This window comes from Oncorhynchus gorbuscha, linkage group LG06, assembly GCF_021184085.1.
Source record: "Oncorhynchus gorbuscha isolate QuinsamMale2020 ecotype Even-year linkage group LG06, OgorEven_v1.0, whole genome shotgun sequence".
In the NCBI taxonomy this organism is placed as follows: Eukaryota; Metazoa; Chordata; class Actinopteri; order Salmoniformes; family Salmonidae; genus Oncorhynchus; species Oncorhynchus gorbuscha.
The window spans coordinates 34633573-34705661 of NC_060178.1; positions in this window are offsets into that span (position 1 = coordinate 34633573).

Sequence of the window (72089 nt, forward strand, 5' to 3'; positions counted from 1 at the left end):
ACTAAAATGAAGCTTTTTGGCCATCAAGGAAAATGCTATGTCTGGCGCAAACCCAACACCTCTCATCACCCCGACAACACTATCCCCACAGTGAAGCATGGTGGTGGCAGCATCGTGCTGTGGGGATGTCTTTCATCGGCAGGGACTGGGAAACGGGTCAGAATTGAAGGAATGATGGAAAATGTCTTGGAATGGCCTAGTCAAAGCCCAGACCTCAATCCAATTGAGAATCTATGGTATGACTTAAAGAGTGCTGTACACCAGTGGATCCCATCCAACTTGAAGGAGTTCCAGCAGTTTTGCTTTGAAGAATGGGAAACAAATCCCTGTGGCTCGATGTGCCAAGTTTACAGAGACATATCCTAAGAGACTTGCAGCTGTAATTTCTGCAAAAGGTGTCTCTACAAAGTATTGACTTTGGGGGGGGGTGAATAGATATACACGCTCAGGTTCTGTTTTTTTGTTTGTTTGTTTCACAGTAAAAACTATTTTGCATATTTAAAGTGGTAGGCATGTTGTATAAATCAAACGATACAACCCCCCCCAAAATCTATTTTAATTCCAGGTTGTAAGATAAGAAAATAGGAAAAATGCCAAGTGGGATGAATACTTTCACAAGCCACTATACTGAAGCTATAAGTATGATTTTCCTATGATGCTCAGAGGCTTAGCAACTCGGATCTTAAGTAAATTTGAAGTGAATTTGACCTTGACCTTTGGGCTAGAGACAAATGGTATTCTGTGCAGTGCAGATCTATCCATGATGATCACTCAAGTGATAATGCAAGAGAAGCCGGTGTTTGGTGGATATATTGGCATGGGTGTTGTTTAGTCGAGTGCCGGTAAACCGTCCTCCAAACACCAGCTTCGAGGGCATTATCACTTTTATACCAAGGGTTACCAACATATACAAATAATGTTTCACATATTTTCATAAAAATACATTATTTGGATTAATTTATTCATACTATTTCATCCTTTCTTGAGATATAGTCCCCACACAAATCGAGGTTACCTACCCAAACCGTCTGGTCATTCATTCTATTGTTTCGGTTGCCATGATGGCTGGCAACGTTCTTATCCCTTGCTAGCTCGCCTCTCTGGCCTCCATGTCACCAGGCTGCTCGTGATGGCGCACACCTGTCACCATCGTTACGCGCATCTGCACTTCATCACTCACCTGGACTCCATTACTCCCCTGATTACATTCCCTATATATGTCACTCCCTTTGGTTCCTTCCCCAGGCGTTGTTTTTGTTTCTGTGTCATGTCTGTGCATTGTCCTTGTTTCTTATTTTGGTATTATGTTGTTTCTTTATTTAAACACTCACTCCCTGAACTTTCTTCCCGACTCTCAGCGCACATCGTTACAAAATCTCTGCTTTTGAAAACCAAAGGCTTTTCTAAAATAAGGGATAATGTCTAGATGCTTTTTACAGTGTAGTATATACATTTCCTGGTTGAGCTGATGAGACAGAAGATTGCACAGTCAGATGGAACAGAGTAAATACATGTAGGCATTTCAGCGTCAAAGATTTAGCCAGTGGTAATTTGTGGAATAGACACCGGCTTGAATGCTGTTTAAACCAATCAGAATCCAGGATTAGAACCACACGTTGTATAAAAATATATACCGCGCATTTGGTAAATATTCTGACTCCTGGACTTTTTCCACATTTTGTTACAGCCTTATTCTAAAAATGATTAAATTGTTGTTTTCCCTCAACAGAATATCCCATAATGACAAAGAAAAAACAGGTTTACATTTTATTTGCAAATGTATAAAAACAAAACGGAAATATCACATTTACATAAGTATTCTGACCTTTTACTCAGTACTTTGTTGAAGCACCCTTGGCAGCGATTACAGCCTTGAGTCTTCTTGAGTATGACGCTACACGCTTGGAACACCTGTATTTGGGAAGTTTCTCCCAATCTTCTCTGCAGATCTTCTCATGCTCTGTCAGGTTGGATAGAGAGAATCGCTGCACAGCTATTTTCACGTCTCCAGAGATGTTTGATCGGGTTCAAGGCCGGGCTCTGGCTGGGCCACTCAAGGACATTCAGAGACTTGTCCCAAAGCCTAACCCTGCATTGTCTTGGCTGTGTGCTTAGGGTTGTTTTCCTGTTGGAAGGTGAACCTTCGCCCCAGTCTGAGGTCCTGAGCACTCTGGAGCAGGTTTTCATCAAGGATCTCGCTGTACTTCTGTAAACGGTATAGGCTGAATCACATGTAAGGTTCATACCTTTCCTCAGCTTTCTTATTTCCACCTGAGGAGAGAAGCCCTTGGTGCAGTGTAACATTAGGTTTTCAACAACAACTAATTTGTCAGGAGAAATTCTGCTCAGATCCATTTTCAATGAAGACACGCAGAGAAATGTGCAGAGGATTGTGGGAAGGTGAGTGGCGAGAACCTTGCTTGCGTGGTGGTATAAAAAGTTGATCTTAGCGGTCTGTGTGTAAATTCACTGTGAAAGCAAAACCAGGGGGAAAAAAGCCATATTACAACCTGTGTGGTGATAATTGCTCTATAACCTGTTAGGCCTATATATCAAGGTGTCAAGGCATATGAACTGAGGCCGAGACAATAAGAAGACACAGTGACAGAAAAAATTCAACCACAACTTTGTTTCATCACATGAGCAACACCTGTCTGGTGATGTCCACAAAATATATTGCATGTAACAAAAAGTGAAATGACCTATAGCATGGTCGAGCAAGTTAATGTTTGCGCTTAGTCTAATACAGTGACAACTAAAGGTAACAATTATGTATAAAAATATAAACACAACATGTAAAGTGTATGTCCCATGTTTAATACACTGAAATAAAATATCCCAGAAATGTTCCATTTGCACAAAAAGCTTATTCCTCTCAAATGTTGTGCACACATTTGTTTACATCCCTGTTAGAGAACATTTCTCCTTTGCCAAGATAGTCCTTCCAACTGACAGGTGTGGCATTTAAAGAAGCTGATTAAATCCTTTTAAGGGTCATACCTTTTTTTCAATTTTCACCTAAAATTACTTACCCAAATTGAACTGCCTGTAGCTCAGGACCAAAAGCAAGGGTATGCATATTCTTGATACCATTTGAAAGGAAACACTGAGTTTGTGGAAATGTCCTGGGAAATGTTGTTGTCACTTACAACCTCTTGCTAATCACATTAGTGCACGTTAGCTCAACCTTCCTGCGGGGAGGGGGGTGGCAAAGATCCTGAGGTTAAATCTATTAATTTACCCAGCTGAAATTTTTGCCTGACTCGCCTGGACATATGTCAATATCTGGGCATCTTTGCCTTCTGAAATTGCAGATGCTGTAAAGAAAACAGTACCTTTCAGGTCCCATTTCCATATCCCTTCAGGTGGGGCATAACAGTTGTCAGGGAGCATCACTATGGAAGTATGGATAACTACGGCAGTCTTATAGACCCGTATCCTACCTGTTCCAGCAGTATCCATCACTGTATGAAAATGTCACACTTACTACTGAGCCTTATCAATCAATTAAATGTATTTTATAAAGTCCTTTGTACATCAGCGGTTGTCATAAAGTGTTATACAGATACCCAGCCTAAAAACCCCAAATAGAAATCAATGCAGATACGGAAGCACGGTGGGTAGGAAAACCCCTATAGAAAGGCAGGGACCTAGAAGAAACCTAGAGAGGAACCAGGCTCCAGGGAGTGGCCAGTCCTGTTCTGGCTGGGCCAGGTTGAGATCATAAGAGTACATGGTCATTAATAGACTTTGATAACATATTAATTGCTTCGTATTATTACAGGTCTCATGTGATGTATACTGTATATACACAGTATAATATACTTATATGATCAATATTACCCAACTACACACATGGCAGCAGTTTATATTATTGTGTAGTGTACTGAAGTCAAGACATTGTACTGACAGTAATGGAGTTGTTCTCCTGACCATATTCTTCTCTCAGACTCCTGTGTGGAAACTCTGAGGTGTCGTTGGCCTCAATTACTGTACGTAAACTCTGTCTTTGAAATAACCAGGGAGAGGAGGACTGTGACTGAGCATTTCCATTACCCAGTTGAGTAGCCATGACACAGTACTTCTGTCTTTGAGTCAGAATATGTTCTTGAGTCGTTGGATGTCTTTACCTTCTGAAAAAGACAACTGTTGGAAATCTGTTGAGGAATCATAACAACAACAGATGCTGCGTATTTGTTGACATGCTCACTGGAATCCAAGTCATCTTCCCAGTGTTTTCTCTCAGCGTACCATGCAGCAAAAAACAACAAGGCAAACAAACCAGATAATGAACATAGATTATTGTTTACTACATTCATCTATCCTAGTTTCTACTCATTCTACCATATAGAAATGCCTTGAGCTGCCGGAAATAGATTTTTACTCTGACAGACTAAATAGATGGACTTATTAGCCGGTGTTGAGTTGAATTTGGCTTGCCAAATCACACTTCACCTGATGCAATTTTTGACTGTTGAAAAGAATCTTTGTTACAAATGATTTCAAATAAACGCTTTACCTTGCAAACTATTCGCATCAGGAAATAGCCTTGTTCCAGAGAAAACCATACCATGCTATTGCAGAGAAGATGCTGAGCATGCATGCTTTGGTCCATAGAAAAGCTGTTACTCTCTTAGAGAGTCTACCAAGGTACTCTGAACGAACATCTGAAAGTCTTCAAACATCACAGTAAGTATGTCCCACTCTCTCCTGAGATTAGTTGTGCCTTGAGGACAAACTGCAGTGATGAATCTTTATTATTGCTCCTCTCACTCATATTCGTTCTGCCCAAACCTTGTTCTCTAGAGACAGGCACAGCCATCCCCACCTGGGTAGATAGATAGATAGATAGATAGTACACACACACACACACATACATACACACACACATACAGTTTCACGATGAAGTCCGTCTTTATTCTAGGCCTGCTCTGTCAGCAGCAATCAGGGCACTGTGATAAGGTCCAGATGAGAAGTAATTATATGCACTGAGGCTCTATTGTCCCAATGGTTTGGGCATCCTCAGACCTTATGGTGTCCTTCACACTTTATCTCCAAAGGTACATTCGTTGATGATATAATTCAAGAAAACAACAGTTTCTTGGCTCTTATAATAATGCTGCAATGGAATAATACGTAGGCTATGGTGTGAATTTGCAGCGTTGGCAGAGATACAGAAAGAGAGAGGTAGATGGGGTGCAGAGAACAAATGAATAAGAGAAACAATATCATTGTTCTTCATTCGGATAGTGTGCCCATACGACTCAGAAGCCGCTGTCAGTTGGGGCGATTTCCTCTGGTTAAAAATGCATTGTAGGAGTGATGATCTCACTGTACCGTACACTTCTCTAACTCTGCTGAAACAGATCCCCTTCCCACTCATCCTACTTCCTCTCCCTACCTACCCCCTCTCTCCCAAACACTGCAGCGCTCCAACTCCTCATCTGGGGAACGTTATTACAGGTGATACATACTATGACGTAACACCCCCTTCCATAGCAGGTGCTGTGGGCGCGCTGCCCACTCCTAGACTGGCCCCGGAGGAATATCTGTCAAGCCCGGTTACTGCGCCTGCTGCTTCCGAACCCACACCCGGTACCTGGGCCTCTATCAGTCTGTATGGGGAGGAGGGTGGATTTAGCGGATGGAGTGGGGAGTTTGTGAGGGTGTTGTGTTTTTTTGTTGTGAGGAGTGGGGGCTGAGTAGAGCTGGAGCAGGAAAACAGTGTATTCTTTAAGGTTATTGTGGGGATGTGTGTAGCGAGTTATTGACTTAGACACGTTTGTTCTGAGGAGAATGTGTATAGCACCTACCGTCCCCTGACTCCTCACCTACCAATAACTTTATGAAGATGCAATAGTTAGGATTTTTTCAACTGAATCTAATTAAAGCTGAATTTTGAATTAAAAAAGCTTCGCGAGTAAGAACAGTTTCTTTACAGTATTGTATTCAGAAAGATATTCTGCAGCAGTACAAATGATTTGATTTTGCATTCAACCATTTACAGGGGTCACACCCTTACTACGAATATGACGATTGAAAGTAGTATGTGAGGAAAACTTACTCGCTACACATTCAATTTGTGATTGGAATTTTAACACCCACAGTGTTAAATTGAAAACTTACTTAGTAATTATATTTCTTAGCCGGTCGATGGCGCGAAAGGGGTTTTGATGAATAAACAAGTTGGAGGTGTGTCAAGGCTTGACCCCTCAGTTGCCAATCATAATGTGTTCCATAGCTAAATATGTGGTTATTTCAAGTTGTGTACTTAGTCTTTTTATCACGACTTTTTATCACGACTCACGACTCAGAATATGGCCCAGATGCAGACACAGGAGGTGGATAGTACAGTTCTCATAATATTTATTATACAAGGGGACAGGTCGAGGGCAGGCAGGGCCGAGGCAGGCAGAATGGTCAGAACCGGGAAGACTAGAAAACAGCAACGTACCCCCCTTTCTAGGGACACAACGTGGTGTCCTTCCCGGGCACATAGAGTGGGGCAAACAATTATTTAGTCAGCCTCCAATTGTGCAAGGTCTACCAAAGATGAGAGAGTCCTGTAATGTTCATCATAGGTACACTTCAACTATGACAGACAAAATGAGGAAAAAAATCCAGAAAATCACATTGTAGGATTTTTAATGAATTTATTTGCAAATTATGGTGGAAAATAAACTTTTGTTTTTGACCAAATACTTATCTGAATAATTTGTTATATACCCTTTGTTGGCAATATCAGAGGTCAAATGTTTTCTGTAAGTCTTCACAAGGTTTTCACACACTGTTGCCGGTATTTTGGCCCATTCCTCCATGCAGATCTCTTCTAGAGCAGTGAAGTTTTGGGGCTGTTGCTGGGCAACACGGACTTTCAACTCCCTCCAAAGATTTTCTATGGGGTTGAGATCTGGAGACTGGCTAAATGCTTCTTACGAAGCCACACCTTGAGGATTGATTCTAAACATCGTTTGCCATGTTTCTGTCGATATTATGGAGTTAATTTGGAAAAAAGTTTGCGTTTTAATTACTTTTTTTTTCCTTACCCAAACGCGATGAACAAAACGGAGCGATTAGTCGACACAAATAATATTTTTTGTAAAAACGGAACATTTGTTATCTAACAGAGTCTCCTCATTGAAAACATCTGAAGTTCTTCCAAGGTAAATTATTTTATTTGAATGCTTTTATGGTTTTGGTGGAAAATGTTGCATGCTGAATGCTAATGCTAAATGGTACGTTAGCCATCAATACTGTTACACAAATGCTTGTTTTGCAATGGTTGAGAAGCATATTTTGAAAATCTGAGATCACAGTGTTGTTAACAAAAGGTTCAGCTTGAGAGCAAATAGATTCATTTAATTTAATTAGCGATTTTCATGAATAGTTAACGTTGCGTTATGGTAATGAGCTTGAAGCTGTAGTCACGATACCGGATCTGGGATGGCTCGACGCAAGAAGTTAAGCAGGGAGACACGTCTGGCACTGCAGGATTTGAGTCCCTGGCGGCGTAGTGTCTTACTGATGGTAGGCTTTATTACTTTGGTCCCAGATCTCTGCAGGTCATTCACTAGGTGCCCCCATGTGGTTCTGGGATTTTTGCTCAGCGTTCTTGTGATCATTGCGTGGAGCCCCAGACCGAGGGAGATTATCAGTTGTCTTGTATGTCTTCCATTTCCTAATAATTAGAAGGCCAGCATCCTGGAGTTGCCTCTTCACTGCTGATGTTGAGACGGGTGTTTTGCGGATACTATTTAATGAAGCTGCCAGTTAAGGACTTGTGACGCGTCGGTTTCTCAAACTAGACACTAATGTACTTGTCATCTTACTCAGTTGTGCACCGGTGCCTCGCACTCCTCTTTCTATTCTGGTTAATGCCAGTTTGCGGTGTTCAGTGAAGGGAGATGTACACAGCGTAGTACCAGAACTTCAGTTTCTTGGCAATTTCTCGCATGGAATAGCCTTCATGTCTCAGAACAAGAATAGACTGACGAGTTTCAGAAGAAAGTTATTTGTTTCTAGACATTTTGAGCCGGTAATCGGACCCAAAAAAGCTGATACTCCAGATACTCAACTAGTCCAAAGGTCAGTTTTATTGCTTCTTTAATCAGACAATAGTTTTCAGTTGTGCTAACATAATTGCAAAAGGGTTTTCTAATGATCAATTAGCCTTTTAAAGTGATAAATTATACATTTGGATTAGCTAACACATGTGCCATTGGAACACAGGACAGATGTTTGCTGATTATGGGCCTCTGTATGCCTTACAGACATTAAGGTTGGAGTCATTAAAATGTATTTTTCAAACACTCCACAAATGTCTTTTTAACATTAACAAACTATAGTTTTGCCAAGTCGGTTAGGATACCTACTTTTACCAACAATTGTTTACAGACAGATTATTTTACTTATAAATCACTGAATAACAATTCCAGTGGGTCAGACGTTTACATACACTAAGTTGACTGTGCCTTTATACAGTTTGGAAAATTTCAGAAAATGATGTAATGTCTTTAGAAGCTCCTGATAGGCTAATTGACATAATTTGAGTCAATTGGAGGTGTATCTGTGGATATATTTCATGGCCTACCTTCAAACTAAGTTCCTCTTTGATTGACATCATGGGAAAATCAAAATAAATCAGCCAAGACCTCAGAAAAAAAATTGTAGACCTCCACAAGTCTGGTTCATTCCTGGGAGCAATTTCCAAGTGCCTGAAGGTACCATGTTCATCTGTACAAACAATAGTATGCAAGTATAAGCACCATGGGACCACGCAGCCATCATACTACTCAGGAAGGAGACACATCTCCTAGAGATGAACCTACTTTGGTGTGAAAAGTGCAAATCAATCCCAGAACAACAGCAAAAGACCTTGTGAAGATGCTGGAGGAAACAGGTACACATGTATCTCTATCCACATTAAAACAGGTCCTATATCGAGATAACCTGAAAGGCCACTCAGCAAACTCCAAAACGACCATAAAAAAAGCCAGACTACGGTTTGCAACTACACATGGGGACAAAGATCGTACTTTTTGGAAAAATGTCCTCTGGTCTGATGAAACAAAAATAGAACTGTTTGGCCATAATGACCATCGTTATGTTTGGAGGAAAAAGGGGGAGGCTTGCAAGCCGGAGAACACCAATCCCAACCGTGAAGCACAGGGGGTGGCAGCAACATGTTGTGGGGGTGCTTTGCTGCAGGAGGGACTGGTGCTCTTCACAAAATAGATGGAATCATGAGGGAAGAAAATTATGTGGATATTTTGAATCAACATCTCAAGACATCAGTTAAAGTTAAAGCGTGGTTGCAAATGGAACTTCTAAATGGACAATGACCCCAAGCATACTTCCAAAGTTGTGGCAAAATGGCTTAAGGACAACAAAGTCAAGGTATTGGAGTGGCCATCACAAAACCCTGACCTCAACCCTTGTGAAAATTTGTGGGCAGAACTGAAAAAGCATGTGCGAGCAAGGAGGCCTACAAACCTGACTCAGTTACACCTGTTATGCTGGTGAATGAGGACCCAAAAGTGACTTAACGAAAACAGAGTCTTTATTCCAGTCTTTGACAAAAGTAATAATCCTGGATATATCAAGGAGAAAACAAAACAGGAAAACTGAAATCCACTCGTCAGTAGCGAGGACTGACTGGAGACTCGACCATAGACTGCAGGTTGCTTCGGGAAGGCACCGACCGTAGCAGACTAAGACACCTGCTCACACGCAGCATCTGAAGAAGGTAAAACACGACAGGGCGAGACAAGGACACAGAACAGCGAACATCATACAAGGATCCGACAAGGACAGAAGCGGAAAACAGAGGGAGAAAAAGTGGATCTAATCAGAGGGCAAAATAGGGGACAGGTGTGAAAAGAGTAAATGAGGTAGTTAGAAGAATGAGGAACAGCTGGGAGCAGGAACGGAACGATAGGGAGAGAGAGCGAGAGAGGGAGGGGAAGAGAGGGATAGAAAGAGGGAAAGAACCTAATAAGACCAGCAGAGGGAAACGAATAGAAGGGAAGCACAGAGACAAGACATGACAACACCAGCTCTGTCAGGAGGAATTGGCCAAAATTCACCTAACTTATTGTGGGAAGCTTGTGGAAGGCTACCCGAAACGTTTGACCCAAGTTAAACAATTTAAAGGCAATGCTACCAAATACTAATTGAGTGTATGTAAACTTCTGACCCACTGGGAATGTGATGAAAGAAATAAAAGCTGAAATAAATCACTTTGTACTATTATTCTGACATTTCACATTCTTAAAATAAATTGGTGATCCTTTCTAATTTAAGACTGGGAATATTTAATAGGATTAAATGTCAGGAATTGTAAAAAACTGAGTTTAAATGTAGTTAGCTAAACTGTATGAAAACTTCCGACTTCAACTGTTTGTAGATGTTCCATTAAAAAACAGTCGTTTCCAGCTACAATAGTAATTTACAACATTAACAATGTCTACACTCTGTATTTCTGAGTAATTTTGTTATTTTAATGGGTAAAAAAGTGTTTTTCTTTCAAAAACACAAACATATGTAAGTGACACCAAACTTTTGAATTGTAGTAATTTGTGTGTATATATATATATATATATATATTTCACACACACACACACACACACACACACACACACACACACACACACACACACACACACACACACACACACACACACACACACACACACACACACACACACACACACACACACACACACACACACACATGTATACACACACTTGTGATGTATGGACATTAAGGACAATATGTGGATAGAATATGTATTATATCTGTAGAATACATAGGAAAATAATAGTATATATACAGAAATAGTTGCAAAATATGGTATTGCCTAGAGTACAGTATATACATTTGAAGTTAGTAAAACAGTATGTAAACATTATTCAAGTGACCAGTGTTGCATTATTAAAGTGACTATGTACATCAGGCAGCAGCCACTAAGGTGCAGGGTTGAGTAACCGGGTGGTAGCAGGCTAGTGACAGTGACTAAGTTCAGGGCAGGGTACTGGGTGGAGGCCTACTAGTGAAGGCTATTTAACAGTCTGATGGCCTTGAGATAGAAGCTGTTTTTCAGTTTCTCGGCCCCAGCTTTGATGCACCTGTACTGACTTCACCTTCTGGATGATAGCTGGGTGAACAAGCCGTGGCATAGGTGGTTGATGTCCTTGATGATCTTTTTGGCCTTCCTGTGACATTGGGTGCTGTAGGTGTCCTGGAGGGCAGGCTGTATGACCCTGGTTATGCATTGGGCAGACTGCACCACCCTCTGGAGGGCCCTGTAGTTGCAGATGGTACAGTTGCCGTACCAGGCTGTGATACAGCCCGAAAATATGCTCTCAATGGTGCATATGTAAAAGTTTGTGAGGGTCTTAGAGGCCAAAATGAAATTATTCAGCGCCTTCTTCACACTGTCTGTGTGGGTGGACCATTTCAGATTGTCAGTGATGTGTATGCCGAGGAAGTTGAAGCTTTTCACTTTCTCCACTTCGGCCCCTTCGAGGTGGATGGGGGCATGCTCCCTCTGCTGTTTCCTGAAGTCCACTATCAGCTCCTTTGTTTTGTTGACAGTGAAGGAAAAGTTATTTTCCTGCCACCACTCCGCCAGGGTCCTCACCTCCTACCTGTAGGCTGTCTCATCATTGTTGGTAATCAGGCCTACTACTGTTGTGTCGTGTGCAAACTTGATGATTGAGTCATTGGTGAACAGGGAGTACAGAAATGGGCCTAGCACGAACACTTGTGGGGCCTGTGCTGAAGATAAACATAGTGGAGGTGTTGTTTCCTACCTTCACTACCTGGGGATGGCCCAACAAGAAGCCCAGGACCTAGATGGGAACACTCCCGGGTGATCTGCTGGCTGATTCAGCTCCTGGGGGCCCTGTGTTGTTGCTGTAGTGTTTCATCTTATTTGTGATGCGTTTTCTATAGTTGTTCCAGTTTGCTTTATTGTAGTAAGAAGGTGGTCATTTCTCAAGTCATGGCTGATAAAGAAGCTGAGGAGTTTAGCAGCCAGGAGCAGAGGACAAGGTCTAAGCCTGCAGCAGAGGAGTGGATGTGTTTGTGATGGTTGCTAAATGAGACTCCCTAAGCAATCTAAATCGGCACAACCATCTCAATAATGGATGAAATAAGTCCAACCACTTACAGATTGGATTAGTATAGAAAAATGTATGTTATCGTTGTGTATTGTAAGATCAATTTATCAATAAATGTGCATGCAGAAACATAGATATTAAAACAAACTCTTTCAAAAAGCAACCTGCAAATAAGCATGCTGGGAGATATGACAATGAGGCCACTCCCATGTCTTTTTTCATTCAGAGACATTAAATAAATTAACTCAACACTGTCTAGGGCCACTAGCTAGTGCCATATACTTTAAGTGGTGCCTGTCTTCCCAGTGGCCTACTTGGTGTTTGAACTGCTGACTGCTCATAAATTGCAGATTATTGTTGACACGTCAACCAGGATCAAGGGGCAGGGCAATTTGTGACTTGTTTTGGTAATCAGTGGCTCTATTGGGGGGGAGTGGTTTCACCTCTCCAATGCAATCAGCAATTAGCACAGGGAGACTCGCTCTCCACCTCTGCCAGTGAATTAGCACTTAGTGTCATTTCTTCAGTCTTCCCTGGTTTCTTAGCGGTAGCTCTAAGTGACGGACATGTCAGTTTTGTTGCAAAACTAAGACTGTCCTGTTGAGTTGTTCTTCGAGGGAGGAAATATCCACACCACTCTCTCACTTGAGTATCTTAGTTATTCACAGATTATCTCATTTTGTTTCTTTCTCAACTGTGTGATTTCTATACCTGTTCGCACCTCTCCCTGTAGGCTTTATAGAAGCTCCCCATCCCTTGGCTGCAACCCTTCTAAATTAATGTACTCTGCATGGAATTCCTGGTCTCTGACAGTTTGGAGCTGCCGATCTGTGGTCAACAACGCAGAGTTCATCTCCGTCTATGCTACCCTTCAGTCCCTTGACTTTTTGGCCCTAACCGAGACCTGGATCACCCCAGAGAACACTACTACTCCAGCTGCTCTTTCTTCGTCTATTTTCTCTGATAAGAGCATCTGGTCGTTGCTGTGGTGGCACATGTTTACTCATTTCTCCGAAGTGGAGTCTTTCTCTTTTCTCCCTCTCTCACCTCATTTGAATTCCATGCTGTCTACTTGTCCACCCAATATTAACATTATTGTTAATCTAGTGGCCACCAGGTGCCCTTGGAGAGTTCCTCAATGAGCTTGACACCTTGAGAAGCTCATTTTCTGATGGCTCACTGCTTGTCATATTTGGTGACTTCAACCTTCTGACATCTGCCTTCAAATTAATTTCTTTCCAACAATTTATTTCCTCTTCTGACCTCACCCTTTCCCAATCCCCTCCATCGCACAAGGTCAGCAATTTGCTTGGCCTCATCTTTACTAGAGGCTGATCGCCTCCTAATCTCACTGCAACCCCCTCCAGGTCTCTGCTCACTACTTTGTTTCATTTTCTGTCTCCCTCTCCTCCAATCCTAATCACTCAGCCCCTACCCATGGTCATGCACAGTTGCAATTTTTGCTCACTCTCCCACTATCTCTCTGCTAAATCCTTCTCCCTCCTATCTCCTGATTATACCTCTTTGAAAAAAACATTGGAGCGCAACCCTTATGCAGTTCTACTAAGCAATATATATATTTTAAATGTCGTGTAAAACAGGATTACATGTATACTAACTGGGGGTGGACTAGATCCAACTGGGATTCCAAGTTGGAAACTCTGGCATCTTTCTAGAGCTCAATGTTCTGACCTGAAGATCACTGACGTCAAGTTCCCAGCTGTCTTGAAAGCAGCATGACCATCAGATGCATGGACCATCAGTCCAAGTAAAATAAAACCACAAATTATTTCAATTCATGATCTGCAGTGCCTCAAGCGCTACACCAACTAATCTATTTCGTTATCAAATATATTATGGTCCGAAAATAACAATATTGGCAGGCCGGGTATATAGTCAATATGACGTTATAATGTTTTAAGTTTGCTGCCTAAACACCATTCCGACAAATGTTTTTATTAGGTTAATATTACAAGTCATGTTTTTTATCTGAGCGGTAGATCTTTGCTTGCTTTTTGACTGCAAAATTGATCTAGACTCAAAGGTCGATGTCCACTACCCTAAACTATTTGAATGTAATGTTTCACTGTTGTACATGGGTTGCGTTCAGTATATAAAAAATTACATGAAAATGCTGCATTTTTGAACGATCAGTTTGCCCTTTCAATACACCACTCATTGCTTCAAGCCACCACCAGCCAAATGGAGCAAGTGTGCCTCAATCTGTTCAAGAACGTATAACAACGTTTTTGGGAAATGTAATTCGGTACAAGCCGATATGCAACATAGCAAACGTTCACCCAAACTGAAAGCACCCCATGCACCAATTTTCAACCCTCTATTCATATCCAAACCATATCCCAAAGGAAGAGCACTTTGGTGTGTAGTCATTAAGTCTCACAAGAGAAATGCATGGAGCCCGTTCTGTTCTACAATAGGCAATGGTTGGTCCATGTTGTATATGACTGGAAGAAGCAAAAGCCCTTGAATTGAGGGTGAAAATTAGGCTGTATCAGATCAAGAAAAAGCTGACCTGTTGGGAGAAACATTTGCTAATATACACAGTGGTGTTACTTGGAACAAAGTGCACAAGCAATGCAGAAGTGAGATTTTAAATGCTCATACCATTGTGTATAAGGACATTGTTGACTCATCTTTGGATGCTGATTTTACATTACATGAGATGTTTAGCTCTAATAGGCTGTGGATGTACAGCCGCAGGTCATGATCAGTTATGTAATGCTAAAGCATCTTCCTGATGTCATAAATATTCTCCATGGATTATTTAAGATCTGGAGTGAAGGGGTTATATCTTCTGGATGGAAATGTGCAGTTACATTACCCTTTGTAAAGCGTGGTAAGGATGTGCTGATAGTTACAGACAAATAGCACTGACCTTTTAACCTATGTAAACTGATGGAAAGGTGAGCAACAAAGTGGACAAAACTCTGGTCATGAAAGAAGTAATGGCTACTGTCTTTTTTGACATTGAAAAGGTGTCCGACACTGAGGAGAGAAGGCTTACTGATTAAGATGGAAAGGCTGGTTATTGGTGCTGTGAGGTGTTCCAAGTCACTTCGATATGAGGGGAGATTGTTGTTATGGACCTTTCACATCTTGTCTTGAATTGCTCAAATGGACCCAACAACACACACAGCCAAGGGGATTTGGTGTCCTGTACCGAGCTTCTCCCCAAAAAGAGCAAATTCCCAAAACAATATGTAGGCCACGTGATAATGTCTGTAAGAGAATAACAAAAAGCTATTTGACTTTCATGGGCAATTTTGTACTGTCTGCAGTGGCGATTTTAGCATGTAAATCTTGGTGGGGATTTTTATGTGGGATGCATGCCAGCGAAGCCAAAACACTAAACAATACATGAATTGCACTATACCACTACTACACCTCGCTATCAGCGGGAGCCTTGTCTGGCAGCGGAAAAGTTCATTCTGCCTCATTTACTGACTAAAATCTTTTCTTTTGCTGATATGTCTGATTTGCTTAAACAAATGTGGTTTCTACTGACAATTGAGATGTACAAACTATGGAATAACGGGATGACAAGCGGACAAGAGAATCTGTCATTTCGATTAAGACATTAATGAGCGAGCTAGGATGGATGTAATAACTATTTGTTCAGCACTTTTGAAATTGACAGCACCAGAATTCAGAACATGGGCCGTTCTCCCTGTATACCATGTCAGAACCGTAGGATAAATAAATAGGGCAAATAAGAAGGCAATGAATGCTCATACAATATTCAATGTTTACATTTCTCAAAAACAGGCTATAGGCTACATGTGCACCACCAAGTCAGAACAGTAGGTGCAATTATGAGGTGAAAATAGACCAAATTATTATGGTGAGGCACATGGGCTACTAACAGCTTGCTACACAACATACACTTAGTATTACTTTGTTACAAGTATACAGTATACAGTATAGAGTATAAGTATATATCTACAGTATACATATGTCCCGGGCATATTACATAATTTATGCAGCAGCATACAATCTTCACCACTCATTGTTGGATTTGCATTTTCCAACTTGTTGTTCAATGTTTATGTCCAATGGCTGATGAGCACCGATACGTGTTATCTATAATTTCTCCATTATTTATCTTCATATGACAAGGATTAAAAAGGATTTGCCAGTAGATTGTTGACTTGATTGATGATGATGACTGCTAGCTAAGATTGTGAAAGTATGATGTCCAGTCAGTCCATTCAGAGCTACTGTAGATATAACATGATTTGACGTCATATTATCTGTGGCCATTGACCTTGAGCCTTCTTGGATGGGCACTTCTAATGTAACTATGGCAGCACCCAAGGTGCGTGAATTTTCGAAGTCTGACCTTAGACTTGGCGGTGACAGTGTCCCCATGAGTGACAGAATACTGAGCCAAACACGGCGCAATGTTTTCTATTTTCTGCTGGCTTGCACCACCACCACAGAAAGCACTGAGCTAGGCTAAAACACCTGCATTTTGGAGCTGCCTAACTCAAGTAAGCAAAAAAGAGACCATGTTTCTATGTGGTGTTATTAAAACTCCATGATAGAAATATTTTTTACATTGTTTGCAAATTATATGTGGCATGTATTGATTACAAAATCACATGCAAAACAGGCAAGCCCCACCCCAAAAAATGGGGGCTCTGCCCCACCTGCCCTGAATGACGGATCGCCACTGACTGTCTGTATTCCTACTGGTGCAGGAAAATGCAGAATATCACATCTCAGACTTACATTAGCTAGCTACAAAGCACAGGTATAGTTACTCAAAGACCAGTTATAAAGTAAAGTCATTCATTTACTTTTCATAATCATCAAAATATTTTCCAGTTTGATCCTAGACCTAATAAGATGCACTGAGGCTAGCGAGCTAGTTAGCTATAACATTCAGCAACAGTACATTCTGGGTATAGCGACAAAGCTAGCTAGCTCAACTTGTAGTGGCACTACCAAGCCCCGTTATGTCTGACTCAATCACACAATTATACTGTATTGAACAACACTGCCTCGTGTGAAAAGGGAGCTTGGCTATATTCCTAGCTTGCTACTGACAGCAAATAAACTTACTCGTTTGTCAAATCTGTAAAAGAACATCACAACCTGCTTCGTCGTCCATCTTTTCTTGGAAAGAGGAATCATCAGAAAAAGCCATTGAAATTATTTTGCTAGCTATCTCAAATAGTACACGGTAACATAGCTCCCCGGGAACCTGTAGAAAGTAGTACCACCCGTTTTGAAAAGCCTGCCTTCGAGGGTCGGAACAAGTACAGCATGTAAGGCTCCCGTCAGGCTGTAGTCTTTACAAATCTAGGGAAAATGAGTCAACCTACATATGCTGCAATGTCATCATGGCAGACAGGAACTTCGTTGAGAAGTCCAATGGCTCTATTGAAAAAGAACAACCATATCTACTCACTGCTAGTGTGATCATGCAATGGGCGAAACACAGAGGCCCACAATAATTGATACAAAACATGACTCCATTCATTTTTAGATCAGACAGCAGGCTCAATCAACCAATGGCGTCATTGGTTGAATTATCCTGGCGATTAACAAAACCTTTTATGGTGCATATTTACAGTAGGGCAAAAAAAGTATTTAGTCAGCCACCAATTGTGCAAGTTCTCCCACTTAAAAAGATGAGAGGCCTGTAATATTCATCATATGACAGACAAAACAATATTTTTTTTCCCAGAAAATCACATTGTAGGATTTTTTATGAATTTATTTGCAAATTATGGTGGAAAATAAGTATTTGGTCAGCTAAAAAACAAGCAAGATTTCTGCCTCTCACAGACCTTTAACTTCTTCTTTAATAAGAGGATACTCTGTCCTCCACTCATTACCTGTATTAATGGCACTTGTTTGAACTTGTTATCAGTATAAAAGACACCTGTCCACAACCTCAAACAGTCACACTCCAAACTCCACTATGGCCAAGAACAAATAGCTGTCAAAGGACACCAGAAACAAAATTGTAAAACATATTTAACTTTCACACGTTAACAAGTCCAATACAGCAAATTAAAGATAAACATCTTGTTAACCTGTTAAGACTCTAGGGGCAGTATTTCATTTTTGGATAAAAAGACGTGCCCGTTTTAGGGCGGCCTAAGAGGTTAATCTACCCATGTCCGATTTTTTATTTTTTTTTACAGCGAAAACACTGTTTATTTATGTTAGATCACCACCAAATCCAAAAAAACACAGCCATTTTTCCCAGCCAAAAATTGTCACAAAAGCAGAATTAGAGAGAAAATTAATCACTAACCTTTGATAATCTTCATCAGATGACACTCATATGACATCATGTTACACAATATATTTATGCTTTGTTCGATAATATGCATATTTATATACACAAATCTCGGTTTACGTTGGTGCCATGTTCAGAAATGCTTCCAAAATATCCGGAGTAATTACAGAGAGCTACGTCAGATAACAGAAATACTCATCATAAACTTTGACGAAAGATACATGTTTTACATATAATTAAAGATACACTGGTTCTTAATGCAACCGCTGTGTCAGATTTTTTTAAAAACGTTATGAAGAAAGCATACCATGCAATAATCTGAGACGGCGCTCATTCGTAAATATATTTCTCAGCCATGTTGGAGTCAACAGAAATACGAAATTGCATCATAAATATTCCCTTACCTTTGATGATCTTTCATCAGAATGCAGTGCAAGGAATCCTAGTTCTGCAATAAATCATTGTTTTGTTCCATAATGTCCATTACTAGTGTCCAACTAGCTACTTTTGCTAGCACGTTAAGCTCACATGTCCAAAAGCTGGCGCCGGTCCAGGCGAACTCGGACGAAAACTTTTAAAAAGTTATATTCCAGGTCGAATAAACTGGTCAAACTAAGTAGAGAATTAATCTTCAGGATGTTATCATGTATATATATCCAATAACGTTCTAACCAGAGCATTCGTTTTTGTCCACAGAGTAATGGAACACAAGGCGATATAATAAGTACTGTGCATAACCAGGAACTGGCATTCTGCCAGACCAGTGACTCAAATAGCTGCCATCCAGTCCCACATCACACTAGAGGCTTTATTCCACCTTCTAATGACTGTTGACATCTAGTGGAAGGTGTAGGAAGTGTGAACAGGCGATGAGTTGAAAATCAACCAGCCCAAGAATTTCCACTTCCTGTTTGGAAGTTTGCCTGCCCTATGAGTTCTGTTATACTCACAGACATAATTCAAACAGTTCTAGAAACTTCAGTGTTTTCTATCCAATAGTAATAATAATATGCATATATTAGCATCTGGGACAGAGTAGGAGGCAGTTCACTATGGGCACACAATTCATCCAAAGTGAAAATACTGCCCCCTAAGGATATATAATGTTGGTGTGTTTATGTCTAAGGTAACATTAGCTACCTAACCTAGCAACATTTAATCTGTAATACAATATATTTTAAAACGTTTTAATTGTCAAATATGGAGCAGTGCCACCAAGTGTCACATGAAGCATTGTATGAAGAATTTATCCAAATATAAACGTAGTTGTTCTCTGCAGAATGATAGCTGAGAGTGTTCGTACTGAAGTGTGTCTAGTTAACTTGACAACAGCCTCACACAACCCTTTCTATAGAGAAGCTGTGAAATCTGATTGCATCAATTAAAAGGGTGAAGTTGTGAAGAAAGCAATTTTACGTTTTAATTAAAAATCAAATTATTGGCATGCTAATGGATGTAGGAAATTAATATCAAATTGTCTTGTGATTAACACAACTCTGTCGTCTGATGTGTGACATAATTGAGGTCTATTTGACTAGATTCTTATCGTTTTGTTAAACACATTGAAAAGAGGGACATATAGCCTGTAAGTTGCATTGACAGCAACACAAAGTCTTTGGTTAGGTGGTAAAGCTGTTTATGCATTCAAAGCCTTTATAAGTTTCTCCAATCACAGCATGCATTTCTTCGTCGACATTAGAACTGTGTAACGTTGAAGCGTCCAGAAAGATCCATTTAGCAGATGCCTTTCAAATTGTAATGCCTATAAAATGGGATTTCTTGAATCAGTCTTTTGCATTGTGAATATTAATGTCCCTTTGCTCTCCATTTTCTCTCTCTCTCTCTCTCTTGCTCTCCCAGCTCTCTCTTGCATCCCTCTCTTTCACCCTCTTCTCTCTCTCTCCCTCGCCTCTCTCTGGCTGTTTGGGGGTGTTTGGTTGTACTTACTTAATAAACTCAAGTCAAACAGAGAGTCCAAAGAATTAATGGAGGAAGGAGGAGGCTAGATGAAAGCTATTGGTGAATCAATATTACAAATACCGATGAAAATAAAGGGACATTTTCTTCCCAATTCCCTCTCTCACCAAACTCTGAATGCTTAAAGATCATATTAACATTTTGCTATGGATGTTCTCTGGTTTCTTTAGAGTTTAGGCTCCCCATCAAATCTATAAAACATTATGAAAGACTAATATGCCACATTACTCTTGTCAGGTAGGCCGATCTCACTGGAGAGGGGGATCTGGTGATATGTTTTCCAATATCAAAGTGATGAGCTATGTGTTGTCTGTAAATTGTTCCACATCAGATCTCCCTTATAGATTTCTGTCCGCTTGTGGCAGAAATAGTTGAGCCCACTGTGTGCTTCCAAAGGGAAATGATTACTTTTTGAATTTTCTCATATATATTTCATCATTATTTCTTCTCCACAAATATTACCATCTGCTACTGTGAAAGGTAGTATGATCATGGACATGTCCATCATTTCCCGTTATGAGAGAGATGAAGTCCCCTTGCCACAGCTCCCCCTCCCCGACACCCAGGATATTATTCCTGTGAATCAGAGTTTGATGCTTTTGCATTGCTTACTCTGAGCTAGTTGTGTGTGCTCGGTGAGGTGGAAATCGATGTGTGTGTTAGGGAACCTTTCTTTGTGCTACGCCAACAAGCTGTGCACTGCAGTGATGCTCCAATAGATGGCACTTCTTCTTTTCTGAGAGAATTCTCTCTGCACTTTCCCAGCTCCTTAACCTGTCATTCAAGATCTTCTTACTGATGCAGGATAATGATCATAATTGGATCATATTTCCTCCCCTTACAATAGATACACGGATACAAGCAAGGGTCAACATTTAGATGCATCTTAACGGTTTAGTTGGCATATTCTGTATATTGCCTCTAAATACACCTACTAGCATTTTGACATTGGCACAACTGATTACTGCTATTGGTGCCTCTACTACTGTTGAATGATAGTACAAAAACTGAAAATACTGCACGTATAATAGGGGAGTGGAAGAGGGCTATAACAACAAAGGTGAAAGAAAGGAGGTGGAAGTAGAAATGGCAGTGTGAGCTGATATTCCTGTGTCTGTGTGAAACTCAGGAGGAGACTGTCCCATACGGAGGTGAGGTGGGCTGGTTTGACGGGTCAGTGTGTGATGTCTGTGAGAGGAATGATGCCTGCGGACCTGCACCACACACTGCACATGACAGGACACACACACACACACACACACACACACACACACACACACACACACACACACACACACACACACACACACACACACACACACACACACACACACACACACACACACACACACACACACACACACACACACACACACACACACACACTAGGCTTGGTCGGAATCCAGTATGTCATACCAACTTTATGCCATCCCGATATATTCGGAAATACAGGCACCTAAAACAAGGGGTGCTATTTTCAAACCCCACTGAGTCTCTGTTAAAGATATCCCAACTCATAAAGTTATACAAGTAACTCAATAATTCTACTCACAATTTGCTGCACGCACAAAACAAATATTAGACAGCAAGGCTCTTGATCCAGGAGGGGATTCTCTGCTGTTACCAAGAAAAGCTTGGTTTTAAGAAGCTTAGATAACTAGCTGCAAATTTAGCAAACCAAACACTTACCAGCAGAGCATTTCACACACTTTAGACAGTTAAGTTAATAGTTATAAGAGATTTATCTGGAAAACATATTCCATAATTTAACTAGATCACCTGACTCATGCTGCATAACAGTGAGCTCCGGTCTTTCTTCATTGTGCGCTTGTAAACAAACAACACCATCTGACTGGGTACTACTGGTAAGCTTCACAATGAAAGGTTATGTGACAGTAAAATGAAGAACGTGATCTGCTTTATCTTCTAACATATTGCACAAGTTCACTGCAGGTATTTACTTAAATAATCTACAAATATTCAAATGTATTAAAACACTTCAAAAAAATAGTTTCAATGGTATTGAAAAACCATCCCGTGGCTATTTCCAAATAAAGTATAGTGTATATACGGTATACTGCCCCAGCCTAAAGCACATAGACTTATGCACACACACACACACACACACATCGTGCAGCACAGGATGCTATTAAGAAAAAAGTGGTCCAAACAACAGCAATTCCACATTGCTTTATCACAAGGACTACCAGAGGAGTGAGTGGGTTTGCTGGTGAGAAACCAGAATCAGGCTGCCAGGCTGTGTGTGTGTGTGTGTCCGTGCACATGTATTTGTGTCTTGGGCAAAGGAAGAAATAATTGATCCTTGAAGCAGATGACACTGACTCTCTCACACAGAACAGGTCCAAGCAAGGCCATGGCAGCCAAGTGCCTCTATGCCAAAAGTCGAATAATAGGGAGTAAGTAATAGACAGGAGTAGGGACATCAATCTGTCAGGTAGGACAGCCTGCCGCCATGCTTGTGTAATGTAACCAGGCCCAGATAGGAGCAGAGAGCAGGACAGCCCTGGTATCTGGTTTCTTGTCACAGACCTCCCGGCTTGTGCTGGTGACATCACACTTGCTGGAGTGAGATGGAAATACAATCACAGCTCAATAGCTACAAAGGATAGAAGACAAGGTTATTGTGTTGGTGTTAACTGGGAAGAAAATTAGCAATGCTCCTTCGGCAAACCGTATACCGTAGAGCAGTGTTTCTCAACCCAGTCCTCAAGGACCACCAGCCATTTCAGATTGGATCTTTTTCAATATTACCACACCTGATTCAATGAATGGAAAGACATGGTGGTTAATTACTAAGTAAACGCATGGTAAGTATCTGTTCAAGTGTCTCTCCAGTCCCACAGACAATCAGCTAAATGAGAGTCTGAGTCTCAATGAGTTTCTAGGTGAAATAAAAGTTTATGCATGTTGAGAAAGGGAGTGGAGAGAGAATATGGATAAAGGGAATGAACTGATACATTTTGAACTAGGCCTTTTTCAAGACAAGTCTTTGTAACGAAAAGTATTATTTCGACAACTAATGTAATGGGTGCGATGGAAATAATAGTCAAAAACAACAGCGGTAGAGTAAATTATATATATTTACAGAATTGAATCGGAAATTCTCACTTGAAGTATTTCCAAGGAAATGGTATAAAAAAATACATATCTGACAAAACCCAATGGTTACAAATGGGGCACATTAAAAAGCTTGATTATGCTGCTGTTGACAAGGACAGGATAAAACAAGTCTATAGGGGATTATAAAGTAATACTCTCTTGTTCAATGGCAGACTGTGAGAAGTGCGGTGAGACAGTTCACACAATAATGACAGTCCAGAGAGGGCAGATCCTTTCAGAAGTTGAAGCGTTTTTATGATTTAATGTCACCCATTAATGAACCTGCAGACGCCCCTCTTCTGTTCTCTCCTATCTCTTAAGTCCAGCGTTGGGGAGTAGTGAACTACATGTAGTTCTACTAGTAATATAACTACATTTTGCAGTAGCTTGGAGGGAGTTCAAACATGTAGTAAACAAACTAAAGCGAAATATATGATATACACTGCTCAAAAAAATAAAGGGAACACTTAAACAACACAATGTAACTCCAAGTCAATCACACTTGTGTGAAATCAATCTGTCCACTTAGGAAGCAACACTGATTGACAATACATTTCACATGCTGTTGTGCAAATGGAATAGACAACAGGTGGAAATTATAGCCAATTAGCAAGACACTCCCAATAAAGTAGTGGTTCTGCAGGTGGCAACCACAGACCACTTCTCAGTTCCTATGCTTCCTGGCTGATGTTTTGGTCACTTTTGAATGCTGGCGGTGCTTTCACTCTAGTGGTAGCATTCAGATCTAGGATTTGATCTAGCAACCTCTCGGTTACTGCCCCAATGCTCTAACCACTAGGCTACCTGCCACCCATGTCTCAAAAATTAGTCGTAAGATTATAGTACGTGGCTGAAAATACACAGGATGGCACATGGTCTACCTTTTGGTGCCTTTGTTTATCATATTGTGATTGTTGTGTATATTTTATGGATTTATTATTTGATATACACTGCTCAAAATAAAGGGAACACTAAAATAAAATCCTAGATCTGAGTGAATGAAATATTCTTATTAAATACTTTTTTCTTTACATAGTTGAATGTGCTGACAACAAAATCACACAAATTATCAATGGAAATCAAATTTATCAACCCATGGAGGTCTGGATTTGGATTAACACTCAAAATTAAAGTGGAAAACCACACTACAGGCTGATCAAACTTTGATGTAATGTCCTTAAAACAAGTCAAAATGAGGCTCAGTAGTGTGTGTGGCCTCCACGTGCCTGTATGACCTCCCTACAAGCCTGGGCATGCTCCTGATGAGGTGGCGGATGGTCTCCTGAGGGATCTCCTCCCAGACCTGGGCGAAAGCATCCGCCAACTCATGGACAGTCTGTGGTGTACGTGGAGTTGGTGGATGAAGCGAGACATGATGTCCCAGATGTGCTCAATTGGATTCAGGTCTGGGGAACGGGCGGGCCAGTCCATAGCATCAATGCCTTCCTCTTGCAGGAACTGGTGACACACTCCAGCCACATGAGGTCTAGCATTGTCTTGCAATAGGAGGAACCCAGGGCCAACCGCACCGGCATATGGTCTCACAAGGGGTCTGAGGTTCTCATCTCGGTACCTAATGGCAGTCAGGCTACCTCTGGCGATTACATGGAGGGCTGTGCGGCCCCCCAAAGAAATGCCACCCCACACCACGAATGACCCACCGCCAAACCGGTCATGCTGGAGGATGTTGCAGGCAGCAGAACGTTCTCCACGGTGTCTCCAGACTGTCACGTCTGTCACATGTGCTCAGTGTGAACCTGCTTTCATCTGTGAAGAGCACAGGGCCGCCAGTGGCACATTTACCAATCTTGGTGTTCCATGGCAAATGCCAAACGTCCTGCACGGTATTGGGCTGTAAGCACAACCCCCACCTGTGGACGTTGGGCCCTCATACCACCCTCATGGAGTCTGTTTCTGACCGTTTGAGCAGACACTTGCACATTTGTGGCCTGCTGGAGGTCATTTTGCTCCTCCTGCTCCTCCTTGCACAAAGGCGGAGGTAGCGGTCCTGCTGCTGGACCGTGCTCTGGACACTACGCTGACAGACACAGCAAACCTTCTAGCCACAGCTCACATTGATGCGCCATCCTGTATGAGCTGAACTACCTGAGTCACTTGTGTGTTGTAGACTCCATCTCATGCTACCACTAGAGTGAAAGCACCGCCAGCATTCAACAGTGACCAAAACATCAGCCAGGAAGCACAGGAACTGAGAAGTGGTCTGTGGTCACCCCCTGCAGAACCACTCCATTATTGGGGGTGTCTTGCTAATTGCCTATAATTTCCACCTGTTGTCTATTCCATTTGCACAACAGCATCTGAAATGTATTGTCAATCAGTGTTGCTTCCTAAGTGGACAGTTTGATTTCACAGAAGTGTGATTTGACTTGGAGTTACATCGTTATTTTAGTGTTCCCTTTATTTTTTTGAGCAGTGTATTTTAGACTCTTCAAAGTAGGCATCCGATGCCTTTGACAGCTTTGGACAATCTTGGCATTCTCTTAACCAGCTTCACCTGGAATGCTACAGATGCTGAGCACGTGTTGGTTGCTTTTCCTTCACCCTGCTTACAAACAACTCATTGTTTGTGGAGGCCAGGTCATCTGATGCAGCACTCTCCTTCTTGGTCAAATAGCCCTTAAATATCCTGAAGGTGTGTTGGGTCATTGTCCTATTGAAAAACAAATGAAAGTCAAACCAGATGGGATGGCGTATTGCTGCAGAATGCCTTGGAAGCAATGCTGGTTAAGTGTGCCTTGAATTGAAAATAAATCAGACGTGTCACCAGCAAATCACCCCCACACCATCACACCACCTCCATGCTTCACAGTGGGAGCCATACATGCAGAGATCATCCGTTCACCTACTCTGCGTCTTACAAAGACATGGCGGTTGGAACCAAAAATATGCAATTTGGACTCATCAGACCATAGGACAGATTTCCACAGGTCTAATGTCCATTGCTCATGTTTCTTGGCCCAAGCACGTCTCCTTCTTATTGGTGTTTTTTAGTATCAAATAAAATATTATTAGTCACATGCGCCGAATACTTAAGAGCCCCTAACCAACAATGCAGTAAAAATAAATATGGACTAAAATAAGAAACAAAAGTAACAAGAAATTAAAGAGCAGCAGTAAAATAACAATATCAAGACTATATACAGGGGGGTATCGGTACAGAATCAATATGCGGGAGTACAAGTTAGTTGAGGTACAAGATGAGTTAATATGTACTTGTAGGTAGAGTTATTAATGGCTTAAGTATCGGTGCCCGCTAGAGGGACAACTTCAGGTGAACCTGGAGGGCTCGCAATTCAAAGAAATTACAATAAATATTATGGAATTTAAACATTTATGTACATGTGTCTTATATCGTATGAAAGCTTAGATTCTTGTTAATCTAACAGCACTGTCCGACTTTGTGTTACAGTAGCTATTACAGAGAAAACATGCCATGTGATTGAGGACGGCACACCAAATCAAAATATTTTTCCAATGGCACAGGTTTCATACATTCACATATAACAATAAAATATTCACTTTTTGAAAATTGTCCTCTGATTTGTCATCCAAATGGTCCCAGCTATAACATGTAGTGTCGTTTTATTAGATTAAATAATTATTTATATAGCAAAAAGTCTATTTAGTTTGCGCCATTGATTTCAGTAATCCCACTCGTTCAACTTGTAGAGAAAGGAATCCGAAAATCTACGCCTAAACTTTTTTTTTCTTCAAACAAAATAGGTTTCTATTTACTCCTCAGATTCCCTAAAATGTAAGACTATAATATTTATTTCAGAAGGAAGTATGTTCAATAGAAAACCGATTTTAGAAGATGCGTAATGTCTTCATGGTGCGCGCAAACACTAATTTCCAAGAGTGTCATTCGACTTAAACTGTAATTTTTTATTTGTTTTTGAAGTTACAAGCCTTGAAACCTTGAACATGGACTGCTGACAGGCCGTGGAAGCCATAGGAATTGCATCCAGGGAGCTAATTTTCAGTATGACCTTTCTCTTGCATTTCTAACAGGATGGTCTCTCAAAAACAAACAATTCTGCTTGGTTTTTCTTTGGATTTTATCCTACAATATCTATTGTATTAAAGTCTCCTACATTATTTTAACATTTCTACAAACTCCAAATTGTTTTCTTTCCAATGGTACTAATTATGAATATCCTGGCTTCAGTGCCTGAGCTACAGGCAGTCTACTTTGGGCACGTCATTCAAGTAGGAAGTGGAGAAAAAAGGGGCCTAGTGGCCAGTGCACTTCTTTATAAACTCACTCACCAAGTCAGAGTACCGATCGATGTTGTTATGAGGCTGACTGGAACATATCCCAGTCCACGTGATCAAAACATTCTTGAAGCGTGGATTCCGATTGGTCAGACCAGCGTTGAATGGTTCTAGTCACTGGTAGATCCTGTTTGAGTTTGTTTGAGAAGGTAGGAGTAAGATGGTGTCGTTGTCAGATTTGCCGAAGGGAGAGCAGGGCTTTGTATTTATCGCAGAAGTTAGAGTAGCAGTGATCGAGTGTATTATCCCTGTTCACAGTATAATCAATATGCTGATAGAATTAAGGTAGCCTTAAGCCTTTGCTTTATTAAAATCCCCAGCTACAATAAATGCAGCCTCAGGATATATGGTCTGCTTGAAGGAGAATGTACACAGCTGTGACGATAACTGATGAGAATTCTCTTGGGAGGTAATTTGGCCGGCATTTGATTGTAAGGAATTGGGTGAGCAGAAAGACTTGAGTTCCTGTATGTTGTTATGATTACGCATAAGTCTGTCTAGTTTTGCATGGGAACGCAATTCCAGGGCAGAGCACAAGCTGAGGAGAGAGCAGTGATAGGGAAGCTGCCCTGAAAAGATAGTTTAACAAGCTACAAATTACTTCACACCTAAAGAAGTTCATCTACAAAAAAGGTACCCCTAAGTATAGTTTACTTAATTAACTAAACCAAAGTTACATTGAAAAAGTAGTTCACTATATCCAAAGATCTTCTTGAAGAATTATCATATGTACTGTACCAGTGAATAGTTTGGAAACACCTACTTATTCAAGGGTTTTCTGTATTTTTACTATTTTCAACATTGTACAATAATAGAAGATATCAAAACTATGAAATAACAATCATGTAGTAACAAAATGTGTTAAATAAAAATATATGGTATATTTGTGATTCTTCAAAGTAGCCACTCTTTGCCACTGTTGGCATTCTCCATGAGGTAGTCACCTAGAATGCATTTCAATAAACAGGTGTGCCTCGTTAAAGGTTAATTTGTGGAATTTCTTTCTTTCTTAATGTTTTTGAGCCAATACAGTTGTGTTGTTTAATTAATCTTCTCCTTTCCCCCTTCTGATGACCAGGTGGCGAATCGCATCTCTGCATGTCTGGCAGACATATCAGTGTGGATGACGGATCACCACCTCAAGCTGAACTTCGGCAAGACGGAGCTGCTCTTCCTCCCGGGGAAGGACTGCCCGTTCCATGATCTCGCCATCACGGTTGACAACTCCATTGTGTCCTCCTCCCAGAGCGCTAAGAACCTTGGCGTGATCCTGGACAACACCCTGTCGTTCTCAACTAACATCAAGGCGGTGGCCCGTTCCTGTAGGTTCATGCTCTACAACATCCGCAGAGTACGACCCTGCCTCACACAGGAAGCGGCGCAGGTCCTAATCCAGGCACTTGTCATCTCCCGTCTGGATTACTGCAACTCGCTGTTGGCTGGGCTCCCTGCCTGTGCCATTAAACCCCTACAACTCATCCAGAACGCCGCAGCCCGTCTAGTGTTCAACCTTCCCAAGTTCTCTCACGTCACCCCGCTCCTCCGCTCTCTCCACTGGCTTCCAGTTGAAGCTCGCATCCGCTACAAGACCATGGTGCTTGCCTACGGAGCTGTGAGGGGAACGGCACCTCAGTACCTCCAGGCTCTGATCAGGCCCTACACCCAAATAAGGGCACTGCGTTCATCCACCTCTGGCCTGCTCGCCTCCCTACCACTGAGGAAGTACAGTTCCCGCTCAGCCCAGTCAAAACTGTTCGCTGCTCTGGCTCCCCAATGGTGGAACAAACTCCCTCACGACGCCAGGACAGCGGAGTCAATCACCACCTTCCGGAGACACCTGAAACCCCACCTCTTTAAGGAATACCTAGGATAGGATAAAGTAATCCTTCTCACCCCCCCCTTAAAATATTTAGATGCACTATTGTAAAGTGGTTGTTCCACTGGATGTCATAAGGTGAATGCACCAATTTGTAAGTCGCTCTGGATAAGAGCGTCTGCTAAATGACTTAAATGTAATGTAAATGTTGTGACAAGGTAAGGGTCGTATACAGAAGATAGCCCTATTTGGTTAAAGACCAAGTCGATATTATGGCAAGAACAGCTCAAATAAGCAAAGAGAAACGACAGTCCATCATTACCTTAAGACATGAAGGTCAGTCAATTCAGGCAATTTTTTAAAACTTTGAAAGTTTCTTCATGTGCAGTCGCAAAAACCATCAAGCGCTATCATGAAACTGGCTCTCATGAGGACCAGAACCAGAACTAGACTTACCTCTGCTCCAGAGGAGTTCATTAGCGTTACCAGCCTCAGTAACTGTAGCCAAATAAATGCTTCAGAGATTTCAAATGACAGGCATATCAAAATCAACTGTTCAGAGGAGACAGCGTAAATCACGCCTTCATGGTCGATTTGATACAAATAAACCACTATCAAATGGCTACCCAGACTATTTGCATTGCCCCCCTCCCCCTCTTTTACATTACTGCTACTCTGTTATCATCTATGCATAGTCACTTTAATAAATGGATCACTATTCACTTTAAACAATGCCACTTTAAATGATGCCACTTTAATAATCTTTACATATCCTACATTACTCGGATATACTGTATTTTATATCATTTTATATTGCACCTTGCCTATGCCGGCACATCTGGCCACTGGGATTTTAGCCCATTCTTCAAGGCAAACCTGTTCCAGATCCTTCAAGTTGGATAGGTTCCTGCTGGTTTACAGAGATCTATAAGTCATACCGCCGATTCTCAATTGGATTGAGGCCTGGGCTTTGGCTACGCCATTCCAAGACATTTTAAATGTTTCCCCTTAAACAGCTTAAGTATGCTTAGGGTCTTGTCCTGCTGGAAGGTGAACCTCCATCCCAGTCTCAAATCTCTCGAAGACTGAAATAGGTTTCCCCTCAAGAATTTCCCTGTATTTAGCACCATCCATCATCCGTTCAATTCTGACCAGTTTCACAGTCCCTGCCAATGGAAAAACATCCCCACAGCATACTGCTGCCACCACCATGCTTCACTGAGGGGATGGTGTTCTCATGGTGATGAGAGGTGTTGGGTTTGCGCCAGACATTTGCATTTTCATTGATGGCCAAAAAGCTCAATTTTAGTCTCACCTGACCAGAGTACCTTCTCCCATATGTTTGGGGAGTCTCCCACATGCCTTTTTGCGAACACCAAACATTTTTGCTTTTTTTCTCTGGCCACTCATCTGTAAAGCCCAGCTCTGTGGAGTGTGTGTCTTAAAGTGGTTCTATGGACAGATACTTCAATCTCCGCTTTGCAGCTCCTTCAGGGTTATCTTTGGTCTCTTTGTTGCCTCTCTGATTAATGCCCTCCTTGCCTCGTCTGAGTTTTGGTGGGCGGCCCTCTCATGGCAGCTTTGTTGTGGTGCCATATTCTTTCAGTTTTTTAATAATGGATTTAATTAATGGTGCTCCGTGGGATGTTCAAAGTTTGATTTTTTATAACCCAACCCTGATCTGTACTTCTCTACAACTGTGACCCTGACCTGTTTGGAGATCTCCTTGGACTTCATAGTGCCGCTTGCTTGGTGGTGCCCCTTGCTTATTGGTGTTGCAGACACCGGGACCATTCAGAACAGGTGTATATATACTAAGATCATGTGACAGATCATGTGACACTTAGATTGCACACAGGTGTACTTTATTGAACTAATTATGTGACTTCTGAATGTTGCACCAGATCCTATTTAGGGGCTCTTTTAGGAAAGGGGGGTGAATACATATGCACGCACCACTTTTCCATTTTAAATAACATTTCAAAAATAATTAACAAGTCATTCATTTCACATCACCAATTTGGACTATTTTATGTATGTCCATTACATGAAATCCAAATTCAAATCCATTTAAATGACAGAATGTAATGCAACAAAATAGGGAAAATGCCAAGGTGGTTGAATACCTTTGCACGGCACTGTACATATTCTCATTCTCATTCACCCCTTTAGATTTGTGTGTATTAGGTAGTTGGGAAATTGTTAGATATTACTGCACGGAACTAGAAGCACAAGCATTATGCCACATACGCATAAACATCTGCTAACCATGTGTATGTGACAATACAATTTGTTTTGATTTAAGATAGCTAACAAATGAGTCTTCAATAAAACTCCCAAGGCATGACTTTTTTTGAACGAATATATCAAAAATGATTATGTTGTGAAACTATAAAATACAGAAAATAATATACTTTAGTATTCACATTGACATACTGTATTGTTACATTATAGATTTCAAGTTTAAGTTGCATAAATACAAAGCATGTGCCAAGGTACCATGTATATGGCATGATGCCAAACCAGATATATGGTAATCATCTGTGTAGCAACTAGCCAACTCCTTTCATTATTTTAATAATGTGCAAACATCTCTGTACGATAACAAAGTATGTTTTACAATTCGCTTACATGACACACAAGCAAAATAATACAGCTGACGACATACATGAAAGGCAAGACAATTTGCGTGAGTAAATGTATCCAACTACTGTTGACTAACCCCATACATACAAATTTGTGCAACCGTATCATTCAAACGAGACTGCAATGAAAATGAATGGGACTGTAGTGACTGTGTTGGCATCAAAATCTTGGGTGTGAACTACGTTTCTATTCAAGCATTGATTGACATGTTAATGGCCTGATAGTATTGGAGAAAAGTAGAAAAACAGTCCCCTCTGACGCTGTACGTTAAATTGTGACATGTCATGACGTAACATACAGCATGCATAATGCAACTCATCCTGTGTCGTACAGCCTCTCTCCACCAGGTGTAGCGTGTCTCTCGCAGATTGAAAACAAGAAAGGGACAGGGTAGAGGGAATACCTAGTCAATTATACAACTGAATGCATACATTTTTTTAAATCATCACTGCAAGCTATCATGACTCTCAAAAGCCGCAACAGCCGCCGTTTACTTCTGAAGATCATTTTAGCGCTGCCCTAGAAATTCAAATTCGACACAAACCTACAAATAGGTATGTAATGACATTACATAAACTCTGTTTTATTTACATTTTAGAGATGATAAGTTGGACAGATCGGGTGAAAATGCCCTTTCCACACACGGCTAATCTGCCCCTTCCCATATCAAGCAGTAGGTTTTGCTTCCCCACCCGCCATTTTTAAACAGACCCGACAAAGCTCATTGCCTTCCTCAATCATGCAGAAACGGGCCGCATGAAGGTCTCATCATAGATTTTGCTGGAAAGGGAAGAAATGTTGCTTTACAATGGTATTCATATTACAAAATAAGATAAATTGTACGTTACAGCCAATGTACAAAAGTGTGTTAGCTTACTATAACATTGATAAGTAAGCAATTTTATCAATAACACTATCATCACTAGCAATATGCTTGAATTGAACTTGCAAACAAATATTTTCCAAGGCTGAAACGTGACAAGAAATAGTTGCACTGAAAGAACTGCACCGTAGCGTTGTTTTTGGCTGCTTGTCTACTCTACTTCCTGTTTTCGTGCAGTCTTTCTCAATACCAGAACGCTCCACTAGGGGGCGATAAATACCATGGAACTCAAAGTCCATCTTAACCACTATAATAAAATAATCTGTTACCTTCTAACAGGATGACAGCACAGCTTGTCTCCCTGGAGAATTAAATGGAGGTGTAGTTTGCTTCAGCACTCGCAAAGCAACCTCTCTGCTTCCAATTAGTGATTTGTTGCCTCTCAAATGATGCAGAAAATTACCTCATCCAAAACTCTCATGTTAAATGCTTGTTTGCTGAAAAGTGTTGATCTTGTGAATAGTGACTAGCGGGGAAATGGAGGTCTCTAATGAAGTACTGATTATTCTGAAGCTTGAGTTGTTGCTGTACATTTACAATGTCTCACTCAGAGGGCTTGCAGACAGAATGGTGGTCAGTTGCCAACAGTTTGTTTAATATATGCTTCCTAACACATTGCATTTCATCACTCTTGTATGTTCCTTGCACCTGTACTGTTGGGACATGGTCTCTCTATATCTCTCTCTCAAATCACAATACATATGGAATAGTGATAAATCGTGACACATTTTGAATCACAATGCATATTGTTCCAGCACCAAGTACGATGATAATATCATATCGTGAAGTCCCTGGTAATTCCCAATCAATTTAGACTGTGCTCTGTAGTGGAAGAGGAAGAAGAGGAAGACTCAGTAGGCAATGTTTTCATTTTATTTAATCTTTTTTGTTTAACATTTATTTAACCAAGTCAATTAAGAACACATTTTTTATTTACTATGGCAACCTGGCAAGAGGCAAAAGGCCTGTGCTGACGTTGTTTCCAGAGGCAATTTGGAACTCGGTAGTGAGAGTTGCAATTGAGGATAGATTATTTTTATGCATTTCAGCACTCGGCGGTCCTGTTCTGTGAGCTTGTGTGCCCTACCACTTTGTGGCTGATGCGTTGTTGCTCCAAGACGTTTCCACTTCACAATAACAGCACTTACAGTTGACCGGGGCAGCTCTCGCAGGGCACAATTTTGATGAACTGAAGGTGGCATCCTATGGCAGTGCAATGTTGAAAGTCACTGAGCTCTTCAGTAAGGCCATTCTACTGCCAATGTTTTCCTATGGAGATTGCTTGGCTGTGTGCTCGATTTTATACACTTGTCAGCAACTGGTGTGGTTGAAATAGGGAAATCTATAATATGAAGTGTGTACATATTATATATGATTCATTTGACATTGAAAGAAGACACACAATACAACCGCACATGTGGATACAATGCATTGAAAAATCATTGAGGACAACACAAAACATTTTATAAACTTATTTCCATTGTGTTAACAAAACACACAATTCATCAATGAGCAACCAATAAAAGATGTACAACGAATGGAGTTCAGGCAGCCTCGATAATCAATGGTATAATACAGCTAGGGAGAAGGTCAGTCTGTCAGACAAGCCAGGAGCTCTTCATCAGGGCCCATCGCTTTGTCCGGCATTCCCAAGTTCTTCCAAAGTAGGCTCTCCTCCGTAGTTAGCTGATCCCCCATTGCGGACAGTGTAGCATCCACCTGGGAGATGCTTCGGCTGCAATAAAGTGCCAGAAACTCAACCACACATCAGCAGTGGTCAATAGCAGTGCCTCTGTGACATCTCAGACACTGCAGTTTCAACCTTCCAATCAGTAGGTGAAACAAAAAAGACGGAGCTGCTACTGCATTAATGATTTAAATACAATAATTTGCCATCCAGCTAGCTAGCTAGACAAGACAAAGAAATTTAAGATCGATGTCCTGTAACTTTGACATTGAAGACTACAATATTTATGTGATCAAAATAGATATTTATCAAAAAATAAATAGTTGATAACTAAAAATAAATGTAAATATTTACTAAATGTACAGGAGTTCTATGCCTAGGTGACCTCACAGCACCTGTGGCAACAGGGCCGGTGACCTTTTTAGCGGGGCATCACACATTTCTACAAGCATGTTCTCAGTGTTTCAATTGCAACTCTCAGGTGTTCTGCTGTCTTATTGTTACCCAGGATCCCACTGTGTTTTGAGTTCCGTTGTAGAGTTGTTACATTGTATTTTCAATAATATAGCGCTGAAAAACTATTATAAAAAGTTTCAGAAACCTTTGTGTGACATTGAAATGTAATGAATGTTAGTTTTGTGCACAAAAAAACACATCTAAATTAAGCCAGCAATACATTTTGAATGGATGTGATCTTCATCACCCGCTTGATGTCCCCTCTGTCGAGCGCCAGAAATGTTGATGCCACAGATGGCTTCTTCTTATTTTAATTTTCATGGACATGAAAAATGTGGATGGCAGCAGTCCCCATTTCAATGTGAGAAGTCCAACAGTAAGCAGAGTCTCTTCTTTCGTCTCAAAGATGGCCGTTACTGTGAATTTGTGGATCCAACTGCCAGCACGGCTCGCTGGCCAACTGTCCGGTTAAACAGATCTGAAATAATGCGCTACCCAATAGGTAGGGGCCTGATCCTTCACAGGTATGGCTACATTCCCATGGATTTCTTGTCTCCTTTAAGCATGCTTAAATTGTGCACCTGCACCATTGAATCAGGGGACAGTCCTTGATGAGGCGGCGCTCTAGAATGTTCTGTGTTCCATGGCTGATGATCATTCCAAAAGCATTGCTCCTATCATCTAAACAGGAGACTCATGTTCCATTAGAGTCTGAGAGTCGAGGCAGGTCCTGTCATGCCAAAAAGTGTCCCACCTCCCACGTCACAATGGGAATCGATGAGTTCCAGCTTCCGTTGCTAGGGCTGTTGCTAGAAATTCTGACTGGGTTACGTAATGAACCAAAGTATCCATTGCTATGCTCGTTGCTTGGCTCTATTTTACCTGGTAGCGATCGCAAAGAGGGAGGACGTGGGCAGTTCTAGTTCTTTCATCTCATAAGCGCTCGCTTACTCTGGGCAAAATTATTACCTTAGAATTGTTCTCCAAGGACTGTTTTCGACGGTGACTAACTGCTGACTACCTACTGATTCAGGGGATAGAAAAGACTGGAAAGAGAAGACTTTCTTCACCATATATTTGTCTTTATTTAAGAACAAATTGTTAAATAGAGAGAAATAATTTAAGCTTTTTTTAGATTGAAGTTGCGAGCTACTGTACTTCAGCCTGCTTAGTCAGCTAGCCAGCTACAGTAACTTAACCAGATAGTCATACAGTTTTATTTAGCTAACGTTAGCTAGCTAGCGAGTTACTGTAACTGTTATTGTAGCTTTCTGTTTGTATGTAGCTTGCACTTCAATGTAGCTTGCATCTCTCAGAGATTTCCAACCAGGCGAAGTACTATGAAGGCACCACTGATTAGTTAACTTATATTAGATAACTGGACGGATTTAGCTATGTACGACCATTTTCCATCTAGCTAACGTTAGTTGGTCATGTCCATGTTGCTAGTTAAACATCTAGTGCATTGGAGGCTTCTGAAGCTGTAGGATGGCTTATAATAATGTCTGTAATGGAGTCAATGTTTCCATGTGGTTGATGGCATTCAATTAACTCCATTCCAGCCATTATTATGAGCCGTCCTCCCCTCAGCAGCATCCACTGAATAATTATATGTCTGTCATATTGAGGTATCTAGCTATATGTTAAACCTGATCAATCAAATGGATAGGTGTAAGCAATTATGGTAATTCCAAATGACCTTAACTAGGTTTCTTTGCTAGACAGACACAAAGAGAGAGGGGGGGAAGAAAGTGAGAAAGAAAGGATGAAAGTGAGAGAGGAAGAGCGTGGACCACAGACCGAGGGAGGAGACAGAGAAACAGGGAGAACAAGACAGCAGTGCAAATGTAGGAGGAGAAGGAGACAGTACTGACTGAGATGTATGCTGGCCATTTCGGAGTGAAGCGCATGATTACCAAAATCAACCTATGCTACTTCTGACAGCGAATTGTCGAGGTGGACAGCTGGGCAAGTGAAATAACCTTTTGTTTATCAATCACATTCTGTTATATCTGAAATTATTATGATTTCAATGAATGTCATATCAGAGAGCACACAATGTTTCAATTTGTAATTGTTTGGTTAAAGGTCAGTACCTTGTCTAGCCTGCCAGAAGTTTGAGAGGGTGAAGACTGTGGTGCCAGAGCTGTTTTTGGGTAATAAAGTATTCTTCTCTTTAGCACTAAATGTTGGGGGTGGACTTCATCAGATCCTTCACAAATTCAAGGAATGGCAACAGCTGGTGTCTGGCGGCAACCGATCACTTTATGAAGTGGGTGGAGGCAATACCCAAATCAAATCGCATTTTATATGTTTTGGAGTGAAATGGAGTGAAATTCTTGTGAAAAAGGTCAGTAAAGGAAGAGAATGTGCTTAACTCTAAATTATCATCTTTTTAACCCATTAAAAGGGTGCTTGGAATCAAACATTTATTTTCATTTTGTATGATACCCATCAAGAACGAGACTGGAGAGGCCACCTCCAAGATGAGGATATTCAGCCCCCATGGTTCTCCTGAGGTCAACTTGGGTGACCAAGGTCATGAACAAGGTACGGATGTTATAAGTTATATTCTCTCACCAATGGTTTGTTTAATTTTTTGTTTTTCCATGTTACATAATCATACATATTTAAATATCTTAGTGACAATAGATATTGCTTTTCTACCCCCTCCTCCAGGTTTAGGGAAGAGACCGCCATGGACAAGTCCCATGTCGGATAACAGAAACAGTGAGAGAACAACCTGAAGGTAATTCTCTTTACAGCAGCATCCAGGCCTCCACTGAGTATGGACAGGAGCCACAGCTGTTGACTGAGGTAAACAATGCAATTGTATAGACAATTATTGCATATACTGTAGTCATTTAAATTTGTGATTTACTCTGTCTATTGCTATTTTGGTTTAACAACCTTTCAGATCTCTGATGGAAGTTGTCGAACCAGATCAGAACGCTTCGAGGACTGCCTTCTGTCCCGGACTGAGAAGGAAGTGGAGGTTTTTGACCAGGTAAAAATGACTGTCCTCTGTTAATTTATGTTCTGCCCTCCAAGAGATATGTAAGAAGTGTATTTGTAATATGAAATTCAATTGCATTTGTTCCTGTTATCAATCAAGGTGAGACTGAACATCGACAAGGCGCAGGAGAAACTGAAGGAGCAGAATCAAGAAGGGGACCAAGTACTACGACATCCGGGTGTATTACTTGGTTTGGAACAAGGACAAAAGGAAGGCGAGAGCTGGGAAACCTAGCTGCTCTTTCACTCCTAGCTGGGGTCACCATCAGATAAGGTGAATATAAAACATCTCAGATAATAACTATTTGCTTTTGCACAAGAAAATAACCTGAAGCTAGTTTTAGTTTCCATAACACTGATATTTTTAGCTGTCTTTCTAGGGTTACCTTGGTGGAAGCCAACAATATTCTCCAGTTGGACGGTCGACCACTGAATGCCCTGACGTCCTACACTTCGGTGAAGCCCAAAAGACAAAGCCCAACACTGCAAACACTCAGAACAAAGGGAGCAGCTGTGCCTGGACTTTGCAGTCTCCCTCTTCAAGTCCCCTTTCTGAGACTGTTGAGCTGTTGAGAACAAGTGACAAGCAGAACCTCTCACCCACACATCAACTACCTCTATATTCCACACACCAGAATTCAGTACTTGTGTCTATGATTGCCATGTGAATGTACAAAAAAATCTGTGAAAATACATTCATGACACACCTTACCAAAACAAATCTAAGTTTATATATTAAAATCTTAAATATTGCCCTGTTGGTTTTTACAGCTGTTTCACAAGCTATTCTTTGTTGTAAGGTATCCTTTTATGGTATTTATTTGTTCCATAAATACATGCATATACATTCAACCACATGGGTGTACTAATGAGCTATGCAAAATACAAAATAAATCATAATAGTAGACTACTGAAATGATATTATTTCAGTGTAGATAAGGGAAGGTTAAAATAAAAACATGCCAGCCAGACTAGCCTGTGTATGAATCAAACATATTTGCATATGAATGGAAATTAGATGACTTTGTGATCTCTAAGGTAAGTAACGTTTAATGTGTCAAGCAGAGTACATGTTTTATTTGCTCTTTCTGAAACGTAGCACCATTTTATGTTTTATTTGTATTTATTTCACTAGGTAAGCCATTTAAGAACAAATCCTTATATACAATGATGGCCTACCGGGGAACTGTGGGTTAACTGCCTTGTTCAGGGGCAGAACTACAGATTTTTACCTTGTCAGCTCCAGGATTGATTCAGCGACCTTTCGGTTACTGGCCCAACGCTCTACCCACAGCTTAGACATTAATTCCATGTTGTAATCTTAAGAAGGTACCCAAAAGTTGTTCAAAGTAATGGTTTCATTTTACAGCTTACAGAACTGGTATTATCCAATAATTTCTTCATCTTTGAGTCAGAATTTTTCCTTCAAATTCAGGGTGTAGCCATTGGCTCCCCCTTTGCCACCAACTATGCAAACCTGTATGTGGGACAATTGGAGGAAGCACTCCTTTACAAACAGACACCCCCCCCTTTTTTCTAAAATCCTCCAATGGAAGAGGAATTCCAAACTCTACTAAATGAATCCTTGGAATACCTTAAATTCACCATGCAGACTGATGAGAGAAAAATATACTACCTGGATGTATGGATCATCGAAGAGAATGATGCATTTACACACAGACTTATACACAAAGCCCACTGACTGCAATACCCTGCTATGTGCGGATAGTATGCATCCCATTCCACTCAAGTATGGTCTACCGTATAGCCAGGTAATGCAGTGTTAAACTAATCTGTGGGCACCAGACAGATATTGACAGCAAAGCAACAAAAAAGACAGATAAATAAAACATTTGAGGCTACAAGGACAAAACTATTGATGATGAAAATATCTCAAAAACCAAGAGAGGAATTTCTAAAAACTCAACAAAAGAAGAAAAACAACGCAACTGTGTTTTGCACCAAGTACACCAAGTGTTCGGAGAACATGAAAGCAATCCTGAAAAAGCACTAGCATATTCTGCAATCAGATATAAAAATCGCACACCTCTTCAGGAATCTCCACTGGTGGTCTATAAGCATGGTCGCAATATTGGTGAGATCTGACCTGCCCCCTGAGCCAACTCAGACATAGACACCCATTCCAAATGAGGACCACAAATGTGGCTCATGCGCACAGTGCAATAGTACTATAAAAACATCCTTCTTCAGACACCCACATATTGGTCATAAAATCCCTGTTAGGGTTATCATCTCATGCAAGACCAAGGGAGTAATCTATTTTATCACCTGTCATATGGGAAAGCCTAAGTAGAACAAACAAAAAAACAATTCAAACAAAGGATAGCTGAACACCGCAGCTCAATCAGTGTCCCACTGATTGACTCTCCAGTAGCAGCTCACTTTGTTGAAGCTAACCATAACAAAAAATATGAAATAGAAAACAATATTAAAATGTTTCCATATGATAATAGCCTAATGTATTCAATATGTCATAAACTACTGTTTTTTAACGGTTTCACTCAATTCATTCTAATTAACTTAATAATTATGACACACCCTTCCATATTGTCATTAGTTGCAATGTTTGTCTACATAACCTGGTTCAAGCATTCATGACATTTCCCTGAAGAAGACACAGTTATGCCAAAACATTGGTGATTTATATTTAGAGTGTGTGGCTCTCTTTATTTGAATAGCTTATAGTTTATTCGTCGTTAGTCAGCACATCTACATCAAGTTATTTTCTCTGGGTGTGCGCCAGCTCATGTTTTTATTCATTTTATTAGCGAAACAAAACTTGAAAATTGTCGTGGAAATCAGCCATGCTTGCATAGCGATGATGAAAATAACGTAATTTAGGCTGTAATGATCTCGAAAATTCTAATCATTAGATCATCACACCCATTGATATAGCAATGGACGCAAAACAATTATTCAATCACATTGTGATGCAGGGTGGGACACTTTTTGTCTGGGGGACATTATTTGTCAGGGGAAAGAGCAGTCCTGCTAGGCTAGCTAAACTGTCAGCCAGCTGCAGTCTGTGAGGTCCGCTAGGCCCACTGACAGCCCTAGGACTCCCTGCAGCAGCGTTTAGTTAGTTGGTGCCTGTCACATCCTGCTCTGACAGCTCGGATTTGTATTTGTATTTATTAAGGATCCCCATTAGCTGTTGCCAAGGCAGCAGCTACTCTTCCTGGGGTCCTGCAACATCAAGGCAGTTATATAAATTCACAGAAAGGGATGTTAGCTGATGAAGATAATCTAAAAAAAAAATGTATAATATCTCCAATGCCTCTGTTTACCACAGACCTTATTTTCAACCTTTATCCAAAAACTCCATTAATTTTATGATGGGCTTTGTCCAACGAACCATAGCGGAGTTAGTCCCTTCAAAAACACGCCATTACTAATGCTCTCTATACTGTATACCTCTCCTGAACATAGAATCAGAATACTTCGACCATTCCAAATATGGTCTTGCTTTTCCTAATAATAATTAGCATTATTAACACCATCAATCAGATGAGAACGAATTGTGTGCTTGGTGTATGCTGACCTTGGTCTGACGTTTTGATAGCTGAGTAATTATCTCTCGGACAAGTTGAGAATTCCCGTCAAGAAGAGAGACAAGGTCTCTAGTCGCTAGTCTGGCTAGCCTGTAGCCTCAAATGGAGGACACTAACAAATGTTTTCAACACTGCAGGAGCTGTGTTAATTTTACTATATTTCTGGACAATGTGGACCGCCCAGACTTTCAATGTATACATTTTTTGCTTGCAAAGGACTACAGGGGTGAAGTGACTACTCTTAGCAAACAAGTTGGAAACTTACACAAGCTACTGGGAAATCCACCTTCCGCTCTGGCCTGGTGGAAGTGTCGTCGCCGTGTCAGCTCTCCACAGACGACTTGCCGGTTCTCTGCAGGGATCCCTCACCAAAGGGGTCTCCCCGTTCCCTGGAGAAAGGAGTAAGTACATTGCTTCTGGATGACTTGGTGGATGTTCCTGTTCTCAATCCTAATAACCAGCCATGGAGATATGTCACTCGCCGTGGAAATCAAAGCAGTAACCTCTGGCAATGGGGATCTCCTTGGCGATAGTAAACCCGGACCAGACAGAGACTAGAAACAGCTTCACTGCCCTGGATTCAGAGGTTCCGGCGCCTTCTTCCATTAGGGCTTCCGATTCGAGATTGGATCCGGAGATGACTGCGCCTTCATCCTCGTTTTGTATGGGGTTCAGATCCTCAGAACTCCCCTCCCTCATCAGACCGTGAAGCTGTCTGAGACTTTGGCTCATTCACCTTCAACAATGGATACAACTACGACTCGAGGCGAAAAAACAGCCGGACCACCTCAGCCGTTGAACCAGATGTCGTCATCGGCAGGTCTATGGTAAGAAACATCTCGGTTCCCGGGGCAAAAACCTGGAGCACAAGTACAAGACATTGCAATGCTGCTACTGACGCTCTATGACAGCTGCACTGGCACTGTCGTAGTTCATGTGTGATCAAATGATATTAGGAGGGCTAGCTCGAAACTGCTGAAAATGCATTTTAAAGAGCTGATTCTAGCTCTGAACGATTCAAAAATATTCAAATTATTCTCAGGTCCGGTACTGTAGGTCTGAAAGATTCAGCAGGCAAATGGCATTACACATCTTACTAAAATACTATTGTAGCTCTGTTGGAATAACTTTTATAGATTATTTTGATACCTTCTGGAAACCGCTGCTCTATTGGAATGGCAGACTCCATCCAAATCATCTTGGCCCCTTGGAACTGTCCATGCATTTCAAGGCTGCGATGAGACTTATCAATGACCCAAGCCCAGCTCAGATAATCCTTATCATTGTGTTGCTGAGATGTCAGAATACTGCAGCAAATGTACATTATCTCAAGGGCATTGGCAGTCACAATGTAAGTAACCTAATTTATGTCCCTCTAACTCTGCCTATCCTAAAGCTGTTTTATGCATTAATCATGTGCCTATGAACCAGAAATATACTGATAGCATTGAGGCGGTGTGCTCTAGAAGGAAGTCCACTGAGTGCATGTCACTTGCTACAGTAGTAACAGAAGACATTCATATTCTGACTAAAACTCTCTTAGATAATACCTTTGATGATACAGTTATAGCAATACATGGTTCAAACATCTATGGAACAGACAGAATTGCTAAAGTGCTAACAGTCAATATCTGGATAATATGTGAAATGCTTGATAATGTATGTGATCTCAATAGAGAGGAATTTTTTCTGGGTGAACTAAATATTGACTGGCTTTCATCAAGTTACCCACTCAAGAAAAAGCGTTAAACTGTAACCATTGCCTGCAACCTGGTAAAGGTTATCAGTCAAACTACCAGGGTATGTACACTCAACAAAAATATTAATGCAACATGTAAAGTGTTGGTCCCATGTTTCATGAACTGAAATAAAAGATCCCAGACATTTTCCATGCGCACAAAAAGCTTATTTCTCTCACCTTTTGTACACACATTTGTTTACATCCCTGTTAGTGAGCATTTCTTCTTTGCCAAGATAATCCATCCATTGGACAGGCATGGCAAATCAAGAAGCAGATTAATCAGAATGATCATTACACAAGTGCACCTTGTGCTGGGGCTAAAGTTGCATAAATACAAAGCACATGCTAATTTACCATGCATCTGGCATGATGCCAAACCATATAGCTAATTGTTACTCATATGGTAATTGGCTAACTTCTTTAATTACTCTAATAATGTACAACCATCTCTGTAGAATAACAAAGCATATTACCATAGAAACAGTAACACTCTTCAGTATTGTATGTTTTACAATTAGCTTACATGACGCACGCGCAAAGTAATACAGCTGACGGCATACATGAAAGGCAAGGCAATTTGTGTGAGTAAATGCAACCAACCAACATTGATGTGTAAGCAAATCTATCAATAACAAGATTAGCATCACAAGCTAAATGCTTGAATCGAACATACAAACAACTATTTTCCGAGACTGAAGCGTGACAAGAAATAGCTACACTGAAAGACCTGCACCTTAACATTGTTTTTAAGTTGCTTCCATGCGTGCAGAACAAATTCTCTACTTCCTGTTTCCGTACAGTCTAAGTACCAGAAAGCTCCACTAGGGTGCGAATAACACTATGGAAGACAATGAAAATCCATTTTAACCATTGTAATAAAATAATCTGTTACCTTCTAACAGGATGGCAGCACACAGAGAGATACCATGACGGGATCCTTGCCCATTGTCATGCGATTCATCTGCCGCAATCACCTCAGCATGATAATGCACGGCCCCATGTCGCAAGGATATGTACACAATTCCTGAAAGCTGAAAATGTCCCATTTTTTTCTATGGCCTGCATACTCACCAGACATGTCACCCATTGAGCAGGTTTGAGATGCTCTGGATCGACATGTAAAAAAGCGTGTTCCAGTTCCCACCAATATCCAACAACTTCACACAGCCATTGAATAGGACTGGGACAACATTCCACAGGCCACAATCAACAGCCCTACCAAATCTATGCAAACGAGATGTGTTGTGCTGCATGAGGCAAATGGTGGTCACAACAGATACTGAATGGTTTTCTGATCCACACCACCGCTTTTTTAATATATACAGTATGCATCTGTGGTCAAAAGATCCATACTGTATATATATATATATATATATATATATATATATATACACACAGTGCATTCGGAAAGTATTCAGACCCCTTGACTTTTTCCACATTTTGTTAGTGTTACGGTTTTCTAGGTGTGAAGGAGAGTCAGACCAAAATGCAGCGTGTAGATTGCGATCCATGTTTAATGAACAAACGTAACACAAATCTAAATACAAAACCTACAAAACAATAAATGTAATGAAAACCGAAACAGCCTAATACTGGTGCACATACACACAGAACAAGGAACAAAGACACTAAGGACAATCACCCACTACAAACTCAAAGAATATGGCTGCCTAAATATGGTTCCCAATCAGAGACAACGATAAACACCTGCCTCTGATTGAGAACCACTTCAGACAGCCATAGACTTAACCAGAACACCCCACTAGCTACAATCCCAATACATACACACCACATACACAAACCCATGCCACACCCTGGCCTGACCAAATAAATAAAGATAAACACAAAATACTTCGACCAGGGCGTGACAGTTACATAAAAATGTATGTCATCAATCTACACACGATACCCCATAATGACAAAGCAAAACCGTTTTTTAAGCATTTTGCAAATGTTTAAAAAATAACCAACTTAAATATGACATTTACATAAGTATTCGGACCCTTTTCATTTTTACCCCTATTTCGTGATATCCAATTGGTAGTTACAGTCCCATCGCTGCAACTCCTGTATGGACTCTTAAGAGGTGAAGGGTGAGAGCCATGCGTCCACCGAAACACAACCCTGCCAAGCTGCTCTGTTTCGTGACTCACTGATCGCTTAATCCGGGAAGCCAGCCGCACTATTGTGTTGGAGGAAACACCGTACAACTGGTGAACATGTCAGCGTGCATGCGCCCGCCACTGGAGTTGCTAGAGCGCGATGGGACAAGGACATCCTTGCTGGCCAAACCCTCCCCTAACCCGGACGATGCTGGGCAAATTGTGCGTCGCCCATGGGTCTACCGGTTACGGCCGGCTGCGAGACAACCCGGGATCGAACCCGGATCTGGAGCTGTAGTGCCTTCGGCTGCTGCGCACTCGGGAGGACCGTAATTCAGATCCTTTACTCAGTACTTTGCTGAAGCAACTTTGGCAACGATTATAGCCTCAGGATTTCTTGGATGTGATGCTGCAAGTTTGGCACACCTGTATTTGGGGAGTTTCTCCCATTCTTCTCTGCAGATCCTCTCAAGCTCTGTCAGGCTGGATGGGCAGTGTCGCTGCACAGCTATGTTCAGGACTCTCCAAAGATGTTGGATCGGGTTCAAGTCCGGGCAACTCAAGGATATTCAGAGATTTGTACCGAAGCCACTCCTGCATTGTCTTGGCTGTGTGCTTCGGGTTGTTGTCCTGTTGGACGGTGAACCTTCGCCATAGTCTGAGATCCTGAGCACTCTGTAGTAGTTTTTGTTTTTCAAGGACCTTTCTGTACTTTGCTCCGTTGATTTCCCTACTGGTCTCTCAATCCCTGACACTGAAATATATCCCCACAGCATGATGCTGCCACCACCTTACATTAAAAATATGTATTTTTTATTTTTGCCACCACCATGCTTTATTGTTTGTTGGAGTTTACATACACTATGTTGACTGTGCCTTTAAACAGCTTGGAAAGTTCCAGAAAATTATGTCATGGCTTTAGAAGCTTCTGATAGGCTAAATCACATCATTTGAGTCAATTGGAGGTGTATCTGTGGATGTTTTTCAAGGCCTACCTTCAAACTCAGTGCCTCTTTGCTTGATATCATGGGACAATCTAAAGAAATTAGCCAAGACCTCAGACAAATAATTGTATACCTCCACAAGACCGGTTCATCGTTGGGAGCAATTTCCAAATGCCTGAAGGTACCACGTTCGTCTGTACAAACAATAGTACGCAAGTATAAACACCATGGGACTACGCAGCCATCATACCGCTCAGGAAAGAGACACGTTCTGTCTCCTAGAGATGAACGTACTTTGGTGTACAAAGTTCAAATCAATCCCAGAACAACAGCAAAGGACCTTGTGAAGATGCTGGAGGAAACAGGTACAAAAGTATCTATATCCACAGTAATACATTTATATCTACAGTAAAACAAGTATTATATCGACATAACCTGAAACACCGCTCAGCAAGGACGCCACTGCAGAAAATTGGTGGGCAGAACTGAAAAACCGTGTGCGAGCATGTATGCCTACAAACCAGACTCAGTTACACCAGCACTGTCAGGAGGAATGAGCCAAAATTCACCCAACTTATTGTGGGAAGCTTGTGGAAGGCTACCCGAAACGTTTGACCCAAGTTAAAGAATTTAAAGGCAATGCTAGCAAATACTAATTGAGTGTATGTAAACTTCTGACCCACTGGGAATGTGATGAAAGAAATAAAAGCTGAAATAAATAATTCTCTCTACTATTATTCTGACATTTCACATTCTTATATAAAGTGGTGATCCTAACTGACCTAAGACAGGGAATTTTTATAGGATTAAATGTCAGGAATTGTAAAAAGTTAAAATAGAGTTCAAATATATTTGGTTAAGGTGTATGTAAACTTTTGACTTCAACTGTATATTATAAATATTTTTCTTGGTTTTAGAACTTTATTTTTGTGTCGAGTTAGGGAAATGTATTTAAATGTGCCTTGCTAACTTCAGTAGCTAGCTAGTTGCCAGCGTAAGTGTGCAGTTTTCTGTGTCAGAAAGGTAGAATGGCCAACGCTGCTGAAAATGTATGTGAACTTTTTGTTGAAGAACCCCTTTCATGCTCTGTGGTACATGGAAAAGGTGTGAATTAAAAGCAAGGGTCGATCCCTGCCTGAGATCAGTTTTACATTTACATTTACATTTAAGTAATTTAGCAGACGCTCTTATCCAGAGCGACTTACAAATTGGTGCGTTCACTTTATGACATCCAGTGGAGCAGCCACTTTACAATAGTGCATCTAAATCTTTTAAGGGGGGGGTGAGAAGGATTACTTTATCCTATCCTAGGTATTCCTTAAAGAGGTGGGGTTTCAGGTGTCTCCGGAAGGTGGTGATTGACTCCGCTGTCCTGGCGTCGTGAGGGAGTTTGTTCCACCATTGGGGGGCCAGAGCAGCGAACAGTTTTGACTGGGCTGAGCGGGAACTGTACTTCCTCAGTGGTAGGGAGGCGAGCAGGCCAGAGGTGGATGAACGCAGTGCCCTTGTTTGGGTGTAGGGCCTGATCAGAGCCTGGAGGTACTGAGGTGCCGTTCCCCTCACAGCTCCGTAGGCAAGCACCATGGTCTTGTAGCGGATGCGAGCTTCAACTGGAAGCCAGTGGAGAGAGCGGAGGAGCGGGGTGACGTGAGAGAACTTGGGAAGGTTGAACACCAGACGGGCTGTGGCGTTCTGGATGAGTTGTAAGGGGTTTAATGGCACAGACAGGGAGCCCAGCCAACAGCGAGTTGCAGTAATCCAGACGGGAGATGACAAGTGCCTGGATTAGGACCTGCGCCGCTTCCTGTGTGAGGCAGGGTCGTACTCTGCGGATGTTGTAGAGCATGAACCTACAGGAACGGGCCACCGCCTTGATGTTAGTTGAGAACGACAGGGTGTTGTCCAGGATCACGCCAAGTTTCTTAGCGCTCTGGGAGGAGGACACAATGGAGTTTTCAACCGTGATGGCGAGATCATGGAACGGGCAGTCCTTCCCTGGGAGGAAGAGCAGCTCCGTCTTGCCGAGGTTCAGCTTGAGGTGGTAATCCGTCATCCACACTGATATGTCTGCCAGACATGCAGAGATGCGATTCGCCACCTGGTCATCAGAAGGGGGAAAGGAGAAGATTAATTGTGTGTCGTCTGCATAGCAATGATAGGAGAGACCATGTGAGGTTATGACAGAGCCAAGTGACTTGGTGTATAGCGAGAATAGGAGAGGGCCTAGAACAGAGCCCTGGGGGACACCAGTGGTGAGAGCGCGTGGTGAGGAGACAGATTCTCACCACGCCACCTGGTAGGAGCGACCTGTCAGGTAGGACGCAATCCAAGCGTGGGCCGCGCCAGAGATGCCCAACTCGGAGAGGGTGGAGAGGAGGATTTGATGGTTCACAGTATCGAAGGCAGCCGATAGGTCTAGAAGGATGAGAGCAGAGGAGAGAGAGTTAGCTTTAGCAGTGCGGAGCGCCTCCGTGATACAGAGAAGAGCAGTCTCAGTTGAATGACTAGTCTTGAAACCTGACTGATTTGGATCAAGAAGGTCATTCTGAGAGAGATAGCGGGAGAGCTGGCCAAGGACGGCGCGTTCAAGAGTTTTGGAGATAAAAGAAAGAAGGGATACTGGTCTGTAGTTGTTGACATTGGAGGGATCGAGTGTAGGTTTTTTCAGAAGGGGTGCAACTCTTGCTCTCTTGAAGACGGAAGGGACGTAGCCAGCGGTCAGGGATGAGTTGATGAGCGAGGTGAGGTAAGGGAGAAGGTCTCCGGAAATGGTCTGGAGAAGAGAGGAGGGGATAGGGTCAAGCGGGCAGGTTGTTGGGCGGCCGGCCGTCACAAGACGCGAGATTTCATCTGGGGAGAGAGGGGAGAAAGAGGTCAGAGCACAGGGTAGGGCAGTGTGAGCAGAACCAGCGGTGTCGTTTGACTTAGCAAACGAGGATCGGATGTCGTCGACCTTCTTTTCAAAATGGTTGACGAAGTCATCTGCAGAGAGGGAGGAGGGGGGGGGATTCAGGAGGGAGGAGAAGGTGGCAAAGAGCTTCCTAGGGTTAGAGGCAGATGCTTGGAATTTAGAGTGGTAGAAAGTGGCTTTAGCAGCAGAGACAGAGGAGGAAAATGTAGAGAGGAGGGAGTGAAATGATGCCAGGTCCGCAGGGAGGTGAGTTTTCCTCCATTTCCGCTCGGCTGCCCGGAGCTCTGTTCTGTGAGCTCGCAATGAGTCGTCGAGCCACGGAGCGGGAGGGGAGGACCGAGCCGGCCTGGAGGATAGGGGACATAGAGAGTCAAAGGATGCAGAAAGGGAGGAGAGGAGGGTTGAGGAGGCAGAATCAGGAGATAGGTTGGAGAAGGTTTGAGCAGAGGGAAGAGATGATAGGATGGAAGAGGAGAGAGTAGCGGGGGAGAGAGAGCGAAGGTTGGGACGGCGCGATACCATCCGAGTAGGGGCAGTGTGGGAAGTGTTGGATGAGAGCGAGAGGGAAAAGGATACAAGGTGGTGGTCGGAGACTTGGAGGGGAGTTGCAATGAGGTTAGTGGAAGAACAGCATCTAGTAAAGATGAGGTCGAGCGTATTGCCTGCCTTGTGAGTAGGCGGGGAAGGTGAGAGGGTGAGGTCAAAAGAGGAGAGGAGTGGAAAGAAGGAGGCAGAGAGGAATGAGTCAAAGGTAGACGTGGGGAGGTTAAAGTCGCCCAGAACTGTGAGAGGTGAGCCGTCCTCAGGAAAGGAGCTTATCAAGGCATCAAGCTCATTGATGAACTCTCCGAGGGAACCTGGAGGGCGATAAATGATAAGGATGTTAAGCTTGAAAGGGCTGGTAACTGTGACAGCATGGAACTCAAAGGAGGCGATAGACAGATGGGTAAGGGGAGAAATAGAGAATGACCACTTGGGAGAGATGAGGATCCCGGTGCCACCACCCCGCTGACCAGAAGCTCTCGGGGTGTGCGAGAACACGTGGGCGGACGAAGAGAGAGCAGTGGGAGTAGCGTTATCTGTGGTGATCCATGTTTCCGTCAGTGCCAAGAAGTCGAGGGACTGGAGGGAGGCATAGGCTGAGATGAACTCTGCCTTTTTGGCCGTTGATCGGCAGTTCCAGAGGCTACCGGAGACCTGGAACTCCACGTGGGTCGTGCGCGCTGGGACCACCAGATTAGGGTGGCCGCGGCCACGCGGTGTGGAGCGTTTGTATGGTCTGTGCAGAGAGGAGAGAACAGGGATAGACAGACACATAGTTGACAGGCTACAGAAGAGGCTACGCTAATGCAAAGGAGATTGGAATGACAAGTGGACTACACGTCTCGAATGTTCAGAAAGTTAAGCTTACATAGCAAGAATCTTATTGACTAAAATGATTAAAATGATACAGTACTGCTGAAGTAGGCTAGCTGGCAGTGGCTGCGTTGTTGACACTACACTAATCAAGTCGTTCCGTTGAAGAAGGATGAAAAGGTGAGTGCATTCAATACCATCTGGTTTCAAAAGTATAGCTGGTTAACAGGGAGCCTTTCATCAGACGAGATGGAACGTTCCGTCGACAAGGGCAACTTAAAGGAGCTTGCAGAGGTAATTGCGATGCTTCACTTGCTGAACATATCAAAGATTCGACTGTCTTTTCTGGGACGTCGAAAACAATTCCAAATGGTTTGATAGCTTCCATCGCGTCATCAATTAAAAGATTAAAGAGAGAGTTTTACGCAGCACATTTTTTTTCGCGTGCGCTCAAGCAGGCTTTCCACTTTCCTCTGGTGTTTATTTGGCAAAGATGATAACACATATTCACTCCAAACAGACACAAGCAAAAACTCATTATATAAATGTTGCAGCAGCCTAGGCTTCACCTAAACATTAGAAATCTGACATGCTGTATTGGATGAAAAACTAGAAAATGTTTCAGTCTGATCAACTGTAGGCTACTAATAACAGCAGCTGCATACAGCCTATGCACCCTGTCCATCTGGTCAGGGTAAACTAATTGGTCACATTATGTATTTATAGTCCATTTGTGTGTAAGGAGAAAATGTGAATGTGATCCAATTTAGTTTATATTCAAAATTAGGCTGGCTAGGCTGCCTATACGTTTTTAATCCACAATGATTAATGAATCAACATAATATGTTGACGGATGTGAGTAAATGTTTTGTAAGGTTTTGTAGGATATGTATACATTATTAAAGTAGCGTGACTTAAAGTGACAAGTGATACCTTTATTAACAACCAAAGATGGCATTAAGTAAATAGCATGACAGTATAAGGTTGGCATTAATATTTAATTACACAACTGTCTATTATCTATCACTATGCCTAATGAGTGTTGTCCACACAAAATGTTTATTTTCAGATCTGTTCTGTATAAGGGGATCACAGGAGACCTCCCAGACCTGTCTTCCCTTGCTCTTGCTGAAGTGTAGAAACAGCTCCAGTCATTTCCAGAATGAGCATCTCTGCAGGGAAACATCTGGTTGATTCCGCATTAGAAAGTACAATCTTGAAGTATTATCTCATGTCAGCACCTACCTTCTGTCATCACCCACAACGATGCTGCACCATTCCTAGGACTACCACTCCAGGGTTACAATCTAGAGGCCTCATCCTGTGTAAGAGTCCTACAGCATAAGGAGCAGTTGCACCTCGCCTCCATGTGTGTCTCTGCAACAGTCACAGGAAATAGATAGAGACCCAAGATGCCAAAGCAAAACACCAGAGTGGAACTCCCTTAGGAAAGAAAAGGTAACAAGTTCAGGCAGGTCTGTTATGTACGAAGACAAGCCACAGCTGAAAGTTTTGCAAACAGAATCATCCGGGGGACCCAACAAACAACAGCAATGAGACAAGGGCTAGAGATGTAGACGGTACCGTCAAGGGACCATGCTACGGTCAACAACTTTAACTACCAGGACTCTGGGCTCATGATCCACACTTATGCTCCATGGCTGGACGACACACCTGACAGTACACACAGAATCAAGTAGAGTCATTCCTACTACTGGCAAGTACAAAGACAGTTGATGTTAAGTTCTGACAAACAGTGTAAAAAACTCAAATGGATAACTAGTAATCGAAGCAGTGCTATGCAAACACCATCTCTTTCGCTTGTACTGCCCTCAGACTCACAGAGTCTAACGATTTACTCCAGTCATTACTGGTCTCTCTTTTCGCCCATGATTTTGCTTAACTCCCGGACTGCACTACAATGCCCATCATGTTCATGAAAAAACATTTGAATGCTAATTTTATGTTCGGCAACTCCAATGCTGGTGCTTGACACAATTGCTTCTTTAGCTCTCCTCTTGACTCAACTCTATTCTTTCATTGGGAACCTTCCCCCCTTTCGTCAATTCTGTAAGTGGCTCAGCACTTTCAAAATAAAACGGAATAAAGTGTCTCACAAAATTGAAAACCTCTAGGGTTTTCCTGAGTGTGCAATAGGTGTTTGGTCGTGCTAGAGAACGCTTTGTTCCTATTCATCATGTGTAATGTGCTTCGTGCCTTTTGAAATCAAACCCCCCAAATATGTTGCATCTTGTTTTGCCAGTTTTTCTTTCTAATATGATGCATTATGACCCTGCTCTGCCAAATAGTTTACTGGACCTCTTACCACTATTCCTCATTCAAGTAATATCAGAAAATCCTCCTCCACCGATTTCTCAGCCTTTCGGTTTAATAAGGTATTGCTTCATTGGTGGCCGCGGCTCTCCCTCCACAACAACAGGCTTGCAACCTTTAACCTTTAACCAGACTGCTTTCTACGTGTCTACAGCATTGTGACGTAGTTTTACGCATTTATGTTGATGAATAGCCGTAGCCGTAGGATAACCTGATGGCTCCCAGGGTGACACTCGGGTAAAATACAGAGGTAGCCATTACTCCAATCTGTCCTACTGAAAAAAGATTTGTCCCGATAAATATATTATCGAATAGATATTTGAAAAACACCTTGAGGATTGATTATAAACAATGTTTGCCATGTTTCCGTCGATATTATGGAGCTAATTTGGAATATTTTTCGCCGTTTTCGTGACTGCAATTTCCGGGTGATTTCTCAGGCAAATGTGAAGAACAAACGGAGCTATTTCACCTACGAAAATAATATTTTGGGAAAAAAGAATTAACTTTGGCTATCTACCTGGGAGTCTTGTGAGTGAAAACATCTGAAGTTCACCAAAGGTAAACGATTTAATTTGATTGCTTTTCTGATTTGTGACAAAGTTGCCTGCTGCTAGCAAGGCATAATGCTATACTAGGCTATCAATAAACTTACACAAATGCTTGTCTAGCTTTGGGTGAAAAGCATATTTTGAAAATCTGAGATGACAGGGTGATTAACAAAAGGCTATGCTGTGTCTCAATATATTTCATTTGTGATTTTCATGAATGGGAATATTTTCTAGGGATATTTATGTCCGTTGCGTTATGCTAATTAGTGTCAGGCGATGATTACGCTCCCGCATGCGGGATGGGGAGTCAGTAGAGGCTAAAGAACAGGGCTACTGCAAACAGAACTATTGTAAAAAACCCTGATGCTACGGCCAAAGACAGGAATAAGTACAAGGAGTCACACTATGACCTACACAGAGTGGCTACAGTATAATGCGAGTTACAAAGGAGGACCCTCTCTACCAGACAATTTCAATGCATATTATGCACAACAACAACATCGAGCCAGGTGCGATGGCCGTCACCGACCTAGAGGATTGGGTGATCTTGCTCTCCGAGGTTGACGAGTGAAGGATCTTTAAGCAGGTCACCACCCGCAAGGCTGCGGCCCCCGACGGTATTCCAGAGCGTGTTTTCAAAGCATATGCAGAACAGCGGGCAGGCATATTCTCTGTCATTTTCATCCTCTCGTTGTTTGTAATCACCACATGTTTTAAGATAGCCACAATCATTGCTGTTCCTAAGAACTCTAGGGGGTCATGCCACATTTGACTATTGCCCTGTATCACTGACTTCTGGGATCATGAAGTGCTTTGAGAGGCTGGTTATGGCACAAATGAACTCCACAATCTCAGCTACACTAAAACCACTGTAATTTGCATACTGTCCCAACAGATCCATAGATGACGCAATCTCAATTGCTCTCCATACGGTCTTCACTCACCTAGATAAGAATAATACCTATCTGAGAATGCTGTTTATTGACTACAGCTCAGTGTTCACCACCAGTGTCCCCTCCAAGCTCATCACCAAGCTTAGGACTCTGGGTCTGACCACCTCCCTCTGCATCTGGATCCTGGACTTCCTGACGGGCTGACCCCAGGTGTTGAGGGTAGGCAACATCACCACCGCCATGCTGACCCTTAACACAGGGGTCCCACAGGGGTGTGTGCTTAGTCCCCTCCTGTATTCCCTGTTCACCCACAACTGCGTGGCCACGCACGACTCCAACACCATCATCAAGTTCGCTGACAACAGAATGATGTTAGGCCTGATCACCAGTAACAATGAGAGCCTACAGGGAAGAGGTCAGTGACCAAGCAGTGTGGTGCCGGAGCAACAACCTCTCACCTCAACTTCAGCAAGACCAAGGAGTTGATAGTGGACTGTATATAGTATGCATCATTCGTTACTTACCTTATTGCATAATTCATCATTTAATTATTCTTATTTCTTGTGTGTTTTTTTTCTAGTGATACATTGTTATTGGTTATTGCCTTGTTGGGTTTTTCACTGTATGTGACATTATATCTTTACATTTGTAAAATGTATGAATTCCTGCCATTTTACTCTCGTCTGTCTGTCAACAGTCCTCAGAAATTAAGAATATAGTGAGCTTGTTAATCAGGAAGTTAGAATATGGAACAGTTGACCAAAAAATGGAAGTCACCTGAGACTTAGAGATACTGTGGGATGATCAAATACAATTCAATAGTCCTGTGTAGCTCAGTTGGTAGAGCATGGCGCTTGTAACGCCAGGGTAGTGGGTTCGATCCCCGGGACCACCCATACGTAGAATGTATGCACACATGACTGTAAGTCGCTTTGGATAAAAGCGTCTGCTAAATGGCATATATTATTATTATTATATATTATAACTATAGGGACCTCAATATGAACTATATTGAGGGAACCATTTAATTATTACGATATTAACAGTCACATGGAGTCTCTAAATTATAAAGCCTTCACATTTTTTTATTTGCATTAACATATTTTCACTCTTTAGTACTGTGAACAAAAAAGCTCCATTACTTTGTCTATATAATTATCTATTATTGACTTGTTTATTGGTTACTCCATGTGTAACTCTATGCTGTTGTCTGTTCACACTGCTATGCTTTATCTTGGCCAGGTCGCAGTTGTACATTTACATTTACATTGTAAATGAGAACTTGTTCTCAACTAGCCTACCTGGTTAAATAAAGGTGAAAAGAAAGGAGAGTGACGGGATGCTGCATCAGATGACCTGGCCTCCACAATCACCTGACCTCAACCCAATTGAGATGTTCTGGGATGAGTTGGATCGTAGAATGAAGGAAAAGCAGCTAACAAGTACTGACCATATGTGGGAACTCCTTCAAGACTGTTTTTAATAGCATTCCAGGTGAAGCTGGTTGAGAGAATACCAGTGTGCAAAGGTGTCACTACACACAAAGAGTGTGCATAGCTGTCATTAAGGGAAAGGGTGGCTGCTTTGAAGAATCTCAAATATAGGTCCGGAAAAAAGTGTATCACTTATTTTGGTTACGACATGATTCCATGTGTTATTTCATCGTTTGATGTCTTCACTATTATAATACAATGTAGGAAACAGTAAAAAAAGAAAAAGAAATATTGAATGAGTAGGTGTGTCCAATCTTTTGACTGGAACAGTATGTCATTTCAATTGGGGAAACATTTAGCACACTGACAATCTTGTATGCTCCACAATGTTTTCAATGGATCTTACTCGAAATGATCCATTGAAAACATATCAGTCTGCTGGAAATAATTTATCCAACACAGTAATTTTCTCTATGCAGCTGGAACACCACACAGCGTGCTAACAACACTCTTTCTGAATGAAACATTTAACAACAGCTGTTATAGTGTAGTCTCTCTGACATCATAACATGTGCCATGGTAACAATTGTCTCCTGCTGTTCCATTGGAGAGTGCTTCCATCGTTATGCGAATCTATTTAACGGATGAAGAGCAATCATCTGCAAGGCTGTGGATCATTACCTCATTGTTGCAGAAGTCCAGAGCAGAGGGGTGCAGAGAATGTTGCAAATCATACTGATACAATCACTCTATAACTGGAAGTAGCAGTCAAATTCTGAAGGTATGACTGCCATTTTAAGAATTTGCACTTCAATACAAAAAGTTAAACTCTGCAAGTAAGCAGGAGTGGGCATGAGCTTTGATTGAATAATAAGGGAACTCCGTAGAGGAGATACAATATGTAAGAGGAGGCTAAAAACTTCCAGAGCCCCCGATGCCTGCTGAACTCAGCTGCAACTCCCTGTGCAGACTGGCTGCATACCCAGAGGACACAGCCTGTTTTCCTATGACTCATGTCTTAATATTTTAGTGTAGCAACAAAGCTATGTTAGTATTGTGCAGTGATGTTGCTACCTGAGACCTGAAGTACTTTGGTCTTGGACCAATACACCTTGGCTGTTATGGGTCAATGATTTCGCTCCATCATGAGTACCATGTAGTTACATGTACTGTACATAGGTTTAGGAAACTGAGTGGTTGGACCCAATATTTCAAACATATTGTAGATTATATTGACAAAAGTCAACTCACTGTGGTATCTCTCACCTGCAGAGAAAGAGTAGGTTTACGAATGGTTGTATTCCCATAACACGGTACTGAATTCTCCAGTCTTATGGCATACAGTTGAAGTCGGAAGTTTACATACACCTTAGCCAAATACATTTAAACTCAGTTTTTTTTTACAATTCCTGACATTTAATCCTATATTAATCATATTTGAAATAACTTGTAGAAAGTGCACTTTATGACACTGTCATGAAGCATTATGTCCATCCTGTGACACTTTACTTGGACTAAGAAAATACACTTTATGTCACTTTACTCAAACGAAAGGAAACGTCTTGGCAGGAAAAAATACATTTGAAGAAATGTGAGCTTTGACACTCTTATGTAGGTGTCATAACCAGCCATAACACAATATATGTCACAACAGTGGTCCTTCTGTAGCTCAGTTGGTAGAGCATGGCGCTTGTAACGCCAGGGTAGTGGGTTCAATCCCCGGGACCACCCATACGTAGAATGTATGCACACATGACTGTAAGTCGCTTTGGATAAAAGCGTCTGCTAAATGGCATATATTATTATTATATTATATTATATTAACAGATGTATATATATGGATCATGACAGTGTTATGACCATTGTTAGGGAAAAACAGAGTAAAACTCACGGACGACTAGTAAAACTCAAACCAAGTTTAGTCACCCAATGGGTCAAACAGCGGCAAAAACAAAGACATGTTTCCACCAAGACAAATATTTATACCCTCATATTAGGTGGTCTCTTCCTTGCACATCTAGACAGCCAATACATCTCTGTTACTAGACAGGAAGCTAAGTGATGTGTGTAATGTGTGTAAAACTGTTCCTTCTCACTTCATCTGATTTGACCTGTCCGCAACCCACATTCCTCACTCCCTAATCCACGGCTATCCAACCTTATCATTGACCGCAAACAAGTGATTGCCTTTTTGCTGACTCTAACTTCCATACCTCTAGTTCTTATCCACACTCCAATGAACCCACCATATACATTCCTTATACATCTAATCATTCACTTCTAGTATAGAAAGTATTTCAAGCTAAAAATCCAACACAATTTTATGATCGATTTTGACAATTTATCTCAGCTCTTATGACATATTATGCAATAAAATGTTATGATGCTGAGTGCCAAGTAAAGTGTTGAAGATACCTTTTACTGTTATATGTAACAGGGCTGCTCTAGTATATAATTACTAATATATATTCATGGAGAATGAATACTAATTGACAGAATGAATGTGTAACAGTATAATTTTAAACCATCCCCTCGCCCATACCCGGGTGCGAACCAGGGACCTTCTGCACACATCAACAACAGTCACCCTCGAAGCATCGTTACCCATCGCTCCACAAAAGCCGCGGCCCTTGCAGAGCCTGGGGAACTACTACTTCAAGGTCTCAGAGCAAGTGACGTAACCGATTGAAACGCTATTTAGCGCACACCGCTAACTAAGCTAGCCGTTTCACATCCGTCACAAATGCATTTAGGTTATTTTTTTAAACATTTATACCATGAACATGGGGATAGTTATCTGTTTGTTAGGCCTACAGTTGAAGTCGGAAGTTTACATACACCTTAGACAAATTCCATTTAAACTCAGTTTTTCACAATTTTTACACTAGTAAAAATGCCCTGTCTTAGGTCAGTTAGGATCCCCACTTTATTTTAAGAATATGAAATGCCAGAATAATAGTAGAGAGAATGATTCATTTCAGCTTTTATTTCTTTCATCACATTCCCAGTGGGTCAGAAGTTTAAATACACTCAATTAGTATTTGGTAGCATTGCCTTTCAATTCTTTAACTTGGGTCAAATGTTTCGGGTAGCCTTCCTAAAGCTTCCCACAATATGTTGGGTGAATTTTGGCCCATTCCTCTTGACAGAGCTGATGTAACTGAGTCAGGTTTGTAGGCCTCCTTGCTCGCACACGCTTTTTCAGTTTTGCTCACATATGCTCTATGGGATTGATGTCAGGGCAATGTGATGGCCACTCCAATACCTTGACTTTGTTGTCCCTAAGCCATTTCGCCACAACTTTGGAAGTATGCCTGGGGTTATTGTTCATTTCGAAGACCCATTCGCGACCAAGCTTTTTAACTTCTTGACTGATGTCTTGTGATGTTGCTTCAATATATCCACATAATTCCCCTTCCTCATGATGCCATCTATTTTGTGAAGTGCACCAGTCCCGCCTGCAGCAAAGCACCCCCACAACATGATGCTGCCACCCCAGTGCATCACGGTTGGGATGGTGTTCTTCGGCTTGCAAGCGTTCCCCTTTTTCCTCCAAACATATTGATGGTCATTATGGCCAAACGGTTCTATTTTTGTTTCATCAGACCAGAGGACATTTCTCCAAAAAGTACAATCTTTGTCCCCATGTGCAGTTGCAAACCATAGTCTGGCTTTTTTTATGTCGGTTTTGGAGCAGTGGCTTCTTCCTCGTTGAGCGGCATTTCAGGTCATTTTGAAAAATTACTTTATTTAACTAGGCAAGTCTGTTAATTAATAATAAATTCTTATTTTCAATGACAGCCTAGGAACAATGGGTTAACTGCCTTGTTTAGGGGCAGAACGACATATTTTTAACTTGTCAGCTCGGGGATTAGATCTTTGCCCCTTTCAGTTACTAGTCGAACTCTCAAGCCACTAGGCTTTTATGGCTTTTTCTGCCGTTATATCGATTTAGGACTCGTTTTACTGTAGATATAGATACTTTTGCACATGTTTCCTCCAGCATCTTCACAAGGTCCTTTGCTGTTGTTCTGGGATTGATTTGCACTTTTCGCAACAAAGTACATTCCTCTCTCGGAGGCAAAACGCTCCTTCCTGAGCGGTATGACGACTGCGTGGTCCCTTGGTGTTTATACGTATGTACTATTGTTTGTACACATGAATGTGGTAGCTTCAGGCGTTTGGAAATTGCTCCCAATGTCTACAGTTTTTTTCCGAGGCCTTGGCTGATTTCTTTTGATTTTCCCATGATGTCAACCAAAGAGGCACTGGGTTTGAAGGTAGGCCTTGAATTACATCCACAGGTACAGCTCCAATTGATTCAAATGATGTCAATTAGCTTATTAGAATCTTCTAAAGCCATGACATCATTTACTGGAATTTTCCAAGTTGTTTAAAGGCACATTCAACTTACTCTATGTGAACTTCTGACCCACTGGAATTGTGATACAGTGAATTTTAAGTGAAAGAATCTGTCTGTAAACAATTGTTGGAAAAATTACTTGTGTCATGCACAAAGTAGATGTCCTAACCTACTTGCCAAAACTATAGTTTGTTAACAAGAAATTTGTGGAGTGGTTGAAAAACTAGTTTTAATAACTCCAACCGAAGTGTATGTAAACTTAGGACTTCAACTGTATATAGGATGAGCCATGACATGAATATAGTATATACATATGAAGTGGGTAAAATATTATGTAAACATTATTAAAGTGACCAGTGTTCAATGACCATGTACATAGGACAGTAGCGTCAAATATGCAGGTAGAGTACCGGCTGGTAGCCAGCTAGAAACAGTAACTAAGTTCAGGGCAGGGTACTGGGTGGAGGCCGGCTAGTAGTGTCTATTTAACAGTCTGATGGCATGGAGATAGAAGCTGTTTTTCAGTCTCTTGGGCCCAGCTTTGATGCACCTGTACTATCTCCACCTTCTAGATGGTACCATGGTGAACAGGCCGTAGCTCGGGTGGCTGAGGTCATTGATTATCTAATTTGGCCAGCCTGTGACACCAGGAGCTGTAGATATCCTGGAGGCTCTGTGTCCCCGGTGATACGTTGTTTTGACCACGCCACCCTCTAGAGTGCCCTACTTTGTGGACGGTGCAATTCCCATACCAGGCGGTGATACAGCCCGACAGGGTGCTCTCAAGGGTGAATCTGTAGAAGTTTGTGAGGGCCTTAATGGCCAAGAAAAATGTCTTCAGCCTCCTGAGGTTGGCGTTGCTGCACCTTCTCCACCACACTGTTTGTTGGAGGGAACATGTCATGTTGTCAATGATGTGCATGATGAGGAACTTAAAGCTTTTCACCCATTCCATGTGGATTGTCCTCTTTCTCCTGAAGTCAAAGATCAGCTCATTCGTTTTGTTGACATTGAGGGAGACGTTATTTTCCTGGCACCACTCTTCCAGGCACTCACCACCTCTCTGTAGACTGTATCATCTTTGTTGGTAATCAGGCCTACGACTGTTGTGTCGTCTGAAAACTTGATGATTGAGTTGGAGACATACGTAGCCACGCAGTCATGGGTGAGCAGGGACTACAGGAGGGGGCTGAACATATACCCATGTGTGGGGCACCCATGTTGATGATCAGCGTTGCAGAGGTGTTGTTGCCTGCCTCCACCACCTGTGGCCCCCTTCGGTGGCACAGTGTTTTCTTCGAAGCGGGTGAAGAAGGTGTTTAGCTTGTCCGGGAGCAAGGCGTTGGTGTCCGTGATGTGACTGGATTTCCCTTGATATTAAACTCGGTGCTAATAGGCCCTGCATAGTAACTTAATGGCAGGCACATTTTTGTTTTGTTTGTGAAGATTGAAATATCCTCAGTGCTGTAACAACAGATAAGTGTTGTTTAGGACAACAAGCAGAAGCTTCAGCTTTGTTGATATGTAATGGGTCTTTCAGGAGGAATTTAATCTAAATAAATAAGTAATTAGGAAATTGAGCAAGTTGTGGTGACTAAACTGCTTGGAGTATCCCTGGATTGTAATCTGTCATGGTCAAAACATATTGATACAATGGTAGTTAAGATGGGGAGAAGTCTGTCCATGCTAACGTGTTTCTTACTAACTTCTTAACAGCACTATCAACAAGGCAGGTACAACTGGCCCTAGTTTTGTCGCACCTGGACTAATGTTCAGTCGTGTTGTCAGATGCCACAAAGAGGGGTTTAGGAAAGTTGCAATTGACTCAGGGCAGCACAGCTGGCACTTGGATGTACACAGAACAGGGCAGCACAGCTGGCACTTGGATGTACACAGAGAGCAAACATTAATAATATGCATGTCAATTTCTCCTGGCTCAAAGTAGAGGAGAGATTGACTTCATCACTACTTATATTCTTGAGAGGTATTGACATGTTGAAAGCACTGAGCTGTCTGTTTAAACGACTAGCAAACAGCTCAGGCACCCATGCATACCCGACAAGACATGCCACCAGAGGTCTCTTCAAGTCCAGAACAGACTATGGGAGGCGGTACTACATACAGTCATGGCTACATGGAACTTGGTAGCAGCTAATGGGGATCCATAATAAATACAAATACAAATTTACAACCCACTAGTAGCTTGGTTACAATTGGTTACATGTGCTTTCCCAAATTAAGTGCTTTTACTGGGATCAACATTGACACAATCAGACGTCCTTAAAAGCATTAATAGCTTTTTGGTTGTGAGCATTTAAAACTCTATTTAACTGTAATCATTGGAAACAAATACAATACAGGAAACAATAATCCTATGTACAGTAGCTGTCTCTACCAGTCAGTTAACTCAGCCTAGCGTCTGAACTCTAAGAGGTTACATGACGAGATCATGCCTGTATATCGACCAGCTAGGATTGTCAGGTTTCTTTTGCCATCTAATCAGAGACAGAACTAAGTTCTTGCCAATGCAATTATACGTTTAATTACAGCTGATAGTGATCATTCTACATATGTGGCATCTACCAATTTGGGACCCCGACATCCAAACGGCATTCTTGCAGTCTTTACATGTCTGGAATGGAGTATCTAGGGAAGAAACAGAGCAGGGATTACATTAGTGCTATATATAATTAACCTGTGCTAGACCTGTTGTGGACCTCACTGCAGAGTTCAAAGACACAAACCGTACCGGCAGAATCTCATTCCGTGGGTAATGTATACGGTGTCTGTGTACGTTTATGATTGATGATGATTGACGATGATTGTTTATGGGGCATTAATTTAAATCATCATGTACTTTGTTGATGTTCTCCACACCTGCTAGTTGTTATGCCCCTACATCGCAATTGATTAATGTTTTTGTATTTAGGTGATGTTTATCCTACACCGTCATGTAAGCAAAACCTACAAAATCTTTATTTTTGGAATGATGCAGGAGCACCGGAACAACAATCATGTTTCTATCTATCTATCCACTACAGAGAGTTGTACGATGAATATCTGTCTTCAAATACAATGCTGAGAGCCCTCTATCACAAGCCATCCACACGTCCTCTTCAGGTTCACTCTTGTGTGGCACTGCAGGCTATCCCAAACAGGCCTCTCTCTTTCCTTACAGAAGTGTGATACTTGATTAATGTATGTATCAGTGCTCTTCCATGCCTGTGTTGTTGATGCTCCATGCCCTGCGGAACCTTCTGCTGAATAGAATGCCGGGATTATTGCAGATAGGGCCGGATCATAAGAGCATGATCGAGCTGAGCTCTGGGCCACGGATGGGAAGCTGCCTGGGCCACGGAGCCAGGCTTTAGATTCAATTGTGGGAAGCTGTGAAGGCAACACGCTTCAAACATGAACTTTTATCCACTGATGCTTTATACCCTCTTAGCACTTTCTCTCTCTGTGTACTCCTCCCTCTTCCCCTCATTTTTCCAGATTTCCTCTCGCTCTCTCTGTGTGTTATTTTCTATATATACATACATACATACATACATACATACATACATACATACATACATACATACATACATACATACATACATACATACATACATACATACATACATACATACATACATACATACATACATACATACATACATACATACATACATACATACATACATACATACATACATACATACATACATACATACATACATACAATACATACATACATACATACATACATACATACATACATACATACATACATACATACATACATACATACATACATACATACATACATACATACATACATACACGTATATGCTACCGTTCAAAAGTTTGCGGTCACTTAGAAATGTCCTTGTTTTGAAAGAAAAGCACATTTTTTGTCCATTAAAATAACATCAAATGTATCAGAAATACAGTGTAGACATTGTTATTGACTATTGTAGCTAGAAACAGCAGATTTTTTTATGGAATATCTACATAGGCGTACAGAGGCCCATTATCAGCAACCATCACTCCCGTGTTCCAATGGCACGTTGTGTTAGCTAATCCAAGTTTATAATTTTAAAAGGCTAATTTATCATTAGAAATACCTTTTGCAATTATGTTAGCACAGCTGAAAACTGTTGTCTGATTAAAAAAGCTATAAAACTGGTATTCTTTAGACTAGTTGAGTATCTGGAGCATCAGCATTTGTGGGTTTGATTACTGGCTCAAAATGTCCAGAAACAAAGAACTTTATTCTGAAACTCGTCAGCCTATTCTTGTTCTGAGAAATGAAGGCTATTCCATGCGAGAAATTGCCAAGAAACAGGTCTCTCCAGAGATGTTGGATCGGGTTCATCCAGGCTCTGGCTGGGCCAGTCAGGGACATTCAGAGACTTCTCCTGAAGCCACTCCTACGTTGTCTTGGCTATGTGCTAGGGTCGTTTTCCTGTTGGAAGGTGAACTGCCCCAGTCTGAGGTCCTGAGTGCTCTGGAGCAGGTTTTCATCAAGGATGCTCCATTCATCTTTCCCTTGATCCTGACTAGTCCCCCGGTCTCTGCCACTGAAAAACATACCCATAGCATGATGCTGCCGACCCCCCTATGCTTTACTCTAGAGATGGTGCCAGGTTGCCCTTGGCATTCAGACCAAAAAGTTAATCAGACCAGAAAATCTTGTTTCGCATGGTGTGAGAGTCCTTTAGGTGCCTTTTTACAAACTCCACGCGGGCTGTCATGTGCCTTTTACTGAGGAATGGCTTCTGTCTGGCCACTTGACCATAAAGGCCAGATTGGTGGAGTGCTGCAGGGATGGTTGTCCTTCTGGAAGGCTCTCCCATCTCAAACGAGGAACTCTGGAACTTTGGTATTTAATCAGCTTCTTGATATGCCTCACCTGTCAGGTGGATGGATTATTTCGGCAAAGGAGAAATGCTCATTTACAGGGATGTAAACAAATTTGTGCACAAAATAAGCTTTGTGTGTGTATGGAACATTTGTTTTCACTGTGTGGGTTACTTCAATTATATTTGCTAAAAGGAAAGGTTCAGTTGCTGCTTGCGGTTGATTAATTTTGTGATATGATGGAAATGATTACAGCCCAATATCAAATATGCCTACAGTACCTCCAGGGTATGTTAAGAGGAAATCTGCAGAGAGGGAAAAATATATATAATTACTACTGTCACAGACTGCCTTTAAATGTGTATTGATTTCCTCTGTATTTCTAATTTATTGAGTTGAACTTATCTTTAAAGGTTTTTCCAGCCTCTGTTATCAAAAGGAAAGTTCACATTCCGATGTGAAAAAGGAGTGTATTTTCTTTCCCTGGTCTGACAGATGGGAGTTCTGGTAGCGTTTGTCTTTTTGGATAGCTGTTTAAGACTTATCTGATACTGTGGAACCATCCTGATGTCTTGTGAGTGAGATTGGATGGTAGATTGTCACTTTGGGCCGTGCTTCTACACCTGCATTGCTTGCTGTTTGGGGTTTTAGGCTGGGTTTCTGTACAGCACTTTGAGATATCAGCTGATGTACGAAGGGCTATATAAATAAATTTGATTTGATTTGATTTAGAATGTCCACAAGCTACCCATTGAAGCACTAAGAAATACCGCACGGTTACTGTTAGTTCAACTTCTGGTTGAAACCTCTGGGGCATACACTGGTATCTAAACAATATTTTTGAGAAGGACTGTGGGTTCTCTAGGTTGTGGCAATATAAGAATATTAACTTTATATTTGGCATGTCGGGGCGGCTGGTAGCCCAGTGGTTAGAGTGTTGGGCCAGTAACCGAAAGGTTGCTAGATTGAATCCCGAGCTGACAAGGTAAAAATATGTCATTCTGCCCCTGAACAAGGCAGTTAACCCACTGTTCCTAAGCTGTCATTGTAAATCAGAATTTGTTCTTAACTGACTTATAATGTCTGAAACTGTTGAGTTTGACCCATATTGAAGCAATCATCATCCTTGTGGTTCAAAACTGAGTGAACCTTGTGGCATTATACAAAAAACTTTAGATAAGAAAGACAAGGTTGCCCCCACAATAAATAATATACTAAAAGGGATTCATGACAAGGATGGTGAGTTTTGAGTCATGCATTGAATGGGTTCATCCACTGAATGTGAAAAATTGATTGCTTTTGGAGAATCTCGATGACGAGAATACTCAAAGTAGAATAGGTTGTACTTCACTTTTGCAGTGTTTCATGGTGCTCTTAATTATTTCTATCTCTTCATCCTCTCATTGTACAATTAAACCTCTCTGGGATAATGCAGAGCCAGGGAAAAGCCAGGGAAAATGCAGAGCACCAAATTCAATTAAATTACTATAAAAATCAAACATTCATTAAATCACACATGCAGAGAGGGAAAAATGAATATAATTACAACTGTCACAGACTGCCTTTAAATGACACAGACTGCCCACCCACTGTAGAAGACGATCACAAATATTCCCTCCAGACGCCTGACTACTTTGTGATATAAATGTTTATTTTTTAAAGCAAATTAAAGCTACACTTGTTGTGAATCCAGCCAACGTGTCAGATTTCAAAAAGGCTTTTCGGCGAAAGCAAAAGATGCTATTATCTGGGGATAGCACCTCCGTAAACAAAGAGAGAAAAGCATATTTCAACTCTGCAGGCGCGACACAAAACGCAGAAATAAAAATATAATTTATGCCTTACCTTTGACGAGCTTCTTTTGTTGGCACTTCAATATGTCCCATAAACATCACAAATGGTCCTTTTGTTCAATTTATTCTGTCGATATATATCCAAAATGTCCATTTATTTGGAGCATTTGATTCCGAAAAGCACCAGTTCCAACTTGCGCAAAGTGACGACAAAATATCTCAAAAGTTACCTGTAAACTTTGCCAAAACATTTCAAACTATTTTTTGTAATACAACTTTAGGTATTTTGTAACGTAAATAATCAATAAAATTGAAGACTGGGTGATCTGTGTTCAATACAGGAGGAAAACAAACTGTAGCTCGCTTTCTGATCACGCGCCTCTATCTATGTCATGCAGGTGAAAGAGGACCCAAAAGCGACTTAACAGAAACAGAGTTTATTCAAGTCCAAACAGAAAACGACAAATCCTGAATCCTTAACAGGAAGTGTCCAAACAGGGAATAACAGAAATCCTCTAGTCTGTAGAGGGGAATAACAGGAGAAGCGGCCACAGACTGCAGGTCGCTTTTCGGGTAGGCGCAGGCCGTAGCTGACAGAGACACCTGCTCACACGCAGCATCTGATGAAGGCAAAAACACGACAGGACAGGGCGATACACAATCACAGCACGGTGAATTCTAAACAAGGAACCGACAGGACAGGAACGGAACACAAAGGAAGAAATAGGGACTCTAATCAGGGGAAAGGATCGGGAACAGGTGTGGGAAGACTAAATGATGATTAGGGGAATAGGAACAGCTGGGAGCAGGAACGGAACGATAGAGAGAAGAGAGAGCGAGAGAGTGAGAGAGGAAGGGGGAGAGAGAGGGATAGAAAGAGGAAAGAACCTAATAAGACCAGCAGAGGGAAACGAATAGAATGGGGAGCACAGGGACAAGACATGATAATAAATGACAAACATGACAGTACCCCCACTCACCGAGCGCCTCCTGGCGCACTCGAGGAGGAATCCTGGCGGCAACGGAGGAAATCATCGATGAGTGAACGGTCCAGCACGTCCCGAGACGGAACCCAACTCCTCTCCTCAGGACCGTAACCCTCCCAATCCACTAAGTATTGGTGACCCCGTCCCCGAGAACGCATGTCCATGATCTTATGTACCTTGTAAATAGGTGCGCTCTCGACAAGGACGGGAGGGGGGAGGGAAGACGAACGGGGGTGCGAAGAAAGGGCTTAACACAGGAGACATGGAAGACAGGATGGACGCGACGAAGATGTCGCGGAAGAAGCAGTCGCACAGCGACAGGATTGACGACCTGGGAGACACGGAACGGACCAATGAACCGCGGAGTCAACTTACGAGAAGCTGTCGTAAGAGGAAGGTTGCGAGTGGAAAGCCACACTCTCTGGCCGCAACAATACCTTGGACTCTTAATCCTGCGTTTATTGGCGGCTCTCACAGTCTTCCCCGCAGACAAAGGCAGACCGGTAATGAAGTCTAAGGCGATGTGAGACCATGGTCGAGAAGGAATGGGGAGCGGTCTGAGACGACCGGCAGGAGGAGAGTTACCCGACTTAGTCTGCGCGCAGTCCGAACAAGCAGCCACGAAACGGCGCGTGTCACGCTCCTGAGTCGGCCACCAAAAGCGCTGGCGAATAGACGCAAGAGTGCCTCGAACACCGGGATGACCAGCTAACTTGGCAGAGTGAGCCCACTGAAGAACAGCCAGACGAGTGGAAACAGGAACGAAAAGGAGGTTACTAGGACAAGCGCGGCGACGCAGTGTGCGTGAGTGCTTGCTTAACCTGTCTTTCAATTCCCCAGACTGTTAACCCGACAACACGCCCATAAGGAAGAATCCCCTCGGGATCAGTAGAAGCCACAGAAGAACTAAACAGACGGGATAAGGCATCAGGCTTGGTGTTCTTGCTACCCGGACGGTAAGAAATCACAAACTCGAAACGAGCGAAAAACAACGCCCAACGAGCTTGACGGGCATTAAGTCGTTTGGCAGAACGGATGTACTCAAGGTTCTTATGGTCTGTCCAAACGACAAAGGAACGGTCGCCCCCTCCAACCACTGTCGCCATTCGCCTAGGGCTAAGCGGATGGCGAGCAGTTCACGGTTACCCACATCATAGTTGCGCTCAGATGGCGACAGGCGATGAGAAAAATAAGCGCAAGGATGAACCTTATCGTCAGACTGGAAGCGCTGGGATAGAATGGCTCCCACGCCTACCTCTGAAGCGTCAACCTCGACAATGAATTGTCTAGTGACGTCAGGAGTAACGAGGATAGGAGCGGACGTAAAACGTTCTTTTAGAAGATCAAAAGCTCCCTGGGCGGAACCGGACCACTTAAAACACGTCTTGACAGAAGTAAGAGCTGTGAGAGGGGCAGCAACTTGACCGAAATTACGAATGAAACGCCGATAGAAATTAGCGAAACCTAAAAAGCGCTGCAACTCGACACGTGACCTTGGAACGGGCCAATCACTGACAGCTTGGACCTTAGCGGAATCCATCTGAATGCCTTCAGCGGAAATAACGGAACCGAGAAAAGTAACGGAGGAGACATGAAAAGAGCACTTCTCAGCCTTTACGTAGAGACAATTCTCTAAAAGGCGCTGTAGAACACGTCGAACGTGCTGAACATGAATCTCGAGTGACGGAGAAAAAATCAGGATATCGTCAAGATAGACAAAAACAAAGATGTTCAGCATGTCTCTCAGAACATCATTAACTAATGCCTGAAAAACAGCTGGCGCATTGGCGAGACCGAACGGCAGAACCCGGTACTCAAAATGCCCTAACGGAGTGTTAAACGCCGTTTTCCACTCGTCCCCCTCTCTGATGCGCACGAGATGGTAAGCGTTACGAAGGTCCAACTTAGTAAAGCACCTGGCTCCCTGCAGAATCTCGAAGGCTGATGACATAAGGGGAAGCGGATAACGATTCTTAACCGTTATGTCATTCAGCCCTCGATAATCCACGCAGGGGCGCAGAGTACCGTCCTTCTTCTTAACAAAAAAGAACCCCGCCCCGGCCGGAGAAGAAGAAGGCACTATGGTACCGGCGTCAAGAGACACAGACAAATAATCCTCGAGAGCCTTACGTTCGGGAGCCGACAGAGAGTATAGTCTACCTCGAGGAGGAGTGGTCCCCGGAAGGAGATCAATACTACAATCATACGACCGGTGAGGAGGAAGGGAGTTGGCTCGGGACCGACTGAAGACCGTGCGCAGATCATGATATTCCTCCGGCACTCCTGTCAAATCGCCAGGTTCCTCCTGAGAAGTAGGGACAGAAGAAACGGGAGGGATGGCAGACATTAAACACTTCACATGACAAGAAACGTTCCAGGATAGGATAGAATTACTAGACCAATTAATAGAAGGATTATGACATACTAGCCAGGGATGACCCAAAACAACAGGAGTAAACGGTGAACGGAAAATCAAAAAAGAAATAGTCTCACTGTGGTTACCAGATACTGTGAGAGTTAAAGGTAGTGTCTCAAATTTGATACTGGGAAGATGACTACCATCTAAGGCAAACATGGGCGTAGGCTTGTCTAACGGTCTGAAAGGAATGTTATGTTTCCGAACCCATGCTTCGTCCATGAAACAACCCTCAGCCCCAGAGTCAATCAAGGCACTGCATGTAGCACCGAACCGGTCCAGCGTAGATGGACCGACATAGTAGTACAAGATCTAGATGAAGAGACCAGAGTAGTAGCGCTCACCAGTAGCCCTCCGCTTACTGATGGGCTCTGGCCTCTTACTGGACATGAATTAACAAAATGTCCAGCAACTCCGCAATAGAGGCACAGGCGGTTGGTGATCCTCCGTTCCCTCTCCTTAGTCGAGATGCGAATCCCTCCCAGCTGCATGGGCTCAGTCTCAAAGCCAGAGGAGGGAGATGGTTGCGATGCGGAGCAGGGAAACACCGTTGATGCGAGCTCTCTTCCACGAGCCCGGTGACGAAGATCTACCCGTCGTTCTATGCGGATGGCGAGAGCAATCAAAGAGTCCACATCTGAAGGAACCTCCCGGGAGAGAATCTCATCCTTAACCACTGCGTGGAGTCCCTCCAGAAAACGAGCGAGCAGCGCCGGCTCGTTCCACTCACTAGAGGCAGCAAGAGTGCGAAACTCAATAGAATAATCCGTTATGGACCGTTCACCTTGGCATAAGGAAGCCAGGGCCCTAGAAGCCTCCCTACCAAAAACTGAACGGTCAAAAACCCGAATCATCTCCTCTTTAAAGTTCTGGAACTTGTTAGAGCAATCAGCCCTTGCCTCCCAGATAGCTGTGCCCCATTCTCGAGCCCGGCCAGTAAGGAGTGAAATGACGTAAGCAACCCGAGCTCTCTCTCTAGAGTATGTGTTGGGTTGGAGAGAGAACACAATCTCACACTGCGTGAGAAAGGAGCGGCACTCAGTGGGCTGCCCGGAGTAGCAAGGTGGGTTATTAACCCTAGGTTCTGGAGGCTCGGCAGGCCAGGAAGTAACAGGTGGCACGAGACGTAGACTCTGGAACTGTCCAGAGAGGTCGGAAACCTGAGCGGCCAGGTTCTCCACGGCATGGCGAGCAGCAGACAATTCCTGCTCGTGTCTGCCGAGCATGGCTCCTTGGATCTTGACGGCAGTGTAACGAGCGTCTGAAGTCGCTGGGTCCATTCCTTGGTCGGTTCCTTCTGTCATGCAGGTGAAAGAGGACCCAAAAGCGACTTAACAGAAACAGAGTTTATTCAAGTCCAAACAGAAAACGACAAATCCTGAATCCTTAACAGGAAGTGTCCAAACAGGGAATAACAGAAATCCTCTAGTCTGTAGAGAGGGGAATAACAGGAGAAGCGGCCACAGACTGCAGGTCACTTCGGGTAGGCGCAGGCCGTAGCTGACAGAGACACCTGCTCACACGCAGCATCTGATGAAGGCAAAAACACGACAGGA